A 60,948-nucleotide genomic window follows, 5' to 3' on the forward strand; every position below is an offset into this window, starting at 1 on the left:
AAGGTGTTGGACATAAACCGGCGGCAGTTAGTGGCGGAGGAGACTGAGGAAGGGGCGGCTCTGTCATCTCCGAACAGTGCAATATCAACTTTTCAAGTGAACTTTCCAATATACAGAAATGAAAATAAGTTATTAGGGAAGAGAGAGTGTGAAGGAGATCATGTAGAGAGATGGGGTAATTCTTCTTCTAGAGCTAGTGATGAAGAAGATGGTTCAGCCAGAAAAAAGCTTAGACTTACAAAAGAACAATCTGCTTTTCTTGAAGAAAGCTTCAAAGAACACAACACTCTCAATCCAGTAAGTCAAACTTCTTCTCATTCTTTTCTTGATCTTTTGTCCCGGTAAAAGAATCCTTATACTCGTAGGTGTATCCAGGATTTCAATTTTTTGAATTCAATATTTAAGGTTCTTAGCTTTCAACCCATTATATTTTAAAAGTTATGGGTTCATATCTACTATCCTCCGTTCCAATTTATGTGAACCCGTTTGACTGGGCACAAAGTTTAAGAAAAAAAGAAGACTTTTGGAATTTATGATACTAAACAAGTCAAAAAGGGGTTCAGAGTATTTGTGTGGTTATAAAAGCTTGTCATTAAGGGTGGAATTGAAAGTTTAAACTAAATTATTTTCAAATTTAGAAAGGGGTCATTCTTTTTGGAATGGACCAAAAAAGAAATAGGTTCACATAAATTGGAACGGATGGAGTATTTCTTATAATTTTAATAAATTTTTACACATAAACTTATACTCCGCATCGAAAGTTATGGGTTCCATTAAATCCGTAACTACAATGCTACCTCCGCCACTGCTTATACTATCAGGTTTTCGGAAAGATATATATATATGTATAGTTACAAGACGATAATTAAAAAAATGGAATTAAGTAACCTGGATAATAAAGCAATTAGTTGTCCGCTATAACATGTTGATTTATACAGCGTATATATGTTAAATCCTAAAATCATGACGTTAGTCATCTATACAGTATTAATAATTTAATACAATATGTTAGATGTTATTTTCTTAAATTTATTTTCTTGGTATTATTCTTGATGTTTTGGAAAATACAAAACTGTAATTGCAGAAACAGAAGCTTGCTCTAGCAAAGCAATTAAACCTTCGTCCAAGACAAGTGGAAGTGTGGTTCCAAAACAGAAGAGCAAGGTAAGCATTAATATTTAGTTTTAAGTTCTGTATATGACAATGTAAAAAGTATGTACACAATAAGTTCACTTAGAATTAATTAGCCTACTACCATTTTTACATTATTGTCTGTGTATTGAAGAAAAATATTTATTTGAGAAAAATGGCAGGACAAAATTAAAGCAGACAGAGGTAGATTGTGAGTATTTAAAGAAGTGCTGTGAGACACTGACAGAAGAGAATAAGAGGCTGCAGAAAGAGCTTCAAGAATTAAGAGCTTTAAAATCTTCTCAACCTTTTTACATGCAGCTTCCTGCCACCACTCTCACTATGTGTCCATCTTGTGAGCGCGTGGTCACCGCCACTAGCTCCGCCGCAGCTGCTTCTGCCGCCGCTGCCGCAAACACGATGCTTTCTCTGGCTAAACCAGAACCCTTCCCATTTTCACCAGCCCAAGTTCAGGCTCCTCAGGCTGCTTCATAATTTTTTTTCCTTTTATTTGATGTTCAGTATTTGTATTTGGAGCCAATCAAAGTTCGAATTCGCACTAAAAAGTTTTATATTGAAAGGTAAAGCGATTCTTAACAAAATGTACATGTTAGGATTAACATAGGGTATTCTTGGTTGTTATTTTTCAACTAAATATTCCTTTTTTTTTTTCTTCTTTTTTCTTATAAACTATACTTTGTCATTCATGGTGAGTTTAAAACTAACTAGGGACTTAAGATTGGGAGGAAGTTTGTTTGTCTGGGAATATTTTAGAGGTTTTAATTAGGAGGAAAAATATACTATGTACTGCTCGAAATTTATGTTGTAGAAGAAAGAATATGTTACTTTTCCTTAATTTTATTAGATGAATAATCCAGATTAAGTATCGCTAATGCTTTGGGTGCATGTGTAAACCATTATTTACTTGCCATACATCATTTGCAAGCTTATCAAAATTATATTTATTCAAGCTGTATTGTTAATGAGATGATCAAAATATATTTAAATTTGGACTTCAGTCAGCCTCTTGTCTTGAACCTTAATAGGCGCAGCGTTAACGAAAATACATTATATGTCAGAAGGGTTAGTGAAATTTAAAAGGCTTTAAGATCCATTCTTCCATCCATAAAATTAGCGACTAAATATTTTCTTAACTAATGATTGCGAAATTCAAATGACTATTCGATTAAATGTAAGAGAAACAACAATGAAGAAGAATGGAGTGTAAATTGGATTTTATTTTCTCAGGTTAGCAGAAAATTGACCATAACTTCTTTTCTTCTAGTCTCCCATCAATATAATAGAGTATACTAATATCTAACACGGGAGGGACAAGGAGTGGGAAATTTCATTTATCATATGAAGGGGCTCAAGACATGAGGCATATATATCTTTTAATCTTTAAAAATAAAAATATATGCTAAAATTGAAAAATTTATGAAAATTATGAAAAGGTTCATTAAAACGGTATAGTTCATATAAATTTACAGATGAAAAACAATGGAAGTTTATTTGCATGTTATAACAGCATATGCAAACAAAAATATTACTAAGTCATCGAGTACTAAATATAGAGCAAAAAAAATGATGTGTATAAGTTTAATATATCGTCCTATACAAGATCACAAAACGTAATAGATTGAAATGACATGTTCATTTCTGGGGAAATAAGGTAGATTTTTTAAATAAATTTCTCGTTTATCAAATCAAATGCTAGAAACTATTCTGGAACTATATATCAAGGGAAATAAATGCTATAGTAAGGAAAATAATGGCTCAATGAGGTACAAAGAACATATTTACAGAGATCAGAAAAGTCAGGAGAGAGTTTTCACTATAAGCCATTAATGACAAGTTAAGATCGAGTACAGTACGTAACTTATTTATTATTACTTCACAAGATATTGGTTTCCAACATAAATGTGACATCAACCTTATACCTTGTTTGAACTTTTAAATCATGGAAAGGTGGACAGTACTCATTAATCATTCTTGCCCCCCTCCCACGAAAGACAATAAAAGAGAATGATACATAGTAGAAGCTGGTAGATGTCATGGACAATTGATCTAGAGCTTGAGAAGAGAGAAGACTAGGCTCAGCGAAAGAGAAGAGAAACGAGAACTGTTTCATTGAAAATGGCTGAAGAAGTAAAAATGAAATTGTCTACTTACTGTCCTAAGAGTACAGATATTTATATATCCCAAACTACCAACTAACTACCTTTATTAGCAAACTAATTAACCTACCTAGTTAGGTATTACAATAACAGTTAACTATAGTTAAGTATCAGCTTGTTAATTCAATCCTTCAACACTCCCCCTCAAGCTGATGGCTGGTACACATTCTTCAATCCAAATTGATCCAACAAATACTCATGTTGTGCTCTTCCAAGACTCTTAGTTAGCAGGTTTGCCAGTTGATCGTCAGTATGTACATATTCAGTTTTCAACATTCTTTCACATAGTTTTTTCCTTATAAAGTGACAATCAATGTCAATATGTTTTGTTCTCTCATGAAAGATTGGATTTGCGGCAATTTGAATTGCTACCTTAGTGTCACACACTAGCTTCACAGGAAGACTAACTTTGATTCATAGTTCTGCATATAACCCTATCAACCAAGTGATCTCTGCTGCACAGGAAGCCATGCTTCTGAATTCTGCTTCAGCTGAGCTTTTGGAGATAGTGCTTTGCTTCTTGGGTTTATAAGACACTAGGGAATTTCCAAACTTCACCACATAATCAGTTACTGATCTTCTTGTTTGCACACAAGCTCCTCAAACAGAATCACAGTGGGCAAGCAGTCTCTTTGAGTTTTCTGCAGGCATAAGCAATCCCAAACCAGGTGCCTGCTTTATATATCTCACTACTCTTGATGCTACCTCCATATGAAAGATTCTAGGACAATACATAAATTGACTCAAGACTTGTACTACAAAGGAGATATCAGGTCTGGTCATAGTTAGATATAGCAATTTCCCAACCAGTCTTTGATAGACACTAGGATCCCTTAGCACTTCATCAGTAGTGGCATTTCCTTCCCTGAAGGAAAGATCATATTCTACAGTGGTCAGCTTTTGGTTGATCTCCATAGGGTGCTAGCTGGCTTTGCTCCACCGAGACCTGCTTTAGAGATCAACTAAAGCATATTTCCTTTGACTTATTAGGATCCCCTTATTTGACCTTGCAAATTCAATTCCTAAAAAGAACTTTAGTTCTCCCAGGTCCATCATTTTGAACCTACCTTGAATATCTGACCTTGTATCATATAAAAACTTATGATTGTTGCCAGTAATTAGAAGATCATCTACATATACAAGAATGATCACAATATCATCCCCAACTCTTCTAACAAACAGGGAATTGTCATAGTGACTCTGTTGAAACCCTATGTGTACTAGTGCTTCTGTAAGCTTTAGATTCCACTGCCCGGATGCTTGCTTAAGGCCATATAAGGACTTGTGGAGTTTGCAGACCTTCTGAGACTCCCCTTATCTAGCAAACCCCTCAGGCAAAACCATGTACAATTGTCATGACCCAAATTTCCCACTGCCGGGATCGTGATGGCGCCTAAGATTGAACCCGCTAGGCAAGCCAACGTTACTGATCACTTTACTTTTTTTACTTTATCCTTTAACAATTTACGAGTTATCATAAGAAAATCAGCAGAATAAATGCGGAAAACAAAATTCAACAGATTATCTTAATACAAGTACGAAATCCATAATAAAACTACACCCAGAACTGGTGTCACAATTTCACGGACTGTGTACGAATACTACAAATAGTGGTCTGAACAAAGAAGTACAAATCTATCTCGGAAATGGATAAAACAGAAAAGAAGCAGGATAGAAGGGGACGCCAAGGCCTGCGGACGCCGGCAGGATTACCTCGGTCTCCACTAGACTGAAGGCAACAACCTCGAACTACGGTATGTATGGTCCAGTATCGAGATCTGCACAAAAGTGTAGAGTGTAGCATCAGTACAACCGACCCCATGTATTGGTAAGTGCCGAGCCTAACCTCGGTGAAGTAGTGACGAGGCTAGGATACGACCAACATCATAAACCTGTGCAGTTAAACAATATCTAACAGCATAACAATAATAGAAGCTATCAGAAATTTACGGGAAGGGGCAACATGCTATGGGGGATACCAGAATAAGGAAACACAGAAATAATGAAAACGAAACAATTAAGGCACTTGAACCGATAACAACAAATAATCACAGCAACAGAAAACAAATGCATGGCATCACCCTTCGTGCTTTTACTCTCAATCCTCACAATGCAATCAATAATGGAAATGTTCACGGCATCACCCTTCGTGCTTTATCACTCTTCCTCGCCATGTGAATAATAATGTGCACGGCATCACCCTTCGTGCTTTATCTCTCTTCCTCACCATATGCATCAATATAAATGTAAATGTGCACAGCATCACCCTTCGTGCTTTATCACTCTTTCCTCACCATATGCATAAGTATGAATGTGCATGGCATCACCCTTCGTGCTTTATCGCTCTTTCCTCGCCCAAACAGTAAAAACAATAACATCCCGGCAAGGGAATCAACAATGGAAACAAATACATCCCGGCGAGGGAATCAGCTATAACCAATCTCGTTCCAACATTTATCTTCACAAAATGAATCTCAACTTGAGCCAATACCCAACAATGGTCAAATACCAAGAATATATCATAAGTCTTGTTCAACAGGGATAATCTTCAATTTAAGCATGGATAGTACATAATAAGAATCACAACAATTACAATATAAGACTCACGGACATGCTTGACACCAACGTATAGATACTCGTCACCACACCTATACGTCGTACACAACACTAACACGTAGCAAATAAGACACAACACCTATTCCCTCAAGTTAAGGCTAGGCCAAACACTTACCTCAATTCCACGGCTAAAAATCAAGCCTCAAATAACGCTTTCCCTCTAGATTTCACCTCCAATTCACTTGTATCTAGTCATAATTAACTTAACAACATCAATAAATGCTAAAGAACTCAAATCCAATGCCTAATTCTAGTTTTCCCAACATTTTCCCCAAAAAGTCAAAAATCGACCCCGAGCCTGCTTGGTCAAAACCTGATGTTCGGACCAAAACCCGATTACCCATTCACCCCCGAGCCCGGATATGCAATTAGTTTTGGAATCCGACCTCAATTTGAGGTCTAAATCCCCAAATTTTGAAACTCCCAAATTTCACCCATAAACACCCAATTTCTCATGAGAATCCCTAGATTTTGTGATGAAATCTTATAAAAAGATGAAGTAGATTGAAAGAAATGAGTTAGAAATTATTTACCTATGATTTGGGGAAGAACTTTTCTTTGGAAAATCGCCTATGGGAGCTTAGGGTTTGATAATTTGAAAGAATGAATTGAAATCTCGTCTAAAACTCTTTTTGAACAGTCGCAGTTATCGCATTTGGGATCAGGGGTTCGCAATTGCGAGCCCCGCAAATGCGAACATTACATCGCAATTGCGAAGAATGCTCAGTCCTGCTATTATCGCAAATGCGAACATTTGTCCGCAATTGCGACCTGTTCTTATCGCAAATGCGATGATGAACTTCGCAATTGCGAAGGTCCCCTGCCCAGCCTTTTTATCGCAGATGCGAAGGGTCTTCGCAAATGTGATGCTCGCATTTGCGAGCCAGGCTTCGCAATTGTGAAGCCTTCAGACCTGCAACACACCAGCAGTTTTCTTTAAGTTCAAAACACTTCGTGGCCTATCCAAAACTCACCCGAACCCTCGGGGCTCCAAACTAAACATGCACACAAGTCTAAAAACATCATATGGACTTGCTCGTGCGATCAAATCGCCAAAATAACATCTTAAACAATGAATTTAGCATCAAAATCAATGAAATTCTCAAGAACACCTAAAGTTACTATTTTCACAACTGAGGGTCCGATTTATATCAAATCAACTCTGATTCTTACCAAATTTCACATATTCGACTTAGACATTATTCTAAACCTGTACCGGGCTCCGAAACTAATATACGGGCCCGATACCATCAAGAACACACACCATTTCATTTCCAAAAGTCTTTATATTTTCCAGCAAACAATTTTCTTTAAAAATTCTTTTCTCGGGCTAGGGACCTCGAAATTCGATTCCAGGCATACGCCCGAGTCCCATATTTTCCTACGGACCCTCTAGGACCGTCAAATCACGGGTTCGGATCCGTTTACCCAACATGTTGACCGAAGTCAACTTAATTCAATTTTAAAGGCAAAATTTAGCATTTTCTCAATTTTTCACATATAGGCTTTCCGGAAGCGCGCCCGGACTGTGCACGAAAATCGAGGAGAAAGATAATGAGGTCTTGAAGGCCTCGGAACCCCGGATAGGGTTCTAAAATACGAGATGACCTTTTGGGTCATCACATTCTCCACCTCTAAAACAACCGTTCGTCCTCGAACGGACATAGAAAAGTACCTGAGTCGGTTAAAAGATGGGGATATTGGCTCCGCATATCGGACACGGACTCCCAGGTAGCTGCCTCAACAGGCTGACCTCTCCACTGAACACGAACCGACGGATAACTCTTTGATCTCAACTGACGAACCTGCCGATCTAGAATAGCTACCAGCTCCTCCTCATAGGTCAAGTCCTTGTCCAACTGGACAATGCTGAAGTCTAACACGTGGGATGGATCACTGTGATACTTCCGAAGCATGGACACATGAAACACTGGATGCACAGCTGATAAGCTCGGCGGCAACGCAAGTCTGTAAGCCACCTCTCCCACTCGATCAAGGATCTCAAAAGGCCTGATGAACCTAAGGCTTAGTTTGCCCTTCTTTCCAAAACTCATCACGCCATTCATGGGCGACACCCGAAGCAACACTCACTCTCCGACCATGAATGCCACGTCACGAACCTTACGGTCGGAATAACTCTTTTGCCTGGACCGTGCTGTACGAAGCCTATCCTGAATGATCTTGACCTTGTCCAAGGCATCCTGCACCAAATCCGTACCCAACAATTGAGCCTCTGCCGGCTCAAATAACCCAACTGGTGACCGACACCGCCTACCATATAATGCCTCATAGGGAGCCATCTGGATGCTCAACTGGTAGCTGTTGTTGTAGGCAAACTCCGCTAATGGCAAGAACTGATCCCAAGACCCTCCAAAGTCAATAACACATGCTCGGAGCATATCCTCCAAAATCTGAATAGTACGCTCGGATTGTCCGTCCGTCAGGGGATGAAATGCTGTGCTCAACTCGACCCGTGTACCCAACTCACGCTGAACTGCCCTCCACAAATGCGAGATAAACTGCGTACCTCGGTCGAAAATAATAGACACGGGCACACCATGAAGACGAACAATCTCCCGGATATAAATCTCAGCTAACCTCTCTGAAGAATAGGAAACTGCCACATGAATGAAATGCGCTGACTTAGTCAGCCTATCAACAATAACCCATGCCGCGTCGAACTTCCTCTGAGTCTGCGAGAGTCCAACAACGAAGTCCATAGTGACACGCTCCCACTTTCACTCGGGAATCTCAATCTTCTGAAGCAAACCACCAGGTCTCTAATGCTCGTACTTTACCTGCTGACCATTCAAACACCGAGCTATATATGCAACAATATCCTTCTTCATCCTCCTCCACCAATAATGCTGCCGCAAGTCCTGATACATCTTGGCGGCGCCCGGATGAATAGAATACCGGGAACTATGGGCCTCCTCTAGAATCAACTCTCGAAGTCCATCCACATTAGGCACACAAACTCGACCCTGCATCCTCAAAACTCCATCCTCTCCAACTGTAACCTGCTTGGCACCACCGTGCCACACTGTGTCCCTAAGGACTAGCAAATGAGGATCATCATACTACCGATCTCAGATACGCTCAAATAATGAAGATCGAGCCACTGTACAAGCTAAAACACGGTTGGGCTCAGAAACATCCAACCTCGCGAACTGATTGGCTAACGCCTGAACATCCAAAGAAAGAGGTCTCTCATCGACTAGAATATACGTAAGACTGCCTATGCTGGCTGACTTCCTACTCAAAGCATCAGCCACTACATTGGCCTTCCCCTGATGATACAAGATGGTGATATCATAGTCTTTCAATAGCTCCAACCACCTCCTCTGCCTCAAATTTAGCTCCTTTTGCTTGAACAAATACTGCAAACTCTTGTGATCTGTGAACACCTCACATGACACGCCATATAAATAATGCCTCCAAATCTTCAGCGCGTGAACAATGGCTGCTAGCTCCAAATAATGAACTGGATAATTCTTCTCGTGAATCTTCAACTGCCGTGAAGCATATGCAATAACCTTGCTATTCTGCATCAACACTGCACCAAGTCCAATACGAGATGCGTCACAATATACTGTAAATGGCCCTGAACCTGTGGGCAAAACCAACACCGGCGTCATAGTCAAAGCTGTCTTGAGCTTCTGGAAGCTCGCCTCACACTCGTCCGACCACCTGAATTGGGCACCCTTCTGGGTAACCTATTCATCGGGGCTGCTATAGATGAAAACCCCTCCACGAACCGACGGTAATAACCCGCCAAACCCAAGAAACTCCAAATCTTTGTAGCTGATGTAGGTCTAGGCCAGTCCTTGACTGCCTCTATCTTCTTCGGATCCACCTGAATACCCTCTACTGATACAACATGACCCAAGAAAGCAACTGAACTCAACCAAAACTCACATTTCGAAAACTTCGCATACAACTGATTGTCCTTCAGAGTCTGAAGAACGACTCGAAGATGCTGCTCATGCTCGTCTCGGCTGTGGGAGTAGATCACTATATCATCAATGAAGACAATCACGAAGGAATCCAAATACGGCCTGAACACTTGGTTCATAAAATCCATGAATGCTGCTGGGGCATTTGTCAACCCAAATGAGATCACTAGAAACTCGTAATGCCTGTACCGAGTGCAAAAAAGCTGTCTTAGGGACATCAGATGCCCTAATCCTCAACTGATGGTAGCCAGATCTCAAATCAATCTTCAAAAATACCTTGACACCCTGAAGCTGATCAAACAAATCATCAATCCTCAGCAATGGATACTTGTTCTTGATGGTGACTTTGTTCAACTGCCGATAATCTATGCACATCCTCATCGATCCTTCCTTCTTCTTAACAAACAACACTGGCGCACCCCAAGGCGAGACACTTGGCCTAATAAAGCCTTTATCAAGCAAGTATTGCAACTGTTCTTTAAATTCCTCCAACTTTGGCGGGGCTATGGGATACGACGGAATAGAAATTGGCTGAGTGCCCGGAGCCAAATTAATGCAAAAGTCAATATCCCCGTCGGGTGGCATACCCGGTAGTTCTGCAGGAAATACCTCTGGAAACTCACGAACAACGGGCACAGAATCCATAGAAGGAACCTCAGCACTAGAATTATGAACATACGCCAAATAGGCCAAACATCCCTTATCAACCATGCGCCGAGCCTTCATATATGAGATAAACCTGCTGGTAGAATGACTAGGAGTCCCTCTCCACTCCAAACGAGGCAACCCCGGCAATGCCAAGGTCACGGTCTTGGCATGACAGTCCAATATAGCATGAGAAGGGGATAACCAATCCATCCCCAAAATGATATCGAAATCCACATATCGAGAAGTAGAGATCTACGCTAGTCTCAAGACCTCCAATAACAACCACACATGAACAATAGACACGATCTACTACAATAGAATCGCCCACCGGTGTAGACACATATATCGGAGCACTCAAAGAATCACGAGACACAACCAAATACGTAGCAAAATAATATGACACATAAGAGTATGTAAACCTTGGATAAAATAAGACTGATGCATCTCTACTACAAACTAAAACCGTACCTATGATAACGACATCGGATGCCTCAGCCTCAGGTCGGGCTGGGAAAGCATAACATCGGGGCTAGGGCCCACCACTCTGAACCACATCCCTGGGATGGTCCCCTGCTGGCTGGCCTCCACCTCTAGCGGCCTGACCTCCACCTCTAACGGCCTGACCTCCACCTCTAACACCTCTACCTCCACCTCTAACTGTCTGACCCCTGCCCCTAGCTGGCTGAGCGGGCAGTAGAACACCTGGTGCCTGAACCATGGAACGAGAACCGTGATACTGAGAACTACTCGACGCTCGAGGGTAAAATCTAGCAATGTGCCTCGGATTGCCACAAGTATAACAAGACTTCGGCTGCTGAGACTGCTGACCCTGAAACTGACCCTGATGGCCTGAGTAACCACCCTGAAAACTCTGGAGCGGAGGTGCACTAAGAGAAGCTGGTTAGGGCAACTGATCAGAATACTGCATATGAGAACCACGTCCACCTGGAATGGAATGGCCTGGGAGGATGGCCCCTACCAAAAAAATCCTTGCCTCCAGACGAGGCACCACTGAATCTTCCAGAATGACGAGGCCTCTTGTCAGTCCCCTGACCGCTCCCCTAAGCTAGAACCATCTCAACCCGCATGGCCACATTGGCCGCATCCTGAAAAGAAATCTCGCTCCCTATCTCCTTAGCCATCTGCAATCTAATAGGCTGAGCGAGTCCCTCAATAAACCTCCTCACCCTCTCTCTCTCGATTGGGGGGGGGGGGGTATAAGAAGAGCATGTCAAGCCAAATCGATAAACCTCGTCTCCTACCGGGTGACAGTCATAGAACCCTGCTGAAGACACTTGAACCGCCTGCGGTACTCCTCTTTCTGAATGACGGGAAGGAACTTCTCGAGAAATAGTTGCGAGAACTAGTCCCAAGTGAGTGCTGGTGACCCGGCTGGTCTGGCCAAACAATAATCTCTCCACCATTTCTTGGCGGAACCTGATAGACGAAAAGCATCAAAGGCGACCCCATTGGTCTCCACTATCCCCATGTTCTGAAGAACTTCATGACAGCTGTCTAAATAATCCTGGGGATCCTCTGAAGATGTACCGCCATAGGTAGTAATGAAGAGCTTGGTGAACTTGTCCAATCTCCACAATGCATCTGAAGACATAGCTGATCCATCACCGGTCTGAGCTACAACACTCGGTGGAACTACCCCAACTGGTTGTGCCGCTGGAGTCTGAAACAGGGGAGCCATCTGCTCCAGAGTGCGAGTAGCAGGAGTTGTGCTCCTCCCCCAGCCTGAGAGATGACCGGTGCTACAGGAAGTATGCCTGCCTGAGTGACACTCTCCATAAGACCCACTAGACGGACCAGAGCATCATGGAGTACCGGGGTAGCGATGAACCCCTCTGGGACCTGAGTTGGGCCCGCTGGAACTGTCTGGGATAGAACCTCATCTCAAACTCTACCTGAGGCTCCGCCGCTGGTGCTGCTGCTCTAGGCTGAGCTCTGTCCCTGCCTCAGCCTCTAGCACGGCCTCGGCCTCTCCCCCTCGTAGGAGCTGCCGCTGGGGGCTTGGGCTGCTGATCAGCTGATGAAGTGGTACGTGTTCTCGCCATCTACGAAAGAACAGAGTAGAAGTTCAATTAGCATTGAGAAATCAAACTGCACGACAGAGATGAATAGAAGTGAAACTGTTCCTAACTTTGTAGCCTCTGGGGGATAAGCACAGACATCTTCGTACCGATCCCTCAGACTCTACTAAGCCTGTCCGTGAATTGTGAGACCTACGCAACCTAGAGCTTTGATACCAACTTGTCACGACCCGAATTTCCCACCATCGGGATCGTGATGGCGCCTAACAATGAATGCTCTAGGCAAGCCAACGTTACTGATCACTTTACTTTTTTTACTTTATCCTTTAACAATTTACGAGTTATCATAAGAAAATCAGCGGAATAAATGTGGAAAACAAAATTTAACAGATTATCTTAATACAAATACGAAATCCATAATAAAACTACACCTAGAACTGGTGTCACAATTTTACGGACTATCTACGAATACTACAAATAGTGGTCTGTACAAAGAAGTACAAATCTGTCTTGGAAATGGATAAAATAGAAAAGAAGCAAGATAGAAGGGGACGCCAAGGCCTGCGAACGCCTGCAGGACTACATCGGGTCTCCACTGGACTGAAGGCAGCAACCTCGAACTACGGTCCGTATGGTCCAATATCGGTATCTGCACAAAAGTGCAGAGTGTAGCATCAGTACAACCGACCCCATGCACTGGTAAGTGCCGAGCCTAACCTCGGCGAAGTAGTGACGAGGCTAGGATACGACCAACATCATAAACCTGTGAAGTTAAACAATATCTGACAGAATAACAATAATAGAAGCTATTAGAAATTTACAGGAAGGGGCAACATGCTATGGAGGATACCAGAATTAAGAAAACATAGAAATAATGGAAATGAAACAATTAAGGCACTTGAACCGATAACAGCAAATAATCACAGCAACAGAAAACAAATGCACGGCATCACCCTTCGTGCTTTTACTCTCAATCCTCACCATGCAATCAATAATGGAAATGTGCACGACATCACCCTTCGTGCTTTATCACTCTTCCTCACCATGTGAATAATAGGAATGTGCACGGCATCAACCTTCGTGCTTTATCTCTCTTCCTCACCATATGCATCAATATAAATGTAAATGTGCACGGCATAACCCTTCATGCTTTATCACTCTTTCCTCACCATATGAATAAGTATGAATGTGTACGACATCACCCTTCGTGCTTTATCGCTCTTTCCTCGCCCAAACAGTAGAAACAATAACATCCCGGCAAGGGAATCAACAATGGAAACAAATACATCCCGTCAAGGGAATCAGCTATAACCAATCTCGTTCCAACAGTTATCTTCACAAATTGAATCTCAACTTGATCCAATACTCAACAATGGTCAAATACCAAGAAGATATCATAAGTCTTGTTCAACAGGGATAATCTTCAATTTAAGCATGGATAGTACATAATAAGAATCACAACAATCACAATATAAGACTCATGAGCATGCTTGATACCAACATATAGATACTCGTCACTACACCTATACATCGTACATAACACTAACACGTAGCAAATAAGACACAACACCTATTCCCTCAAGCTAAGGTTAGGCCAAACACTTACCTCGATTCCACGGCCAAAAATCAAGCCTCAAATACCGCTTTCCCTCTAGATTTCACCTCCAATTCACTTGTATCTAGTCATAATTAACTTAACAACATCAATAAATGCTAAAGAACTCAAACTCTATGCCTAATTATAGTTTTCCCAACATTTTCCCAAAAAAGTCAAAAATCGACCCCAGGCCCGCTTGGTCAAAATCCAAAGTTCGGACCAAAATCCGATTACCCATTCACCCCCGAGCCCGGATATGCAATTAGTTTTGGAATCCAACCTCAATTTGAGGTCTAAATCCCCAAATTTCACCCAAAAACACCCAATTTTTCATGAGAATCCTTACATTTTGTGATGAAATCTTGTAAAAAGATGAAGTAGATTGAAAGAAATGAGTTAGAAATTGTTTACCTATGATTTGGGGAAGAACTTTTCTTTGGAAAATCGCCTATGGGAGCTTAGGGTTTGATAATTTGAAAGAATAAATTGAAATACCGTCTAATACCGTCTAAAACTCTTTAAAAATTCTTTTCTCGGGCTAGGGACCTCGAAATTCGATTTCGGGCATACGCTCGAGTCCCATATTTTGCTACGGACCCTCCGAGACTGTCAAATCACGGGTCCGGGTCCTTTTACCCAAAATGTTGACCGAAGTCAACTTAATTCAACTTTAACGGCAAAGTTTAGCATTTTCTCTATTTTTCACATATAGGCTTTCCGGAAGCGCGCCCCGACCGTGCACACAAATTGAGGAGAAAGAAAATGAGGTCTTGAAGGCCTCGGAACCCCGAATTGGATTCTAAAACACGAGATGATTTTTGGGTCATCACAACAATTCTTCATCTAGGTCACCATTGTCAAAAACATTATGTACATCCCCCTATTAGCCTTGTATTTGATCCTGAACACCCACCTACAACCAATAGGTGTTTTACCAGGAGGCAGGTATACAACATACCATGTATTGTTACCCTCCAAGACATGTAATCAAGTTGCATGGCTTCTATCCACCTAGGATCAGATGCATCTTCCTTGAAGGAAGTTGGTTCTGAAGCTGCTGAGTAGGCTGAGATTGCTTGTTTGTAAGTAGGGGAGAGATGAGTATAGTATACATGTGCAGAGATAGGGAAGTTGCACTTGGTTCCTTTAGTCTTTGTGACATAGTCCTGTAGCCAATTAGGAGGCTTGCTTGGTCTGGAAGATCTTCTACAACCTGTGGGAGGTTCATCACTGACTACATCAAAAGCAAGAATTTTAGCAGCAAGTTCAGAATTATCAAGTGCAGCAGTAGGCTCAAAATTGTCAAGTGTCTGCATATGCTCTTCTGGTGAAGGAATTGCAGTTGCATCATATGTCTACTGTAACTCAATGTCTGAGAAGTTGTCAATCTCTGAATTCAAGGATGATGATGTTGGAATAACTGGTACTATAGGATTCTCATGAATCACCACTAGGGAGAGTAAATCCAAGACAGGAAATACATGATTTCCATATGACTTGACATGTTTGAAAGGAAAAACATCTTCCTTAAATATTACATTTTTGCTCACTAGAAAGGTTTTTGAGAGCAATTCAAACAGAAGATAGCCCTTTTGTGTTGAAGAGTATCCCATAAGCACAACAGGAACGGCCTTAGGTGAGAACTTGTCTAGTACTTTAGGAGTGGCAGCATAATACAGACAACTAAAGACTCTCAAGTAAGACAGTGAAGGAGAATGCAAATAAATCATCTCAAAAGGTGATTTGTAGTCAATCACTTTAGAAGGAAGTTTGTTCAGTAGATATACAGCAGTAGTAACACACTCACCCCGAAACCTTAAGGGAAATGAAGCTTGAAACCTGAGTGCCCTACCCATATTCAGAATGGTTCTATGTTTTCTTTCTACAACCCTATTCTATTGGGGTGTATATACACATGTACTTTCATGCATAATACCAAGACTAGATAGCAGACTTTTTAAATCAGTGCTGAAAAACTCACTACCATACTCTCAGAGTTTTTACATTTGTGGAAAATACATTTAGAACTTCAACAAGGAAATTCTTTAGCACAATATAAGCTAGGTTTAGATGAAAAACCTAGGTTTTTTTTATAAAAGTGGGATTTGACCACGAAAATGGTTATGGAATTTAGTGAAAATCGTATATTTGAGATTGTGAGGTTATGGAGAATAACTTTCTTTAAAAATTTCTGAAATTCGGGCACGTGGGCCCGGGGCGAATTTTAGGGATTCTTCAATTAGGGCTGGAAAATCACTTTAATAGTTAGGATATGAACTTTTGAACATGTATTGATTATTTTATATGAAATTTGACTAGTTTGGAGTCGTTTGACACCGAGTTGAGGGTTTAAAGCACAATTTTGGACCGGAAAGTAACATTTGAGACGAGGTAAGTCTCTTTTCTAACCTTGTAAGAGGCAATTAACCCCATAGGTGAATTGAATTAATGTGTGCTTCTATTTGTGGCGGCTACGTACGCACGAGGTGACGAGAGTCCGTACGTAGCTAATAATTATGCTTATATTCGGGTAGTCTTAGGTTTACACCATGCCTTATTGACATCATTATTTGATTATGCTTATTAATTGCATTGAATAAGAGCTGAGATTGAGGATTTCAAGATTTAAAGTTCTAAGTTTAGATTCCCTATTTTTGGAAGAATTGAAGAATACTATGACAATTTCGAGAAATCTATGTTCACTCACTTCGCAAGTATTTTTCCGCGAGCGAGGTAAATTCCACTATTCTCATGGGAGTGGTCCGTTCACCTCGACGGGTTAATAGATGCATCTATGGTTCGTGTCATTGACCCTCGGCAGTGCATAATTTATATATTTATATTTTGGATCGGGCCACAAACTCGGCATAATTCGTGCATAATAATACTTGGAGATCAATTATACTTGATGTTGTGTCATTGGCTTGAGAGGTTAAATTGTTAAATGATGGAATTTTACCTGGAAATTATTATCAGTAAAGAATGGTTTATTTATCTCTTATTATTGAGTTTTACAGTTTCATTATATAGCCCATGTCTATTTAGAATACTCTATTATTTTATTGTTAGCCCATAGTAAGTGTCGAAGTCGATCCCTCGTAACTACTTCTTCAAGGTTAGACTAGATACTTACTGGATACATGTTGTTTATGTACTCACGCTATACTTCTACACCAATCGTGCAGGATCTGAGGTGGGTGCATTTGGATATCAGTCTGGCGCGCATCCTTGATTCCACGAGACTTTGCGATGAGCTGCCTTCCGAGCCCGTTTTGCAGCAGCCGAAGTCTTTCTTTTGCTTTTATTTTTTGTCTAGTTCACTTCAAACAGTAGTGTAGTATTCTTTTGTATATTCTACTAGTAGCTCATACACTTGTGACACCTGGTCTTGGAAATTAAGCTAGTAGCCACATGATGATTTTGGTTATTTATTTATCTCACTCGCTCTTAAAAATTATTTATCCCTCATTTTATTAAATTTCCACTTCTTATTTATGCACTAATAAAAAAACTTCAGTTATTTCTAAATTGTTAAAAGAAACAATCATGTGGTTATTTCACTGTTGGCTTGCCTAGCTGTAATGTTGGGTGCCATCACGACCTATAGGAGAAATTGGGTCGTGACAATATGGTATCAGAGCACTAGGTTCATATAGGTCTCACAAGTTATGAGCAGGCCTAATAGAGTCTTATGGATCGGCGCGGAGACGTCTACTTATCTTCGAGAGGCTATAGGGTGTTAGGAAACTACTCTTTCTTCATCTCCTATTGTGTAGTTGATGTTATACTAAGTATCTTTCTCTTATTCTCTCACAGCTGGTGAGGATGCACACATTGGATGTTCCGGACCCGGGAAGAGCTGCTCCCCCTGTTACTAGAGGCTGAGGCAGAGGTCAGGGAGGGAACCGACCTGAGGTAGGGAACGAGGACGTCCCATAACTGCTCCAGCTATGCCGCCAGCGGATCCAGTAGAGGATCCTACTATTGAGCAGCAGGGCAAGGTGCTATTTCATGTCAGCACCGGGATTTCAGGAGGTCATGGGTTGTATGCTACGGTTCATGGATACTATGACTCAGGCAGACCCAGCCACATCTCAGGTTGGAGGGAAGCACATACCCCTACTGCTCAGGCTCCTAGGCATGCAACCATTTTATATCATACCGCGGGTACACTACCTGTGGGCGGAGCCCAGCCAGTGGCAGCAGCCGTACTTGAGCCTAGACCAGCTGTGGCTGGCGAGCCGTAGAAGCTATTAGATAGATGGAATAGGCTACACCCTCCTGTCTTCAGAGGAGAGCGGAACGAGGATCTCTAGGACTTTATTGATTGGTGGAGGGATAGACTGCACAACATGAGTATATAGAGTCCGACGGGTGGATTTCATTACTTTTCAGCTGGAGGGCGGGGCTCGTAGATGGTGGCAGTCTTATCTTCTGGGCAGGCCAACATGTTCTCCTCCCATGACTTGGGACCAATTCACAGGTACCTTTATAGATAGGTATATTCCACCCTCTAAGAGGGAAGAGTTGCGGTTTTAATTTGAGCAGCTCCAGCAGGGTCAGATGTTAGTGACCGACTATGAGGCGAGGTTCTCTGAGTTGTTTCGCCATGCACTTCTGATACTTCCTACTGACAACGAGAGAGTATGGAGGTTTGTTGCTGGGTTGCACTCAGGTATTCAGGCCACTATGGCTTGATAGATTGAGCTGGGGACTTCTTACCAGATAGTTGTGGAGATAGCTCAGAGAACCGAGGGCATTCGTCAGCGGGGTCGAGAGGAGATGTTGCGGGACACGCGGTTTTGTTATTCTGGAGGGTTCAGTGGTGCTTCGTCTGGGGCAGAGGTCAGTTTGGGAGAGGTCAACCTAGCAGGCTCACATATACAGCACCGCCGCCTCCTCGGGGTGCTCCAGTGTGACCTTATTTCAGAGCCATGCCAGAGAGTTCCTACCGCCCACCAGCTATTCAGGGTTCTTCCAGTGGGTACTCGGGCAAACGGGGTTAGACTTCAGGGCAACAGTCTACCACTCCGAGGGGTTGTTATGAGTGCAGGGATCTTGGCCACATGATGAGGTTTTTCCCCAGGCATGCCACCGGATCGTTATATCGATTTCTGTATTGACTTGGCTCCAGGTACCCAGCCTATATCTGTCCCACTATAATGCATGGCTCCGAAAAAGTTGAAGAAGTTGAAGGAACAACTTGAGGAGTTGCTAGCAAAGGGGTTTGTCAGACCAAGTGTGTTATCTTGGGGTGCACCAGTTTTATTTGTGAAGAAGAAAAATGGGACTATGCGGATGTGCATTGATTACCACCAGTTGAACAAAGTTATCATTAAGAACAAGTACTCGTTGCAGCGTATTGATGATTTGTTTGACTAGTTGCAGGATGCTAGGGTGTTCTCTAAGATCGACTTGAGATAGAGGTACCATCAGTTGAAGATTCGGGATTCAGATGTTCCGAAGACTAGTTTCCGGACTAGATATGGCCATTATGAGTTTCTGGTGATGTCCTTCGGTTTGACTAATGCCCCAACGGCATTTATGGATTTGATTAACAGGGTGTTCAGGCCATATATTGATTCATTTGTCATTGTCTTCATTTATGACATTTTGATCTACTCGCTTAGCATGGAGGAGCACGAGCGGCATTTGAGAGTGGTGCTTCAGACCTTGCGGGAACAGAAGCTATATGCTAAGTTCTCCAAGTGTGAGTTTTGGCTAGATTCTGTCATTCTTGGGGAATGTTGTATCAGGCGAGGGTATTAAGGTGGATCCCAAGAGGATTGAGGAAGTTCAGAATTGGCCTCGTCCCACTTTGGCGACTGAGATCATGAGCTTCATGGGGTTAGAAGGTTATTATCACCGATTTGTGGAGGGCTTCTTATCTATTGTAGCACCTTTGACTAGATTTACCCAGAAGGGCGCTCCGTTTTGTTGGTCCGATGATTGTGACGCGACCTTTCAGAAGCTCAAGACAGCTTTGACTACGACACCCGTTCTAGTGTCGCCTTCCGATTCGGGGATGTATACTATTTATTGCGATGCTTCATGCGTCGGTGTTGTTTGTGTATTGATGTAGGAGGGGCGAGTTACTGCATATTCTTCACGTCCGCTGAGGATCCATGAGAAGAATTATCCTGTGCACGATTTAGAGTTAGCTGCGATTACTCATGCTCTGAAGATTTGGAGGCATTATCTTTATGAGGTGTCCTGTGAGGTTTACACTGATCATCGCAGCTTTCAGCATTTATTCAAGCAAAGGGATCTCAATTTGAGGCAGCATAGGTGGCTTGAGTTACTAAAGGATTATGATATTACCATCCTTTATCATCCGATGTATTTTCGGATGCCTTGAACCGAAAGGCGGAGGGTATGGGTAGCTTGGGATTTATTTCAGCAGAGGAGATGTCACTATCTTTGGACATTCAGCCCTTGGCCAACAGACTTGTAAGGATGGATATTTCAGAGCCCGGGCGAGTTCTCGCATACGTCGTTGCCTAGTCTTCACTATTAGAGCAGATCAAGGCTCAACAGTTTGATGATCTGCACTTGATGGTTCTCAGAGAGACGGTACTACAGGGTGGTGCAAGGAGATTACTATCGGCGAGGATGGTGTTCTGCGGCTCCAGGGTCGCCTATGTGTTCCTAATGCCGATGGTTTGAGGGAGAGAATTGTTGAGGAGGCACATAGTTCTCGGTATTATATTCATCCAGGTGCTACGAAGATGTATCGCGTCCTGAGGGCAACATTATTGGTAGCGGCGGATGAAGCAGAACATAGTTGAGTTTGTTTCGAGGTGTCTAAATTGTCAGCAAGTTAATTATGAGCAGTAGAGGCCAGGTGGCCTACTCCAGCAGATGACTATACCTGAGTGGAAGTGGGAGCACATTACTATTGACTTTGTAGTAGGGTTTTCGCGGACCTTGCGGATGTTTGACGCAATTTGGGTCATTATCGACAGGCTAACCAGCCGACACACTTCATTCCAATTGTGACTACATATACTTTTGAGAGGTTAGCCCACATTTATATTCAGGAGATAGTTTGGTTGCATGATGTGCCTGTTTCCATCAAATCAGATAGAGGCCCTCAGTTTATTTCACATTTTTAGAGAGCAGTACAGAGTGAGTTGGGGACCTGTGTAGAGCTTAGCACAGCCTTTCATCCACAGACCGACGAAAAATTGGAGTGGATAGTTGAGATCTTGGAGGAAATGCTCAGAGCATGTGTGATTGACTTTGGAGGGCAGTGGGATCGATTCTTGCCTTTGGCCGAGTTTGCTTACAACAACAGTTATTAGTCCAGCATCGAGATGGCTCCATTTGAGGCTTTATATGGTCGGCGATGTTGTTCTCCTATCGGATCGTTTGAGCACGGCGAGGCTAAGTTATATGGTACTGATTGGTGAAGGATGCCTTGGAAAAGGTAAAGTTGATTTAGGAGCGACTTCGCACAATACAGTCCAGACAGAAGAGTTACGCGGATCAGAAGGCACGCGATTTATCATTTATGGTGGGCGAGAAGGTTCTCTTGAAAGTCTCGCCGATGACGGGGATCATGGGGTTCGAAAAGATGGGCATGTTGAGCCCAAGGTTTATAGGTCCATTTGATGTATTGAGACGAGTTGGGGAGGTTTCTTATGAGCTTGCTTTGCCTCCCAGTCTATCAGGAGTTCATCCAGTTTTCCACGTGTATATGCTCTGGAGGTATCATGCAGACAGGTCGCATGTGTTAGACTTCAGCACGGTTAAGCTAGATGAGAGCCTGGGTTATGAGGAGGAGCCAGTTGCCATTGTTGACAGGCAAGTTCGCCATTTGAGGTCCAAGAAGATTTCTGCAGTAAAATTCATTGGAGGAGCCAACCAGTCAAGGAAGCGACTTGGGAGGCCGAGGAGGACATGCGGATCAGATATCCACACTTATTCAGCACTCCAGGTATGATTCTAGACCCATTCGAGCAAGAACTTTTGCTTAAGAGGTGGAGAATATAACGACCCGATCGGTCATTTTTCTTTTTAGAACCCCGTTCCTCTAAATAAGACTCCCCGCATGTGCTTTTACTATTTTATGACTTGTGAGGATGATTAGTTCGGGATTTGGAAGGGTTCGGGTTAAAATCGGAACATTTGGTTCCTTAAGGTTGGCTAAAAGAGCTAAGATTGACTTTGGTCAACATTTTGAGTAAACGACCTCGGAATCGAGAATTGACGGTTCCAACAGGTTCTTATAATGATTTCGCACTTGGTCGTATGTTCGAATCGAGTTTTGGATGACCCAGGAGCATTTCGATGACTAATAGTGAAAGTTGGCTCTTTGAAGGTTTTAAAGTTCTTTAAATTTGGTTTGGAGTAGGTTTTGGTGTTACCGAAGTCCAATTGGGATTCTGAGCCTGGGAATAGTTCCATATGGTGATTTAAGACTTGCACGCAAAATTTGGTGTCATTCTGAGTAGTTTAAGTATGTTTCGGCGTGTTTGGAGTAAGTATGAAGAACTTGAACTTCTTAAATTGATTCAATTTTGTTTGGGGTGTGATTCTTAGTTTTGTTGATGTTTATGCATTCTGAGGGTGTGAGCGAGTTTGTTTTATGATTTCAAACTTGCCGGTATGTTCGAGCGGGGCCCCGGGGGCCCCGGGTGTTAATCGGACGAGGCTCGGACCAAGTTTGGACTTGGAGTAGCAGCTGAAGCTTCCAATTTCTGGTGTAATCGCACCTACGCTTGGCCAGCCACAGATGAGAGCTCGCAGAAGCGGATCTATGTGGGCTGCCTAGTAACCACAGAAGGGGGCAAGGTACCGCACATGCGAAGACGCAGATGCGAAGGAGGCCATCGTAGGTGTGGCGCACGTGCCGCAGGAGCGGTCTCGCAGAAGCGAGCCGCTGGTCCCAAAAGCGAGGGGGCCAGCTGAGGAGAGGACCACATATGCGGGGCCCTTTTTGTAGATGCAGAGCCGCAGAAGCAGCCAAACCTCCGCAGATGCGAAAATCGCAGAAGGCAGAACCCCAATTTAATGCGGTACTTAGGCATTTTGAGCTCATTTATTTCATTGCTTGGGCCATTCTTGGAGCTCTTAGAGAGGGGATTTTACCTAACACTTTGAGGTAAGTAATTTCTACAGAATGTGAGTTAAATACATAGATTATGGGTAGATTTAACATGTAAAATTTGTGAAATCATGGCTTTAGATGAAAAACCTAGGTTTTTTTTTTTTATAAAAGTGGGATTTGACCACGATAATGATTATGGAATTTAGTGAAAGTCATATATTTGAGTTTGTGAGGTTATGGATAATAACTTTCTTTAAAAATTTTCGTAATCCGGGCACGTTGGCCCGGAGGTGAATTTTAGGGATTCTTCAATCAGGGTTGGGAAATCACTTTAATAATTAGGATATGAACTTTTGAACATGTATTCATTATTTTATATAACATTTGACTAGTTTTGAGTCGTTTGGCACCGAGTTGAGGGTTTAAAGCACAATTTAGGACCGGAAAGTAAGCTTTGAGACGAGGTAAGTCTCTTTTCTAAATTTGTAAGAGGGAATTAACCCCATAAGTGAATTGAATTAATGTGTGCTTCTATTTATGGGGGCTACGTACGCACGAGGTGACGAGTGTCCGTATGTAGCTACTAATTATGCTTATGTCCGGGTAGTCTTAGGTTTACACCATGCCTTGTTGACATCATTATTTGATTATTCTTATTAATTGCATTGAGTAAGAGCTGAGATTGAGGATTTCAAGATTTAAAGTTCCAAATTTAGTCCTTAATTTCGGAAAGAATTGAAGAATATTATGAGAATTATGAGAAATATATGTTCACTCACGCCGCAAGTATTTTTTCGCGAGTGAGGTAAATTCTACTATTCTCATGGGAGCGGGCCATTCACCTCGGCAGGTTAATAGATTCATCTACGGTTCGTGCTGTTCGACCCTCGGCAGTGCACAATTTATATATTTGTATTTTGGATCGGGCCGTACGACCTCGGCATAATTCGTGCGTAATAATACTTGGAGACCAATTATACTTGATGTTTTTTCATCGGCATGAGAGGTTAAATTGTTAAATGATGGAAATTTTACTTGAAAATTATTATCAGTAAAGAATGGTTTATTAATCTCTTGTTGTTGAGTTTTACAGTTTCATTAAATAGCCCATGTCCATTTAGAATACTCTATTATTTTATTGTTAGCCCATAATAAGTGTCGGAGTCGACCCCTCGTCACTACTTCTTCGAGGTTAGACTAGATATTTACTGGGTACATGTTATTTTTGTACTCACGCCATACTTCTGCACTAATTGTGCAGGATCTGAGGCAGGTGCATTTGGATATCTGTCTGGCGTGCATCCTTGATTCCACGAGACTTTGCGGTGAGTTGCCTTCCGAGCCCGTTTTGCAGCAGCCGAAGTCTTTCTTTTGCTTTTATTTCTGTCTAGTTCACTTCACACAGTAGTGTAGTATTCTTTTGTATATTCTACTAGTAGCTCATACACTTGTGACACCAGGTCTTGAAAATTAAGCTAGTAGACACATGATGATTTTGGTTATTTATTTATTTCACTTGCTCTTAAAATTTATTTTCCCCTCATTTTATTTAATTTTCACTTCTTACTTATGCACTAATAAAAAAACAAAAAAAACAAGCTATTTCTAAATTATTAAAAGAAACAATCATGTGGTTAGTTCATTGTGGGCTTGCCTAGCGGTAACGTTGGGCACCGTCACAGCCTATAGGAGATATTGGGTCGTGACAGTTTACCCCCTCACTAAAATTATAGAATTTCCTATATGTCACGACCCAAAATTCATAAAGGTCGTGATGACACCTAACATCGCCGTCAGGCAAGCCAACGGTAAATGATTAACTTAAATACTCATTTTAGTGTTTGAAATCATAATTTCATTAATTAAATAGTGTGGAATAGGATTTACAGGGTAAATGATGATATTTACACGAACTATGATAATGAAGAACCCGTAAGAACCCCACAAGTGCATGAGCATTTTTCTAAGGAGTACAAATATGATATAACCTCTGCCCGTAATGTAATAAGACAGAATAAAATAAGTAATACAATGGAGACTCAGTGGACTACGGTGCGTAACCTTAAATGCAGCTCACCTGATTCGATAAGGCCAAATATAGCATACATTCCTCAAATCCTTTACTCGAATTACCACTGATGTTTTCTTTCCTTAGTCATAGTAATCTACCAATACACCGATAGTCTAAAACTGCACAAGCATACAACCACGCGATCCAAATCGTAGACGGTAGGGCTCTCCCACTTAGCTTGAAGCTACAATTACATAACCCTGGAACCCACCAAGATTCCTCCTTCCCAATTACCATGATTTTGCACAATTAACCCGCCAAACTTCTTGTAATTTCTTATTAAACTTTTCATGAACATCTCAAATTATCAGCCATGATCGCCTGTTCGACCTCCCGTTGGATAGTAAGTAGAACTCTTCGTGGAAACATCATCAAAATCACGCAACCGCTAACCTGCTCACAAGAGATAACCCACATGTGGATTCCCATGCCGACATCCTCCAACGGCGTTGCACTGGGTACAACTACTACGAAATCAATAGGCCCTTCTGAGCCCGTGCTCATCCATCAGTTGTACAAATCTGTTCAATCCCCGTTGACATCAACTGAAAGTCCATTAGTACATTCCATACTCGAAGTCACATTGCATTCCCCTCTATTTCAAGCAAACTCCTTTCTGCCATATTCAACGTTCCCCAGTACAATAGCCACCATCCCAAATACAATCCGCAGACCTAGTCACTTTTCCACCATGATTCCCAAATCGCTCCAAACTTTCAAACAAGTGGCTTCCTACAACAAAATCCATATGCTACTCTGCCACTCCAACTTCGGCTAAACCATTTTCCTTAAGTAAATGCTCGACCTCTACTTTTCATACTTGACCTACTAGTAATCCAACCACTGCGAGACACCTCCCACTGTGTCCTTCCTCATCCTTCGCTACCCAAATGCTGCCTCAAATCAAAATCCATCTCTGTAGCACCTGGACTAATAAATTGTTACCAACTCTAGGACTACTAGAAGACCATCTTTCTCAAGCCATCGACATTAGAATACCAATTTGATTCTGAAACCAGTACACTCCGCTATCTATGACAACCGCTTCTCCGGCACCATTTCACAATGCTCTGCCCCAAAGGCGAAACAAAGAAGACCATAGTGCTGGCGAACTTTAATGCATTAAACATAGACAACGACACCACATCACAATTGAGAATTCCACCATGCCCAAAAATACCAAGTCTCGTCACTTCGTCACCCAAACCTGGACATCTATAGTCCGTTTGCCTTTCCTCCACTAGAATTAAATGCTGAACCTCTGAATCATGCACTAAGAAAAACCTCCTTTCAAGTCATTCACCGCGTCGGCACATAAACGAGCACCCCACCATTACATCAATTCTGTGAGATAACAACTCACGAGCATAATATCAACCTGTGCATAGCCTCAAAACCAACCGAAATAGAGCTACTGAGCTGAGATGACAAAACATCCTTCCGCAAGAAGACGATAATAACTGCTCGAATGCGCATGGAGAAACATCCTGCCCCACGTCTGTAGTACCACTGCAACTCCTCCATGCCCAATCGACACGAGCGCTCAACATCGTATAAGAATGAGTAGGTTCGAAATAAAGGCATAAGCCTTAAAAGAATCAAATCACACGATGAGGAATCAAGAAGGGAAGTGCTCCTAACAGCCCTGTAGCCTCTCGAAGATAAGAACAGACGTCTCTATACCAATCCACAAGACTCTACTATACTTTCTTATGACTCGTGAGACCCAAGTGAACCTAATGCTCTGATACCAAGTTGTCACAACCTAAAATCGACTAAAGGTAGTGATGGCGCCTAACACTGCCGTCAGGCAAGCCAACGGTAAATGATTAACTTAATTACTCATTTTAGTATTTGAAATCATAATTTTTGTTAATTAAATAGTGTGGAATAGGATTTACAGGTTAAATGATGACATTTACACAAACTACGATAATGAACAACCCGTAAGAACCCCCAAAATCTGGTATCACAAGTACATGAGCATTTTTCTAAGGAGTACAAATATAATACAACCTCTGTCCCGAATGTAATAAGACAGAATAAAATAAGTAATACAATGGAGACTCAGTGGACTATGATGCATAACCTGAAATGCAGCTCACATGAAGTCCCCTTAACCGGTGCGCCTAGGTGCCAAGATGATCACCAAATGACCTGTCAGATCCTGCATATTTTGTGCAGAAGTAAAGCATGAGTACGTAAATCAAGGTGTACCCAGTAAGTATATAGCCTAACCCCGGAGAAGTAGTGACGAAAGGTCGACATCAACACTAACTAGAGGTCCAAATAAAATAAATAATAATCCATAAAAGATATGAAGTGCACAACAATAGTGGAGTAAATTTGAAATTTCATAATGTTTCGATTATTCCTTTTAAATCATAAATTTCTCGATCTTGCATTCTACCTTAATATCTCAGAAAATGACAAGGGTCAATACCAAATAAATAAGAAATACCGTAAAGTGCCGGGCATCAATAGAAAGATTAGCTCGTGAATATTCGGACTACTAGCGATATAACGCACGATTCAGCAAAGGTCGTTCGGCCCGATCCAGAATAATGTATACACTGCCGAGGGTCGAGCGGCACGAAACATAGATGCATCTATATACTGCCGAGGCATTCGGCCCGCTCCACAAGAAAAGTAATGAAGTTACCGACTTACAAGACACGTGTTTACAATACAGTACATGAGTACAAGTGAGTATAACCTTTACCATTTCTCAAATATTTTGCCAAAAACTCAAAGTGATAAGGCTTGGTCTAAAATATATGTAATTTCTAAATCAAGTTCAATTATAATTTCAATTAACTAAGCTAGCAATAAGTTCAAGTAATTCAAATATTGCATGCTAAAATCCTAAGTCTACCTAGACATAGACATGCTTTAGCTACGTACGGAGTCTCGTCACCTCGTGCGTACGTAGCACCCACAACTATTATTACATAACAATTACATCACCTAGGGGTAGTTTTCCCCTCACAGAGTTAGACAGGAGACTTACATCGCTCTGAAGTTCGATACCCGGCTCCAAAGCCTCTCTAACAACTCAAACCGATGGCCGTTTGCACCAAAACTAGTCAAACAACGTGCAAACTTATCAAAATATACCCCAATGCTTACAATTTAACAATTTATAATGATTCCCAACTCCGCTCGAAAAAGTCAATAAAGTCAACCCTCGAGCCCACATGCCCGGATTCCGAAAATTTTTGAAGATAACCTTTACCCATAACACTACGAACTCAAATATATGATTTATTCCCAATTTCGTGGTCAAAATCCAAAAATACCAGTTTTTAGGTTTTCTTCAAAATCTCTCAATTTCCACCAATTTTCATGTTCAAATCCATATATAATTCATGTATTTAACTTAAAATGTGAAGGAATCACTTACCTAGTGGAGGATGACGAAAAAGCTCCTTCAAAAATCGCCCCAAGCTCGACTCCAATGGAAGATTTGAGATAAAATGAGCCAAAACTCGTTTCTTGCAACTTATACACTGCCCAGGCGACCCTCATCACGAACGCGGCACTGCCCTTGCATTCGTGAGGTTTAGAAAACTCAGGCCCAGAATTCCTTCTTCGCGAACACGGAAAACCCCACACGTGCGAAGCACAACTTGCTCCCCCCCCCCCCTCCCCGGTTTCCTCAACGCGAATGCGTGACAGGGCCCCCGAACGCGAAGCTTTACCAGCCAGCCCTTCGGGAACGCCTGTGCCCAGTCGCCAACGCATAGTAAAAAAGGGTGCAGTCCAAACTTCCTTCTTTGCGAACACGTGAGGCCCTTCGCGTTCGCAAAGAACAACACCAGCACTAGCATTAGCAGCAGCAAAACATGGGGAAATGACCCGAAGCCATCTCGAAACACACCCGAGGCCCCCGGGACCCCGTCCATTCACACCAATCAGTTTCATAACATAACACGGACCTGCTCGAGGTTCAAATCATACCAAACAACATCAAAACTACAAATTTCGCATTGATTCAAGCCTAATGAACTATTGAAATTCTAACTTCCACATCTGATGTCGAAACCGATCAAATCACATCTGATTAACCTCAAATTTTGCACACAAATCACATTTGACTTTACAGACCTGCTCCAACATCGGGAATTGTTATCCGAACCTGATATCAAAAAGTCCACTCCCGGTCAAACTTCCCAAAAACCTTCAAATTTCCAACTTCTGCCAAATGACCCCGAAATGATCTACGGACCTCCAAATTCACTTTCAAACGTACTCCTAAGGCTAGAATCACCATACGAAGCTATTCCTAGGCTTGGAATCCCGAACGGACGTCGATAACATCAAAATCCACTTCAACTCGAACTTATGAAATTCATCTAAAATGCCAACTTTCCACAATATGTGCCGAAACGCCCCCGAGTCATCCAAAACCCGATCCGGACATACGCCCAAGTTCGAAATTATCATACGAACCTATTGGAATCTTCAAATCCTGGTTCCGAGGTTATTTACTCAAATGTCAAACCTTAGTCTATTCTTCCAACTTAAAGCTTCCAGTTAAGAATTTTCTTTCCAATTCAACTCCGAACTTCCCGAAATTCAATTCTGACCACACATACAAGTCATAATACCTGAAGTGAAGCTGCCCAAGGCCTCAAACCGCCGAACGACATGCCAGATCTCAAAACGAATGGTCGGGTCCTTACACTATACCACTCTTATTGATTCACTATATCAAATCCAAGCTTGTAATTATTTAGTCAAATATCTCTCAATCTAATTAAATAATTTGCGTGGTTAAAAATATTCTAGTTCTTCAAAAAAAAGAAATAGGAGCTTTTAGTTTTATTCAAGTCAATTAAGTTGAGTTCCATCAAAGAACTGTGGCGTAGCTAAATTCGTGAGTTTCGTATCATTTTATCGTTTAAGTGGACAATTTAAATACCCTTGGAATTCAATAAAAGTATATAAATATAGGTGGACCATTTTAGACGATGAAGCTAGTATAACAAAATTCTAATATAACGATTTAAAGCTTCTCATGCTAAACCTACAAAAATCTATCCATCCACAGATACATTAAAAGATCTACAACTCGTTTAACCAAGTTTTCCCCGATCCATAACAAAATAATGGTATCAGAAATTCCCTAAAAAATTACTCTATATTCAGAAGGAAATCAAAATACTAGAATTTTTTCGGTTAAATTCGAATACTGACTAAAAGTAAAGTATACATGTATATCATATATGTATAATCGAGTACTAATTTAGAAGTACCCTTGGTTGGTAGCAAAAGTAATCAATCAAGCCCGAGTGCCAAATCTTTTTTGTTGTCTTGAGAAATAGAATGACGTAACTCACACCTTAGGAGAAATCAAGTGAAGCAAATCAGAGCTCCTGCTTCTGAAGATCGAGCATCACCAATTGGGTGCAATTTTTTTTCTTTTTCTTTTTCTTTTCTTGACGAAGAGATTGTGTGCAATCGACTATCCTATTTTTTGAAAATTCGAGTGAACAAGAAGTTTTGTGGGTTTCAAACCCTAGAGAAGGAGGAGTAGTTTAGACTTTAGTGGAAATTATTAGAGGGAATAGTTTAAGTGGAAATTTTTTGTGCGGAATATTTTTACTTTAGACCACGTTTGTACCGGGTTGCTTTTAACGTACCAAGAATAACGTTTTGTAAATCGTTGCTTAATATCGGAATAAGCGTTCTCAAAAATTTTAATATTAACCAACGCTTACAAGGTGTAGTCTTTGTAAATAAAGAGCACGCTTTACGAGTGCTGCCTAAATTTCGTTGCGAAAAGCTCTTAAAAAAGGCCAGCCATACAAAAGTGTTCCTGTTGCTATTTTCGGCAACACTTTTCAAGCGTTATCTATAATAAGTGTTACCTTAGGTCAATTTTGTTGTAGTGGGCCTTTTAATTTTGTGAATCTTTTTAGACCCTTACAATTTCTTTCTTCTCTAGACAAACCCAAATCACAGTTTTTTCTAAAGGATTTTCCTCTTTCTCTCTTTGATACACCGACTCTATAAGATTTTTTCTTCTAAAGCTCATAATTTTCTCTAATAATAGCGAAAGAAAGGGATTAATTTTTTCTCGATCTGTATTTTTGTCATGGCTGGGGTTTAGAACTTTTCTGGGCTTCCCCTTTTCTTGTTTGTGTTCCAATGGAGGGCTAGCAACAGATGGACATTAATTATTTGGTTCGATTGTTCGAATTGAAATTGTCAATTAATAAATTTTGAATGTGTTTGACTTTCCACCATTGATAATCATTAAAAAGCTTCGGAACTTTGAATTCATTTTAAAAAATTTTAAAAAAATATTGATTGTTTGGATTGGGTATTGTTGCAAACGATTAAAAATATTCTTAGGGGCTGCATCACATTTTGAGGGTATTTGGTAAAGATTAGATTTGATTTTGACTGAATTTTCATATTCAAACTTGAAGAAGAAGGAGAAGGAGAAGGAGAAGGAGCAGGAGAAGGAGGAAAATGAGAAGAAAAAGAAGAAGAAGAAGAAGAAGAAGAAGAAGAAGAAGAACACATGACATACATATACATACAACATTATATTTAAGTTGTATTATATTTGTATGAAAACTGTATTTGGTTGTATTCTGTTTGTAGTAGTATTTTTCCATATGAATATTGCATGAAAGTTGTATATTATATGAATCGTTTTATGATATTTATATTTAAGTTACAAATACTCTCTTTTACATAAATTTTTTTGCGTATCAAATTTGTATTAAAGATGTGTTGTAGTTGTACAAAAATTGTAATTAAGTTGTATATTGTTGTAATTGCATAAAAATTGTATGAAAGTTATAAATATATTGTAAATAAATTATATATTATATAATTAGTTGTATAAAATTTATTTTTAAGATGTAAATGTTATAGATGTATTAAATTTGTATTAAGTTGAGTCTTTTCTCCACCAGGCGGCCAATATATATGAATCCATCAAGAAAATTTATGACTAGCAAAAAAAAATCGTATATTTAATAATGTGTGCAGAGTACTTGTATTCTAATATTTCATGGTTTTTCTTTTGTAGCTTTTCTCTTTTTCAACATTAAACAGCGCAATAATGGAGGTAATAATTTAGTAAATTAATTCATTTTAATTTTGTGGAAAAAAAAAAGCTTCGAACTTATTGATCAGTTGAAGAGCCTTCACTTCGTTGGACTCAATTGACTACAGATAGCTTTTCTTTAAAAATGGTGATTAGAACTATTTTTGGGCTTTTGTACAAATTCACTATGAATGTTCCAGCTATGGACACCAGTAAAGAAGAGAGAAGCAGGAAAGATGTGGGTTAGTTATAAGAGAGAGAGGAGTTGTGCTAATCACGGCTTAAAATAATTTGTTATTTAAATGGAATGTATATAACTTGTTAAAAAAAACCTAATCAACTTTGGTAAATAGCAAACGTTGGATATTTCGAATAAATACGTTTGAATAAGGCCCTACAGTTATATATCAGTTGTCATCAGCATGCTGAGGTCCAACTTATTCACAAGTACCACCAGAGAATGGGCTTCAAATCACCCATTTGGAGGCCCATTACGACCTTGAGCCCATTTGGATGTCTTTGTAAATCTAAATGCTCAGTCTCGATAGTCGATACAAATATAAATGAGTAAATTACGTTGGATGAACCTTTTTAAAATCACCATTTATGTTTTGATCCCATTAGATAAATTTTAGATAATAGTGCGTCAGAATTTTAAAGCACGCTAATCAGAATTTTGAAGCACTAATATTTGACGATCATCAAAATTTTCAGCCACAATACGAAAAATTCTGGTGATCAGTTAGTATTTTATAACCAATTGCACAAAATATGGTAACCATCAAAATTTCGTGACAATTACCATAAAATTATGCCAAACCCGTCAAATATTTGACGAACCGCCATAAAACTTGCCTAAAATGATGACTTGGGCGACCAATTAAACCAGAAGAGGTGCCACAGCTGAATCTAAAAATGCAGTGCCAATTATAGAAGTAAAGTGAAGCAAAGCTTTTGAAGTTACCATTAATTTATACACATCAGATTACCAATTGGCCAAAAAAAAAAATTAAAGTTAAGATGTTTGACCAATTAAGATGTTTGACCAAGCTTTTCGAACAAAAATAAATATATTTTTAGTAGAAATCTAAGTTTTTGAAAAGGTGATAAAAGTAACTTCTACTTCTGAGAAAAATACATATGTAAACACTTTTTTAATTCTTGGTCAAATATTAATTACTACTCAAAAATGCTAAATAAAATACTTCTGGAAAAAATAATTTTTAAAATAAATTGATATTAGAAGCTTAATCAGAATCGCAATGTCACTTGTCAGTATCTTGCTCCCTGCTTATAATTTCAGGTCCATCTACTACAAATCGTCACAAAGACGCAAGAATTATAGTCCGAGTGACATGCTTTTTTCTAATTCCCTTTTTCACTGACATAATCAATACAAACTCATGATATTTATCGAACTATGAACTTTTAGGGGTCATTCGGTTGGTTATATTGACATAATTAATCTTAGCATAAATGTTCACATAAAGTAATACGGAGCATATGTTTTATCAAAAAAGTGTCAAACCTTTTCTTAAAACGAATTAGTAAGAAAATAGGGGATTAATCCTAGTTAAGGATAATTAACTCTATATCCAAGAATATTAAGTAGGAAAAATAGGATATGGTTAAGCTCATGAGCTACTTATGATTATAAAAGATATCAAATATATGTGATGGGCTTACATTCTTGATGCTACTAATCCGTAATGTAAAATAAAGAAGAAAAAGATGATGCACCATTAACGGCTACGAGATCTATCTTTATTGATTCCATAATGATGATTACAAAGATCAGCAGCCAAGTTTTAAATCTTCTCTTGATTTTCTTGAGAGAGATTCTCCTGTTTTTTTTGTGTTAAGAGAGGAAGAAAAAAAGTCACCCTTTCTTATTCTCTTACCTAGTATATATATAATAGGTATTCTCCTTTACCCAACGGTCCTTGGCCAGGATACCTAATTTGCCAATTGCACTTTAGGTCGACCTCCCCAAGTGCCATGGCGTATACTTTTCCATTCAGGCTTTCTGATGGTTCGACATCGGCCGTGGCCGAGATGCTCGTCGTTATGGTGCCTTATGGATAGAACCACGGCTTAATCGACCCCTCGCCATTCCTTTTTGTGCCGATTCTCATGTGGTCAGATTTCGACCCATACAGTTAGTCCCTCCGCCTATTGAGGTCGTCTTTGGGCAAGCTCGATGGGCGGACCTCGAGTGCTTCGTCAGACCACTGTGTCAGTTCGAAATGACAGTAAATTCGTCAGGCATCATTCTGGCACATATTCTCTGTGAATTGCATCGTTTCCTGTGCCCTGTCCGTTATTTTTGAAAAAAAGGCGGCGCTTGGTTTCTCAAACCAGCATATTCATATCTCTATAAATAGGAAAAAGTTTCCTATTCGAATGTAGTGTTTCCCCATCGTTCACAAGACAACCTTAAGGCATTCTTTCTTCTTCTTCTTCTTCAGTTCTTCGTATTTCTTTTTCTACCAACAATCCTCGTGGCTGTTACCCTCATTTCTTTACACCCCGACCTGTATAGTCACCCAAAGCAATGACTAGTGCTTCTTCTAACCTTGATCGAGTTGTTGGTGCTCCGATGCCGGATAACGATATACCCCTACTCGAAGAGGGAGTGGGTCTGGCGGAGGACGAGAGTTTTTCGACGGTAGATGAGGTGGTTCCCCCGCCCAGGAAAGGCAAGGACTAACTTCAAAAGCCCTACTGGGGATGAGCCGGAACCTGTTCTTTCTACGATGGATGCTGCGGCACTCACGGCGTTCAAAGCCAAATGGAGAATCCCTGATCACATTGAGCTAGTTCCGGCGGGTCGTGACATAGTGCATATACACCGCCCGGGCTACTGCGCGTTTCACACATATTCATTTGTCATTGGATACACGCTTTCCCTTCCCTCCTTGGCGGTTGACTTCTGCCGCTTCTACGAGGTGTATCCGGCTCAACTCTTTCCGTACGTATACAAGCTCTTCCTTATGCTTATCAAGTACGCGGAGCTGGCCTATCGGGGAATTTCTCTACAACACATGCTTCACCTCTTCGCCCCCCATTTTCATAGGGGCACGATGATTCACCCGCATCATCGAGGAACCAAGGGTTTGGTGGTGAAGATGGATGACAAGGCCAATCGCCGCTTTTGGGAGAACTTTTTCTACGTCCGAATAGAGCATGTGGTATCGAACCCTGCGGGGTTTTCTGAGGCATGGAATTTCGCCCGTAGGTCACCCTTTCCTTTTATTATATTATATTTTTTTTGAAAATGGTTGTTGGTCGTCTCCCTTTAATGACCTTCAAGTGTTTTCTATTTTCGCAGCCGATAGGGTACCTCCTTCGCAAGTTGCCAATATTCGCGAATGGGTGAGCTCGATTCTGCCGCACACGATGGGGATCCGCGAATGGGTGCCTTTCCACGAGAGGTTTGGGCGCAAACCTTCCACCGGTAAGTCGGCTTATTTCGGCCTTAGTTGCTTTGTTCTTTGCTCCGTCTTTTTCTTTACCTTATATCTTCGTTTGGTCGAATTTCTCATTGGCAAGTCGAAGAGGAGCGAGAAGGGCAAGGACTCCTATCCTTGCTTTCCTTCAACCAGCTTCCTCTGCTCGGCCCGTACCAAGGGTAACTGTGGATGAGGGCGTCCAAAGTCTGGTTGTTCGGTGGACCGCGTCTGCGACCGAACCTGTTCATTCAGAGGTTGCTCTTCGGTCGGACACTCCGGTTCCCACAGTCCGTTCAGCAAACGAACCTTCTCGTGTAGTGGCGAAGAGGCCCCGTCAAAGAGGCGGAGGTTAATGTCAGAGAGGGCATCGTTGAAACGCCCTTGAGGGGTGACCCTACATTGGTGGTATCTGAAGCTGGTGGTGATACTGTGTGGAGGCGGTGCCCATCTTGAATGTAGAAGAGGCTGTCGTGGCAGGGGGACAGAGTTCGGAGGCCGCCGCGATTGTTCCAAGCGGTCCATCGACGTCTCGGCAGGGCCGCGCCCCCTCTTCGGCTAATGAGAGGTTGAAGGGCGTAGTGGGAGATGACTATGAATCTGATTCTGATATTGATCCTGAGGATATGAGGATGTTCGAGGAAGGTTTTACCAGGGTCGATGTGAGGGCGAAAGGTCCTTCTCGTGTGGTCGAAATTCCATCGGACTTTAATCTGTTGGAGGACACGGTGGACTTGGTGCACCAATTTGACCTTCTGTGTTCCGCCGCCGAGAGCAGGTCTCTTTGGGAGATTAGTGATTTCGGTTTGTCATGCGGTGTGTCTAGGATGGCCTTGAGGGTGAGTTTCCCTTTGCTATTTTCGTTGTTTTGTGCCATTTGCTTTCGCTGATCCTTCCTCTCATTTTTTTTTGTAGACTTACATGCTGGAGATCGAGAGTGCTCATTGGGCTAAGACGCGGGCCGATGTCTTTCTGAAAATGGCCGTGAAGTATCGCCGGTATCGCGATAAGTTCCGTGAGATGCACGCGCAGCTTAGGGCGGGCGGTAATACTCAATCTCTCAGGGAGGAGTTGGAGAAGAGGGATGAGGATATGATGCGGTCTATCCGCATATGTAGCGAGCTCGAGGGGCTGCTTAGGGTCAAAGACGAGGAGCTCGAGTTAGGCAAAAGGGTTGCGGAGGAATGCGAGAATCTTCAGGCGAAGGTACTGTCTTTGCGAGCCGAGCTTGAGCAGAATGCCACTAGAGTTTCCAATCTAAGTGCAGAGTGGACGAAGAAGGTGGCTGAGCTAGAAAGGAATGTGGCCGAGTTGGAGAGGGCCGAGGGAGCACGAGTGGAGGCTTTGGCGAGGGTAGCGGCGCTAGAACACACTATCCGAATCCTCAGGTCTAAACGGGAAGCCGAAAGGGCGACGGCCACACTAAGGGAGGCAAGGCTTGAGGAGTGGATCGGTGAGCTCGAGCGGGATGCCACGAACCTGGGAGACCAAGTTGTGGCTCTCGAGGCCGAGAAGGCGCAGCTGTTGGTTTAGCCCCCCCCCTCAAGAATCTTCTTCTGTTGTTGCCCCCCGCCATTTGTACAAGATATGGGTCCATGCTGAGGCCCAACGAGATATATACAAGGGTTTGTGGGCGGCAGGGAGCGTTCTTGAGGCCGTTTTCGAAGATGCTCGGGTTAAGCACGCGAGGCTCATCTTGCCTGCGGTTATGACCCTGAGACACCGGAGGCTGGCGGAGACGCTGAGGTCGAGGACGAGCTTGCTTCCGATGATGACGATGTTGAAGGGGGCGATGGTGGAGACGAAGCGGCCGGACCAAGCGTGAAAGGAGGTGGTGGCGTGGATAGTGATGATGCTGAGTGAAACCTTTGTGTATTTAATTTGTCCTTTTGTACTCAGTTTAGTTTTTTTTTCTTGTACTTGGTTGGCTGGATGGGGGCCCCCTTTTTTGGCCCTTTGTAAGATATTTATCTTTTCTTTGAATGAAATAGTCGGCTCGTCGTCCTTTGTATGTTTTTGGCTTTCCCTTCTCTTTTACTTTTCGAATTTCTTGGATTTTCTCACAATGAGTCCCTGACTTTTGGTAGTTGATTTGAGTGGGATCGAATTCGACCTGCTAATTTGAACTTGACTTTGTTAACCCGAGCAGGGTCGAATTTTGTTTTGCCAATTTGAGCGAGGTCACTTTTGACTTGTTAATTCGAGCGAGGTAGAATTTTGTCTCGCCAACTTGGGCGGGGTCAGCTTTGGCTTGTAGACTCGAGCAAAGTCGAACTCGCCAACTTGAGCGGAGTCAGTTTTGACTTGTAAATTCGAGCAAGGTCGAATTCTGACTTGCCAACTTGGGCGGAGTCAGTTTTGACTTGTAAATTCGAGCGATGTCGAATTCTGACTTGCCAACTAGAGCGGAGTCAGTTTTGACTTGTAAATTCGAGCGAGGTCGAATTCTGACTTGCCAACTTGGGCGAAGTCAGTTTTGACTTATAAATTCGAGCGAGGTCAATTTTTGCCTTGTAGATTCGAGCGAGGTTGAATTTTGCCTTCGCTTGGCGATGGCTGGGAGCCGCATTGGTGTGAAATCGGACAAGGTCGAATTGTGACCCGTGATGAGTTCGAGCGAGGTTGAACATTGACTTATTAATTCGAACAAGGTCGAATTTTACTTTCACTAGGCGATGACCGGGGGCCGCATGGGTGTGAATTCGAACGAGGTCGAATTGTGAACCGTGATGAGTTCGAGCGAGGTCGAACGTTGACTTATTAATTCGAACAAGGTCTAATTTTACTTTCGCTTGGCGATGTGCGGGCTCGGTGGAGTGGTAAGAATGTTGTATGCGGCCTTGCTTTTATTGGAGGATATTACTCGTTGCTGCATCGTTTATGCATGCGTCGGGGTGAGTCCCAGTTTATCTAATCTTGCTTTCATTGGAGAATATGTTGTTGTATAGTTTATGTATGCGTTGGTGGAGTCCCAGTCTATCTAATCTTGCTTTCATTGGAGAATATCATGCGTTGTTGTATAGTTTATGTATGTGTTGGGGTGAGCCCCAGTCTATCTAGTCCCTTTGTTCGGCCTGGAGAGATCGTTGACGGGACGGGCGATGAACTTATTGCTTGGGCCTCTGAGCACATTGGGGCTCGATTGATTTGAACGAAGTTTGGGCGTAACTCGTAGTATTTAGTCGGTCGAATTGGCGTAGCGTCGCCATGGCGAGCATACGGGCAAGTTTTCCATGTTCATGTTCTGCCTGTATTGGAGAGATTGTATGTTCCATGGGCTCATCGCCCAGTCCCAGGCTATGGAGATTGTATCTTAATGATGCCGGCATGTTCTGAGCCGTTTGTCTGTTATTTGTAATATGGTACGGTGTGGAGGGTTTTCCCGATTTTCAGTTCGTCGTAAGGAGGAATTTAGAGCCTGTATGTCGGCTAGCCTTTGTTCGCGAATTTGGGAGGACGTCCCTGTTCTCTGTTCCACTTCTCTCTCTTTTTAAAAAAAAATGAATAGCGGGTTAGAAGTACATGGAATAATTTGTTACCTTGGTCGGTTGTTTAGATGATGAATGAGGGGGATTGGCCACGTTTCCCTTGTTCGCTGCGCTCTTTGGACCTGGGGAGTTCCCTCTTTCGGCAATGAACTAGGGATCGAGCCGGAGGGCGACTCGCCTTGTTCTGTATTCTGATACTAGTTTCCGGCCTGATGTTGGCTTCGGCTTTACGCTCAGTCTCTTCACTGGTTGAGCTTTGGCATTTCGTGGGTGGACGATCCACTTCGCCCATTAGGGTCTCGAGTTCGAGTCCCAGTTCGTCAGTCCCGGGCATGCAAAGATCGCAAAAATGTAAGTCATACCACAAACATACAAACGAGGAGTATCTTAGTCAGTAAATTACACAATAAGCATCGTCTCATATAGTAGGAGGGGAGGCGATATGCGCAGGATGTAGGAGGCATTGGGTACTAACCTGGAAATGGGATTACGGACGCGTTTGGTACGCGTAGTTGCAGTCCGCCTATGATGGCTCATGTTCACAATGCCTCAGGGCTGCTGCTGTGGCGCAGCGCAGTTTTCGTGTGTAAACCAGGCATAACTCCGGTTTTGCGTAAGGATTTACCCTTGGTTGGTTTGACGGTTTCGGGGGTTTACCGACCGGTTTCGCAAGTCGGCATTCATAATGACAGGGTGAAACTTCACCGAATGGGAGATAGAGCTAAGACCATGTTTGGATCTAGAGGGAACTAAGGCTTTGGCTAGAAAATCCCCACAGACGGCACCAAATTGTTTTACCAAAAAAGTGTTAAACCTTTTCTTAAAACGGATTAGTAAGAAAATAGGGGATAAATCCTAGCCAAGAATAATTAACTCTAGATCCAAGAATATTAAGTAGGAAAAATAGGATATGGTTAAGCTCATGAGCTACTTAAGATTATAAAAGATATCAAATATATGTGGCGGGCTTACATTCTTGATGCTACTACACCGTAATGTAAAATAAAGAAGAAAAAGAAGATGCACCATTAATGGCTACGAGATCTATCTTTATTGATTACGAAGATCAGCAGCCAAGTTCTAAATCTTCTCTTGATTTTCTTGAGGGAGATTCTCCTGTTTTTTAGTGTTAAGAGAGGAAGAAAAAAAGTCCCGCTTTCTTATTCTCTTACCTAGTATATATATAATAGGTATTCTCCTTTACCCAACGATCCTTGGCCAGGATACCCTAATCTGCCAATTGCACTTTAGGTCCACCTCCCCAAGTGCCATGGCGTGTACTTCGCCATACAGGCTTTCTGATGGTTCGACCTCGGTCGTGGCCAAGATGCTCGTCGTTATGGTGCCTTATGGATACAACCACGGCGAAATCGACTCCTCGCCATTCTTTTTGTGCCAATTCTCGTTTGGTCAGATTTCGACCCATACAGCACAAGTGTTAGGTTGATTGTATAAGAAAGAAATAATCGCTAGCAAAAATCTATATATTACTTTATGCAAGATGGAATATGGAATGCAGTACGTGTGTTAACGATACACAAATTAAACTGTTTAAAGACAAAATGCCTTTTAAAATAAGTAAAAAAAAATTAATAATACACAACATAACAATCGCTTCATTACTAATCAATGTATAAATAATTCCTGCATTAGGATCGTAATAATTAGCAGGTAAACCAAGCAATCCCTTAGCTGAGATAGTTCAACAACATGCTGAACACCCACATTTTTCGACATTGAAACAAGTATTGAAAACTCATAGTCAAAACATCCCATGTGAAGAACACATAAGGTACTAAAGTAGTACTAACAAAGTACTCTAATACATAATTACTTTCCGAGGTATTAAAGACGACACGCAAGCTCTCATGAAAAGTATAAAAACATTAGCGTCACAGTCAAGCACAGATGTCACAGTCAACATCAATTATTCAAAACCCCTTTAATGGAACAAGATTAAAACAAGATTAATTAAGAATATGCTATGCGGTCAGACCTCTCTATAGCAGCATCCTTATATAAGGATACTTCACTATAAAAGCTATATTTTTCCGGAACCAAATTTCATATTCTATTATAATATATGTTTTCTATAACAGCAATTCGCTATAACATCCAAAAATATCCGGAACAAACGAGACTGTTATAGGAAGGACTGACTGTACAATAATACTTAAAGTTAAGAAACTCATGACTCGACAACCATTAACACGTAAGATGGTCTAAAAGAATTGATAAGTACGATTCCTTAAATTATTCAAAAACGAATAAATAAAATTACTCAGAATTTAAACTTTTTGAGCCTTCAAGACTTGAAAATACATTATAGCAAAAGAAAATTACATAATTTAACAGCAAAATTTCCTCCTTACTTTCCACTAATACTAGTAAGGACTAAGGACAAATCTCGTTTCAAAAGAAACTTCACTCTCCCTCTCATAAACTTATAATTTACTATTTCTTGGATTTTGTTCAGGTAATTTCTTTGTCTATTTCCCCTATATAGACATGTGAAAAGACGAAAAAAAAAAGCCTGGACATGTTCTATAAGCTTGACTCATTATTTCAAATGAACATGGGCATCATATATGTGTTTGTTTACCTATGACTTTTTCTCTTGTTGTTTTTGGTGTTGTCTTACCAAAAGTTCAGCATATAACAGCTCATTCCAAGCATCAGGTACACCAGGGAGGCACCAATGGCTGCAATCTTGATATCTCCATTGCGATTTCCTTTCCTTGTCTGTCAAATTCGGTTTCCTATATATCGATGGGTGACCGTCTTTTCTATAGTCCGACATTCTTGTGATATTGAGATAAGAAACTTGAGTTTTCATTCCTTTGAAGACATTTTCTAATACTGTCATCTTGGATGGATACGGGGTCAAATATGTGTCGTTCTTTATTGGCTCAGTTTCACTGTCGCATGCCCCGCCAGAATTCCATTGCCCGCCACTGTGAAAGAGTTGTATATATTAAGGTAAATGGTGATGAAAACAATGATACATGCTAATAGGAAAATCAACAACCAGGTTATGACATTGTTGTTATCGATGAATATTAATTAAGTAGTCGCAAAGTAGTCATAATAATAATAATAAAGAACAGCAGCTATCGACAAATAAATGTGAATTGGTTTCAAATTTTGTTAATATTACCTGAAATGAGAAGCAGAATAACCTCTGAAGAGAACAACTGTCTTCTTGGGATTTATATGAGCATCGACCCATCTCCCCCATGTTGTTAACGCTTTTCGAAAGGCCTCAAGAACATTTAGTTGGCTGTGCACATGACTTCCTTCTTGATAATAGTCTTTCCTGAAATATTCAACGATTTCAACATCGTTTAATCTACCGTTATTTAAGAGTAAACAACTTGATTATGTATGTCGAAGAACACAACAGATTTTACCCTAAGGAAGTTTTCTCATGAGTCCACCAGTGACCGGTGTTAAATACTATGATATCTGCATTTTTATACTTATCAGCCGACTCTCCAATCAAATCAAGTCGAAGCGTTTCCTTCTTCCCTCCTTTTTTATCTGCAACTTCCCATTGTTGAACCAAGAAAGGAGACACAAAGAACTCCACTCTGCATTTATACTCCTGAAAATTTTACATATCAACAATGAAAGATTTTATAAGATTATAAACATAGGATGATGAAGTCTAATGCTACAAATGAATCTGGCTACATCAGACAACTTACTTCAAATATAAATGAATACGAAGCTTCTGTCCTGAAATGGTGTCTTCCAAATTCTTCATAAACCTTTTTCTGATCTTTGACAGAGTTTCTAAGAATGCAAATAAGGGATTCCCACATATTCCTATTGAGAGAATCACCAACGAACGCCAGCCGCTTTCCTCTTAATAATTCCAGCATATGAGTGGCATTCAATCTGTCAATAATTCCAAAATTCCACCATAAGAACAATTAATCATTGAATGTTGCAGCAGCTTATTTATACCAAAGATACTAAATTCCCTATATCGTTGAGCCGAGAGTCTCCCGGAAACAGCCTCTCAACCCTTTAGGGGCAGGGGTAAGGTCTGCGTACACTATAGTCTCCCAAGACCTCACTAGTGGGATTTTACTGGGTATGTTGTTGTTGTTGTATACTAAATTCCCTATATCAAGAAAACATAGCACATATACCTGTAATGATCTGCATATACATTACATAATTGATGAATGAGATTAACTTTATCAAAATGAAAGGGGGTCATAGTTTAGTTACTGTCTTACTGACTAAATCAAATTTTACATATATCACAAAATATATAGTAGAACTTGTCACACTCCATTAGCAATAAAACTTCTTGAGTACATCCAAAATCTAAGAAGCACAGAATCTTAAAAGCCTCATATTTGCAGTTCAATCATCAAAATAAATTCCTAATTAGAAAATGTTAAAAAAAAAAAAAAAAAAAAAAGTTTAAGAGCACATAGATTGCACAATTTACCTGGGAAGACTGCAGGCCTGGGGCTTCCATTTCATCTTTAAGTAACCAATATCAGGCCTACCATTGACAACACAATTGAATTGCTCATCAATAAGAGAACAAGAACCAGGTTTGTACAAAGGATAAGACTCATCTGTAACCCAATTCCCATCAAAGAAATCACAATTCAACAAAGACTTAACCAAATCTTCATCTCCTTTCTTCATTGACACATCCAAATTTGTCCCATTTCTCTGCTTCTTCGCCAAAGAAGAAGTGAAATTTTTCTTCACTTCCTTCTCTATAATTCCCTTTTCTCCATTCCCATTTGCACTTTTGTCCCCAGAAGAGGACTTTGGTGCTGAATTTTCAGTCTGATTCACATTAACTGGAGACTTTGTAGCCTCAATTGTGCTCTGATTTGCCTTCAAAATTCCAACTTTATCATCAAAATCCTTAATTTGAGTCACATTCAAAGGAGAGTTGGCAGCCTGAATTGTGCTCTGATTTGCCTTCAAGATTCCAACTTTATCATCAAAATCTTTACTTTGAGTCTGATTCTTCAAAGATGATAATTCTTTATTACTCAACACAGAGGAATTTGTTGGTATAGTACTATTTACATAAGGCTTTGAGTCCAAAATTGCACTTTGATTAAAGGGCTTTTCCAAGATTCCAACTTTATCATGAGACTCGTTATTCTGAGTATGTTTTTGACCAATTGATGGCTCTTTATTCAAATGGGGTTGCTCAAATTTGGTGTTTGAAATAGTTGGAACATTATTTGCAACAAGATTCTGAACTTGCTGTGAAGATTTAGGGAAAAGGTTAGAGAAAATTGAAGAGAAGTGAGATCTATAAGTCCCATCTTCTTCTCTGCTACTGCTTAATGAAAAAATATTAGTAAACCATGGAGAAGAAGAGTTATTAGGATTAGGAGTAAAAGCCAAGAAAGTGGTGACAACAATGAAAACAAACACAAAACCATATGCACATGCAATACTTCTTTTGGTTTTGACAATTGACAAGTGAGTTTTTAAGTCTGTAACCAGAGTTCCACCATTAATTGGTGCATATTTTGCTGTTTCTGCCATTGGATTTTTGCAAGAAATGAAATTATAGATCAAAATCTATTGCTGCATAGGGGCAAAAGAAGAAGAAGAAGAAGAGTAAATGGTGAGTGTAGAGTAGAGATAAGAAAGCAGCAGCAAAATCATAATGGAGAGAGAAGGGAAGATTTTGGAAGTATTGGTGTGTGGTATGGACTCTTTACCAATGAGTAACGGAGAAAACACCCATCAAATTTAAACCTGAATTTGTTATTATTCTTTTAATATCTCATTTAACATAATACATAAAATACTTAAATTTACAAAATTAAACAAAAAAGTTCACCCACTAAGTCAGAAAAAAACCAGATTTTTTTGCCTATTAGAGCAAAGCAGGAAAAAATCTTTAACTGGGATGTATCCATACAAAACAGGAAAAAAACTTAATGAATGAATCTTTTGATTTAGTTGTGAAATTTTATGTTAAAAAAAATATTTAATGAGATGTTTTTAAACTTATAATAATATTTTAAATTCATGAATGTTCTAATTATAATTTCACAAAAACTTCGTGTAGGGCAAAGTGAAAGGCGTCGGCGTAGTAGTCTCAAAAAAGTAAAAGTTAGTTTACCTTTCAGAAACTTATCAACGTTGTGTTGACACTTTGAGTAAAATGCCACTTGTTTTGAGATTATTAGCAGGAATACCACTGCCGGCTAACATCAGAGAGAATTTCGGAGACAAACTCTAACAACTAGATGAAGATAGCATTTTAAAAGGAGAAAAAGAAAAAAGCAATTTAAAAAAGAAATTCCAGATCTCATATGCTTCCACCTGTATATGTTGGGTGCGGCTCTGGCTTACTGTGCGGTCTTTTCTTTGTTCTCTTTTTATTTGGAATTAATTAATGTTTTTTCTTCTCAATATTAATATTATATAGATGTACCCAAATTTTGGACGGCAATTTTTTTTTCTTAATATGAAGATTTAAAGCAAACTTAATATAGTTTGTTTGGCCAAGCTTTTAAAATCAGCTTATTTGAAAAGTACTTTCTTAAAAGGTAATTTCAAAAAAAGTCTTTTGGTAAAAAATTATTTGTATTTGACTAATTAATTTAAAAAGTATATTTAAGCAGCGATTATCGTTTGACCAAACTTTTTAAAAGTGTTTCTAAGCATAATTTTCTTAAAAGTGTTTTTAGAAACAAACTAATTTTTTTGCTTTTTAAAATTGGTTATATTTCTACTCAAAAATATTTTTTAAAGATTTGCCAAAACACTTTAACTTTATAAAAAAAATACTTTTGACCAAACATGCTATGTTTACCGGTAGATCTCCAAACTTTTTACTTCTCTACAGCAAGTCATCCTCTCCAAACATGGATCCCTCCTTAATCAAATCACATATCCCACCGGAACCTCCAGATAAGCACAACCAAATGGATATAGAATTAATCCAACCAACACATTCCTATAAGGAAATGCTCTTAGATAAACCGGAGAGCCATCAAACCGATTATTACGAAGATGATTCCCATTCAAATACGGAGATCGGTAAAGGGAAAAACATAGAGGGCTCAATCCCCCTTTCCCATGATGATAAGAAGCGCCTCTATCTTCCATGGCGCTACTCTGTAATCATCAAGGTCTTTAAGCGAAAGACGCCACACCATTTTCTTCGGTCTAAACTAATTGAACTATGAAAGCCATCCGAACAGTTAATCTTGATTGACCTAGGATGAGACTTCTACATAGTCAAATTTAGTTTAGAAGAGAATATAGTTAAGGCACTCCACCTTGGACCTTGGTTCATCTCAGGAAATTTCTTGTTTGTGCGGAAATGGGAACCCAAATTCATTCCCAAGAGGCTACCCTTACATCTACTGCCATATGGATCCGTCTTCCACAATTACCAACAGAATTCTACGATAAGGGTATCCTAGAAAAGGTTGGAAGGAAGCTGGGCAAACTATTAAAAATCGATCAGTGCACTTCCTCTACTCTCAGGGGACATTATGCTCGTATTTGTATTCAAGTGCCCCTGGAAACCCCAGTGGAAACATCGGTCATAATAGAAGACCATAAACAGGCAGTGATTTACGAAAGAGAAGGGACCATGTGCACATATTGCGGCAGAATTGGGCATACTTCAGTAGGTTGCAATTACCGGCCCTCCACACCCAAAGCAACTCAAGAAACACAGGAAACACAACGGAGAAATGTAGCACAGTCGGAAGAGAGTGAGTGGAAAACTGTCACCTTTCCAAGAAGAAGGAAGCAAGGGCTAGCAAAATCAAATAATAAGAATGATACAGGATTGAATAATCCACACCAGGCTCCACAGGCGGATCATATACAGGTAAATTTGTTCGATGCTAACTCAGGTAAATTCCTTCAAACTCAATCAGTGCGTTACAATTCAAAAAAAGTCAACCCCACCCCAAATTCGAAAAATAGGCTCAACGGCCCAATAAACAATGCAAGCCCCAGCCAGCCACAACGGTTGACCCAACAGCGATCACAACCCAGTAAAGGGACCCAGCCCAGTACAAGCGCCAAACGAAAGGCGGGATCGGGGCCCGATGACTCCACTGACCCCAATCATGAAGTCCTCGTTCAAGGTGCCACTTTGAGCCCAACTACCGAGGTCTCTCATCTCAAAGATGATGAGAAAACCAATGGGGCCAGTCTCTCTTCTCCAAATGGGTACCACTCCGAAATGGAAATTGTCAGCCCATCTAACCCCCCAAATACACTCACCTACGCTTCCTCTACCAATTCCTCTGAAACAATCTCCAATGGAGAAATCTCAACAGTCACCACCATCAATCAAGTGCCCTATCTGGTACCCCTTCCAATTCCAGATGAAAAAACCCAAACTGTTAATTCCAATAGATCCACAATTAATGACCAATCCACCCCTAGTTCCGATTACCAGTAACCCCTCCACTGACCGAGATTTGACGCTGAAGGGAGTACTGATGGAACACCAGTCCCTTAAGATAACCCCTCCCATTACCCAAAGCACTAATGCCAAGAAACACAAAAATGGAAAAAGATCAGACATCAATTATCATCTCCTCCCTCCCTCCACCACCGGACCACCAACCGGCTTCTTGGTTGGAGGTAGCTCTTCAGGGCCAGGGCCTCTCCTACAATTTTACCCTAGGCAATCAGAATGTGACTTTGATTGTACAAAACCCAGCCCACTTAGCGAGAGTCACCGTGGAAGCGTTGAACAAAGCCCTAGCGGCCTTTGGTCCTCTTCTATGGCAGTCGATGGTCAACAAGGACAGCAACTCACCGATAACTGACCCTCAAACCCTCAGCAGTCAGATGCTTCAGACATTCCAAACCCTACCATTCTTCCCAAATCTGACGATGGAGGATCTAACGGCGGAGCCGGTATTTGTAATGATCGGCCGCCAAACTCAAGAAATACCATCATCTTCTGTACCAAGAGAGAAGAGCACCTCACCGCCTCTCCACAACATCAAAAAGGGAATCTCCAAGGCCCTAGATATCCTCAAAAAGAAAAGCTCGCTAGAGGAAGATGGAGCAATCTATGCCTCACCACGAACAGACTCGCTTCTATTGGACTCAGTGAGAGCGATAGAGTTCAGTACAGAAACCAGCGAGGTGATAGTGGTTCTATGTCCCAGATCGATGGTCAAGTGTGGAATGAGTCTGGTCTCCCTCCAAACACACGATCCCATCAAGCCCCTGTTGAATCTGACCCCAGTACTGAGCCTCAAGAGGAAATCCCCCCCATCTCCAACAAAGTGTCCGCAAGGACCAAAGAACCCTCAAGAGGGCCCTCACCAACCACCCCCAACGCCTCTGATGAATTACATCATATGGAATGTTAGGGGTGGGAACAATGCCAATTTCAAGAGGCATTGTTTAGAAATGGTGAAGATGCACAAGCCTGCCATGCTCGTTCTGCTTGAAACTAAGATGGCAGACCACCAGAAGTTGGCACAAGAGCTCCAATTTGATATGATCATACAGTCACCGGCAGTTGGTCTCTCTGGGGAATAGTGTATGTGGAAAGAAGATTGTGTGACTGTTGAAGAGGTGGCCACCACCCCTCAAGGCATCCATGCAATGGTAAAGGTGAGTCTTAACCACCCTCCATGGATCTTCTCTTCTATCTACGCTAGCAATATTTTAGCGAATAGGAAGCTCCTATGGGAGAACCTAATTACAATCTCCAAAAATCTCACAACCAACTGGTTTGTGGGAGGAGACTTCAATGAAGTCTTAAAGGCCAGGGATAAATTTGGGGGCAACCCCATAACCCTTAGCCGCAACAATCTATTCTGTCAATGTATAAATGAGTGTAAACTTCTAGATCTAGGCTACAAAGAGAGTAAATACACCTGGTCTAATAAAAGGTACAGTAATAGAACCTTGCTTATTCTGGAAAGAATAGATAGATGCTTTGCTAATGAAGGCTGGATACAACAGTACCCTGAGGCTACTGTACTGCACCTTCCTAGGACCCACTCAGACTACTGCCCCCTTCAAATTAATCTGGTAGAGTCTCCAAACAATAATCTGACAAGGCCTTTCAGGTTTGAGTCAATGTAGGCTAGCCACCTATCCTTTCCCAACATCATCAATAGGGCTTTCTCAGATCATTCTAGTCTCCTCCAATCCACTGATTCCTTCAAAACAATGGTCACCAAATGTAACTGGGAAACATTTGGAAACATCTTCCACCAAAAGAGAAGAATCCTAGCAAGAATTTCTTGAATCCGGAGATCTCCTAACTACCAGTTCAGTAGTTATTTGCTAAACCTTGAAACTAATCTGGTTCGAGAGCTTAACTTAATCCTAAAAAATGAAGAGGATTTCTGGAAGATCAAATATAGGATTAATTGGCTTAACGAGGGCGATGCTAGCACTAGATTCTTTCACACCTCCACCCTCAATAGAAGAAGAAGGAACAGAATCCTCTCTCTTAAAGAAGAGAATAGAAACTGGCTCCACGACCAGAAGAATATCCAAGCAGCCATTATGGGCTTCTTCACAGATCTATATACCACATCCCACTCCCAAACCCCTAGGGCCTTCACCAACCACTCCACCATGTCTCCCATTCTATCTGATGCCCAAAAAACTTTCTTAGACAGACCTCTAGAGTTGAGTGAGACAAAAAGGGCAGTCTTCTCCCACAAACCTTTCAAATCTCCTGACCCTGGTGGTCTCCACCCCTTCTTCTACCAAAAATACTGGGACATAGTTGGTGATTCTGTCATAGACTTCTGTAAAAAATGTTTTTCCTCAAGTTCTATGTATGAAACCATGAACCAGACTCTGTTGTGCCTCATCCCAAAATGCTCCCAAGCTTCAATGTTAAAAAGTTTTAGGCCAATTGGACTGTGTAACACAATATACAAGTCCATCACAAAAATTATAGTGAACAGAATAAAGCCTATCTTGCCTCACATCATTGGGCCAAGTCAAGCCAGTTTCCTATCCAATAGGAGAGCTTGTGATAATGCCATCATTGTCCAAGAATACATCACACACTTTAGAAGAATGAAAGGGAAACATGGTAATATGATCCTCAAAATTGGTCTGGAAAAGGCCTTTGACAGGCTGGAATGGTCCTTTATTAGAGACACTTTTTCTGCTTTCAACTTCCCTCAAGGTTTATCCAAACTCATTATGTCATGCATCAGTTCCTCCTCCATCTCCGTCTTTGTCAATGGTGGTAAAATTGAATCCTTCAAACCTTCAAGATGCATCAGGCAAGGAGACCCAATGTCTCCCTACCTCTTCATAATGTGTATGGAAAGATTATCAAGATCAATTGACAAGGCGGTTCTGGTTAACCAGTGACAACCCATAAATATAAGCAGATCTGGTCCCAAAGTATCCCATATTTTCTTCGCAGATGACCTAACCCTCTTTGCTAAAGCAAATGACAGGAACTGCAACACTATACCTTCCATTATGCAGAATTTCAATGAACAGTCAGGTAAGAAAATAAATCTTGCTAAGTCAAATGTCCTATTTTCCTCAAATACTCCACAGGAATCCATACAGAATCTCTCCAACTCTCTGTCCATCCAACCCACCTCCTCCTTTGGAAAATACCTTGGTTTCCCCATTTTTCATAAAAGGCAAACCAGTGCAGACTTTCAATTCATCATTGATAACATGCAATCCAAGCTGGTTGGGTGGAAAAAAAGCTGCCTAAACATGGCTGGCAGAATTGTGCTGGCTAAAACTTCTTTAAACAACATTCCTAGTCATGTCATGCAGTACATCAACCTGCCCACTAAAGTTACCAAGCAGATTGACAAAATCCAAAGAAACTTTCTTTGGGGCACCACTCTTGAAAAGAAGAAGCTCCACCTAATCAGGTGGGAGGTGGTCACAAAAAGAAAGGCTGATGGAGGACTAGGACTCCAAAAGGCTAATCTTAAGAACAAAGCTTCTCTCACAAATCTTGCCTGGAGGACTTACAAAAATACCAACAGTCTATGGGCAATAGTACTAATCCACAAGCACTGCAACATGACCAACAATGCTAGGATAATTAGCCTCTAGATATCCTAGACATCCAAAATCAGCCACCTGGCAGTGCATCTTAAGGGGCTGGGATACTTGTTGCAAAGCAAGCAGATGGGTAGTTCACAAGGGAAACAGGGTCAACTTCCTAAATGATGTATGGATTCCAAATCAGCCAGCAATTAGAGATTTGATTGAGGGTCCTTTAACCCAAAACGATCTCAATGCTAAGGTTAGCTCAATCCACAACCTAGGGACTTAGGGCACATCATCACTGTCTATTGCTCTCCCCCCAAGTATCCTGAATCTGTTAAACTCAGTGTTCATTCCCCCAACTCCAACAAAGGAAGACACCCTCATATGGAACTTAACCCCGAATGGTCACTTCACAAATAGTTCTGCATACTTCTTCCTAAGCAAGAGTGACACCAGTCTTCATACTAATGAGGAAGGTTCTTTCAAATGGGTCTGGGAACTACAAGCTCCCAACAAAATTAAGAATTTCATCCGGCTCCTCACCCATAAGAAATTTCCCACTAAGAGCCACCTTCATAGAATAGGGATCAACTGTGATCCCCAATGTTCTTACTGCAACAGTGGCCAGGAAACTATTGACCATAATCTTTGAGTGCCCTAATGTTGTCCACTTCTGGAATGAAATACTGTCCAAATCTACTAGTGACAGTAGACAGCAAACTCCAGCCTTCAATGGCCATCAACATGGAGCTCAATCAGGAATTTACCTTTCAATAGCATTATCCTATGGGACAACATCATTCCCTTCTGCTTCTGGCACATCTGGCTAACAAGAAACAACAATTTATTCAAGAACAAAAAGGATCACATCAACTCTTCAAACATAATCTCCAAAGCCACTGAATACTTTGTGCTAACAAAAAATGGCTCTAACAAAATAACTCATCAAATTGTAACAAAATGAGAGCCCCCAAGAAGAGGCTTCTATAAGCTAAAAATGAAGGAGCGGCAAAAGAGAATCCAAGTATAGGAGGATCAGGAGGCAATGTAGAAATCACAATGGAGACTGGATAATGGGGTACATGGATAACATCCCCCACACAACAAATACTATGGCAGAATTGAAGGCACTCCTAAAGGGACTACAACTCTTGGAACAAAATAACATGGTTCCTCTTGAAATCAATACTGACTCTTCTGAAATTATCAATATGCTAACGAAAGGGAGCCTAATTTATGACCCCCTTAATTTGTGAATGCATGTAATTAATATGTAGGATGGACAGGGTGGTAGTGAAGCACATCTATCGGGAGCAGAACATGGTAGCTGATGCATTGGCCAAGGAAGCAGCAAAAAAAGTCTTTTTGAACAAGTCTAGGATATTATCAGTTCCTCCGATGTTTGTCAATGATATATTTTGGGCAGACACCCTAGGAACTGAATCGGTCAGAACTTTTGAGGGTTGTAATATGGATTCAATCTTGCATAACATTTCTACTGTAAAGGTACTACAATAGCCTAACAATGACTCCGCTGTATTATCTTTTGTTAACTAGTTATATATAATATCCCCTTTAACCAAAAGAAAGATCTGACTAATCATGAGTGCAATTAGTCTAGTCAAAACCATTAAGGCTTAATCATACAGTATCCTCAGTTATGGGAATTTGACTGTAAGGAGCTTGCCTACATAAAGGAGGATAAGGTTGTTCCATTTTTTTTATGCGTACCATGTTCTATTTGATACTTGTACCAGAGAATAACGTGTCCAAAAAATGCCCAACCAGAATGAAAGTATAGAATATTGATGATTGTATTATAATTGAGGGAAAAGAAATATTTATTTATTCGGGCTAATTATCTGACTGTAGCATATAGTAATAGTTATATACTCCTATTATGGATTTAAGTCAAACATAATTAGATGTATGAAGATAGTGAAAATTCAAATACTTAACAATGGATAATAAGGATTTATAGTTTGGAGGTTCTGTTACTAAACTGTATTTGTAAACTAATTCTGGAAAACAAAGCAGAATAATATATAAACAGAAAACGTAAAGAGATAGAAATTAATTCGAGCCCACTGAATTCACAGTGTTTCCTTAAGGAATTTAATCCCCTCCTAGTACCCAAGGTTATGGATTATTTCCTCCAAGGATAGAACGAATTACACACTAGTGTAGTGGTACTTCAAACCCCAGTGTTTCAGCGAACACAAAGTTCGGTAGCAAATCACACTTACTGTTGCTTTGTTTGATGTTAAAAGTATGCAGAAGAAGGAGGAGAAACTCAGAAAATCGTATGGAAATTCTGAGCAGAATAGCCTTGTATTTATAGCCAAAGTTGGGCTGGAATCTGAAGAGGTACAACTCTTCAGAATGGCTGTTTATGCAAAACGGCCACAGCATAAATGCCATAACATAAATGGTTATTTACTCAACAATAAAGAGGGAAAATTGAAGGGTAGTTAATTTTCTGTTACAAAAACAGAAAACTGAAATTTGAATAACTGAATTGGACCGAAGCCGAAGCCGATGCCGAGCCGAGCGAGCGAGCGAGCGACGACGATGACGACGACAACGCGAGGCTTGCCTTCTTCTCAACTCTTTCTGAGCTAGAAGAAGAGCAATTGCTTATATACCCATCAAAAATCTTTTCCTCTTCCAATATGGGACAATGTCCCTTTGCCAAGAGGGAAACTTAAAATTTCACTCAAAAATTTCATTTTCTCCATTTCTCATTCGCCCTCTTTTAAGTATTTAATATAATTAAATACATAAAACCCAACAATCCCCCACATGGATGGGGAATGGCTATATCACGGAAATATGCATGAAAAACTGTGTGATTCACAAGCAAGGATTAATTGCATTTGGATAAGTAGGTTTCCCTTTGAACTTTCCGTAGTGAACTTATGTCGGATATACTCGATCAATCGGTAGATTTGATATCTTTGAACCGTCGAACTTTGGTGTATACCTAGATAACCATAAGTCACACAACCAACCCCTTAACCGTCTTTGTTTCTCATTGTGTGTTCGTTTCAGCCATGAACACCGCCTGGTTTCATAAGTGCGTAGAGAACTGGCCTTACAAAGTTCTCCTTGAAGCGGCTAACACTTCACACTTACATAGGTGATTCCTAAACGTGTCATCCCGTAGATACACTATTTGATATACCCCGTATCAAATTTAGTAATCATTAAAAAGCCATAATGCTTTATCCTTGGTACTGAACATTGTCTCATCACGAGAACGGACCAAAAGTTTAGTTGACAATGTTGAACCGTCATTAATGACTTTGTTTGATCTCCTTGAACCTAGATCTTGGGATCTCCAGTCTTCTAGGTAGAGTTACCGCCACTATGACTTGTTCTCGGCCACAGTCCCATTCCCCTTGACGATTTCTCAACTACCTCTCTAGTTAGGCCTTTTGTAAGTGGATCCGACACATTATCACTTGACTTTACATAGTCAATCGTGATAATTCCTCTAGAGAGTAATTGTCTAACGGTTTTATGTCTTCGTCGTATATGGCGAGACTTACCGTTATACATAACGCTCCCAGTCCTTCCAATTGCCGCTTGACTATCACAATGTATGCATATTGGTGCCAACGGTTTGGTCCAAAATGGAATATCTTCCAAGAAATTCCGGAGCCATTCAGCTTCTTCACCGGCTTTATCCAAGGCTATGAACTCAGCCTCCATTGTAGAGCGGGCAATACAAGCTTGTTTGGATGACTTCCAAGATACCGCTCCTCCACCAATAGTGAATACATATCCACTTGTGGACTTGGAATCAGTTGATCCGGTGATCCAATTTGCATCACAGTATCCCTCAATGACCGCAGGATATTTATTGTAGTGCAAAGCAAAGTCCTGGGTATGTACTAAATACCCCAAAACTCGTTTCATGGCCATCCAATGAGATTGGCCTGGATTGCTCGTATATCGACTCAATTTACTTATAGCACAAGCTATATCTGGTCGATGTACATTAAGCAACCCAACATACGAGCATAATCCAATTGTGATATGCTTTGGCCTTTGTTCTTTGCTAATGCAAGATTCACGTCAATTGGAGTCTTTGCAACTTTAAAGCCCAAGTGCTTGAATTTTTCAAGTACTTTCTTAATATAATGAGATTGTGACAATGCCATACCCTGAGAAGTTTTATGGATCTTAATTCCCAGAACTAAATCAGCAACTCCCAAGTTTTTCATATCAAATTTGCCAGTTAGCATGCGCTTAGTCGCATTTATGTTGACAATGTCATTACTCATTATCAGCATATCATCCACATATAAGCAAACAATGACTATGTGATTTGGAACATTTTTAATGTACACACATTTATCACATTCATTTATCTTAAATCCATTTGACAACATTGTTTGGTAAAATTTCGCATGCCATTGTTTGGGTGCTTGTATTAGTCCGTAAAGGGACTTAACAAGTCTACAAACCTTCTTTTCTTTACCTGGAATCACAAACCCTTCAGGTTGTTCCATGTAAATTTCTTCCTCGAACTCTCCATTTAGGAAGGCCGTCTTAACATCCATTTGATGAATTTCAAGACCATAAACTGCAGCTAACGCTACTAACGTTCGTATGGATGTAATTCTTGTAACTGGAGAGTATGTATCGAAATAGTCAAGACCTTCTCGTTGTATATACCCTTTGACCACAAGTCTTGCCTTAAATTTGTCAATAGTGCCATCATCTTTCATTTTCATCTTAAAGATCCATTTAGAACCCAACGATTTATTTCCAGGAGGAAGATCAACAAATTCCCATGTATGGTTGTTCAGTATGGATTCTATTTCACTATTGACTGCCTCTTTCCAAAACAATAATTTCGAAGAAGACATAGCTTCTTTAAATGTTTGAGGCTCATTTTCCAATAAGAAAGTCACAAAGTCTAGTCCAAATGAAGTAGACGTTCTTTGACGTTTACTACGTCTTGGATCCTCCTGGTTAAGTGTACTTTCTTTTGTTTCTTCCCGAGATCATTTAGATCATTCACCAATCGACTCACATTCCTATTTATACGGATATATATTTTCAAAGAACTCAGCATTATCTGATTCTATAACCGTATTATTATGAATGTCGGGATTTTCTGATTTATGAACCAGAAATCGATATGCTTTACTATTAGTCGCATATCCTATGAAAACACAATCAACGGTTTTCGGTCCTATTTTTACCCTTTTGGGTTTAGGAACTTGCATTTTTTCCAAACACCCCCACACTTTAAAATAATTCAAGTTGGGCTTCCTTCCTTTCCATTTTTCATATGGAATGGATTGTGTTTTGCTATGGGGTACTCGATTTAGTATTCGGCTAGTCGTTAGAACGGCTTCCCCCCACAAGTTCTGTGGTAAACAAGAACTTATCAATAAAGCGTTCATCATCTCCTTTAATGAACGATTCTTTCTTTCTGCAATCCCATTGGATTGGGGCGTGTAAGGGGTCGTTGTTTAATGAATAATTCCATATTCTAAACATATTTGTTCAAAAGGAGATTCATATTCACCAACCCTATCACTTCTTATCATTTTGATTTTCTTGTTAAGTTGCGTTTCAACTTCATTTTTGTATTGCTTGCATGCGTCTATTGCTTCATCTTTACTATTAAGTAAGTAAACATAGCAATATCTAGTACTATCGTATCTGAATTCCTTTCAACTGACTTATAAGGATGTTTAACATACTTATATTCCATACATATTTGACATTTTGATTTGTCGCATTCAAATTTAGGCAATACTTCCAAATTAATTATTTTCCGCAAGGTTTTATAATTAACATGACGCAAACGTATATGCCATAATTCATTTGACTCAAGTAAGTAAGACGAAGCTGAAATTTTATTATTATTTTCAACAACCATTACATTCAGCTTGAAAAGGCCCTCAGTTAGATAACCTTTTCCTACAAATATTTCGTTCTTACTTATTACAACCTTATCGGAAACAAAAATACATTTAAAACCATTCTTAACAAGAAGTCCAGCAGATACTAAATTTTTCATAATCTCGGGAACAAGAAGGACGTTGTTCAAAGTCACCACTTTGCCGGAAGTCATTTTGAAAAATATCTTCCCACATCCTTCAATCTTCGCCTTTGCAGCATTTCCCATAGAAAGTGTCTCATCGGGTCCAACAAGAGCATAAGTAGCAAAAGCTTCTCTAACAGCACAAACATGGCGAGTGGCTCCAGAATCAATCCAGCACTCTTTAGGATTGCCTACCAAGTTGCATTCGGAAAGCATGGAACATAAGTCATCAACATCATCATGCTTTTCAACCATGTTTGCTTGACCCTTCTTCTTGTCTTTCTTCGGAGCACGACACTCCGTAGATTTGTGTCCGGCTTTTCCACAGTTGTAGCAATTTTCACTGAACCGCTTCTTGCTTGGGTTGTATTTCGGTCCACAAGCCTTCTTCCTCTTTTTGTTCTCTTCAACAATATTTGCTCCCATTATTGTTGAGTTTCCACGGCCTCTCTTTTCAGCAGCTTTGTTGTCCTCTTCAACTCTCAACCGAACAATGAGATCTTTAAGGGACATCTCCTTGCATTTGTGTTTCAAGTAGTTTTTGAAGTCCTTCCACAAAGGAGGCAACATCTCAAACATCGTTGCTACTTGGAATGCTTCATTGATGACAAGACCTTCAATGAAATTTCTGTTAGTAAAAATTTTACTAAGATTACTACTTTCAACATCAGTATTAATTTGATTTATACCTTTAGCAAGGAGATCGTGAATAATCACTTGCAATTCCTGGACTTAGGTAATAACAGACTTGCTATCTACCATTTTGTAGTCCAAAAACTTTGCAGCAACGAACTTCTTCAACCCGGCATCTTCGGTTTTGTAATTCTTTTCAAGCGCAGTCCACAGTTCTTTTGACGTTTCCACACCACTGTAGACGTTATACAAAGCATCCTCCAGCCCGCTTAGAATATAATTCTTGCACAAAAAAATCTGAGTGCTTCCATGCCTCAATCACGAGAAAGCGTTCAGTTTCTGGAGTTTCATCGGACAGCACAGGAACATCTTCCTTGATGAACTTCTGGAGACTTAGAGTAGTCAAATAGAAGAACATCTTTTGCTGCCAGCGCTTGAAATCAATCCCGGAAAATTTTTCGGGATTCTCCGCCGGTGCCTATGCTGTCGGTGTTTTTCGGCTCGTTGAGGCATTGGCAGTCACCGTTGGAACAGCTTGGTTCATATTATCATTAGTCATTTCTGTAAAAGAATGACACAAACGTTTAAATCACGTAGATTTTAATCTCCAATAGAGTACAAGTTTTACTCTCCAAACAGTGAGTACAAATACAGAAAATATAATAAAATCCCTTAAGCTTGTTAGTAAACTGTATTTGTAAACTAAGTCTGGAAAACAAAGCAGAATAATATATAAACAGAAAACGTAAAGAGATAGAAATTAATTCGAGCCCACTGAATTTACAGTGTTTCCTTAAGGAATTTAATCCCCTCCTAGTACCCAAGGTTATGGATTATTTCCTCCCAGGATAGAACGAATTACACACTGGTGTAGTGGTACTTCAAACCCTAGTGTTTCAGCGAACACAAAGTTCGGTAGCAAATCACACTTACTGTTGCTTTGTTTGATGTTAAAAGTATGCAGAAGGAGGAGGAGAAACTCAGAAAATCGTATGGAAATTCTGAGCAGAATAGCCTTGTATTTATAGCCAAAGTTGGGCTGGAATCTGAAGAGGTGCAACTCTTCAGAATGACTGTTTATGCAAAATGGCCACAACATAAATGCCATAACATAAATGGCTATTTACTCAACAATAAAGAGGGAAAATAAAGAGAAAAAATTGAAGGGTAGTTAATTTTCTGTTACAAAAACAGAAAACTGAAATTTGGATAACTGAATTGGATAATATTCTGTTATTAAAATAAATATTTAATAACATTTCTGTTAATATTTTACTATTAACAAATAAATTTGGTCCAATCGATCATTTGACCAAATCCGAAGCCGAAGCCGAGCGACGACGACGGCGCAAGGCTTGCCTTCTTCTCAACTCTTTATGAGCTAGAAGAAGAGCAATTGCTTATATACCCATCAAAAACCTTTTCCTCTTCAATATGGGACAATGTCCCTTTGCCAAGGGGGAAACTTAAAATTTCTTCAAAAATTTTATTTCTCTCCATTTCCCATTCACCCTCTTTTAAATATTTAATATAATTAAATACATAAAACCCAACAGGTTCATCATATCGGCAAAGAATTAAGTTATGATCAGTTATATTAATGGTAAGATAAATAAAATTTTCACCCAAGAAAACGATAAATAGATTATAAAAACCCAATTATGGACTAGGAAATATCTCAAACATGGAATTGAAGGATCTCTGTAGTTCGATTTCGGATAGAATATTTGGAAAGCAAATGAACTACTTTTTTTAATTCTAGAAAAGCACTTTAAATTTGAATTCCGTCAACAACTTCAATGCCCTAATCTCTTCAAATTTTAAAGGAAATTTTACCTCCTATAGCAAAGGTATACACCCTGTTTACTATAAATCAAAATTATTGTAAAATATTATTTTCTATAGCTACCTTTTAAATTTTTATAGCAAAATAAGTATTTATGGTATATACCACCATTGAGGCATGAAATACGCTATTTATGTTTTTCCTCTCTCTTAGACAGCTGGACATACCTATTATTAAGGTAATTAATGTTACTATATTCATGAATACATGGCGCGAATACATGTGAATACATGCGCATACAGCTGGACTGCCCTGATTTTAGGCTATTTTTGCTGCTGTATTCATGAATACAGCAGCGCGAATACATGTGAATACATGCACGTACAACTGGACTGCCCTGGTTTTAGGAGCTTTTTGCTGCCGTATTCATGAATACATGGCGCGAATACATGTGCGTACAGCTGGACTGCCCTGATTTTAGGCGCTTTTTGCTATTGTATTCATGATACATGGCGCGAATACATGTGAATACATGCGTGTACAGCTGGACGACCTTGATTTTTCGGTGCTTTTTGCTGTTATATTCATGAATACATTAGTGCGAATACACCGAATACACTACCGTAACAACTGAATAGTAGCTATACGAAGTAATTATGTATATGCTAGTTATAGGAAGTTAATAGTGTTAGTAAACTGTATTTGTAAAATAATTCTGGAAAATATAAATGAACATAAACAGAAATGAAAAACAGAAACAGATTTTAATCCGAGCCCACTGAATTCACTGTGTTTCCTTAAGGAATTTAATCCCCTCCTAGTACCCAAGGTTGTGGATTATTTTCTCCCATGATAGAACGAATTACACACTGGTGTAGTGGTACTTCAAACCCCAGTGTTTCAGCGAACACAGAGTTCGGTAGCAAATCACACTTACTGTTGCTTTGTTTCATGTTAAAAGTATGCAGAAGAAGGAGGAGAAACTCAAAAAATCGTATGGAAATTCAGAACAGAATAGTCTTGTATTTATAGCCAAAGTTGGGCTGAAATCTGAAGAGGTGCAACTCTTCAGAATGGCTGTTTATGCAAAATGGCCACAGCATAAATGCCATAACATAAACGGCTATTTACTCAACAATGAAGAGGAAAAATAAAGAGAAAAAATTGAATAGGGTAGT

The 60,948-nt window shown here is 40.5% G+C and overlaps 3 protein-coding genes across 4 annotated transcripts in view; 2 read left to right on the plus strand and 1 right to left on the minus strand.

Annotated features, from left to right (window-relative positions):
- The window catches only part of LOC109233865 (homeobox-leucine zipper protein HAT14), a 3,127-nt gene extending 1,359 nt beyond the window's left edge, over nucleotides 1-1,768 (plus strand). For both annotated transcript variants that reach the window (XM_019399718.1, XM_019399719.1), the window contains exons 2-4: nucleotides 1-297; nucleotides 1,085-1,164; nucleotides 1,314-1,768. The exon at nucleotides 1-297 is cut by the window's left edge. In XM_019399718.1, the coding sequence (XP_019255263.1) occupies nucleotides 1-297; nucleotides 1,085-1,164; nucleotides 1,314-1,626 (690 nt within the window). In that variant the 3' untranslated portion in view covers nucleotides 1,627-1,768. The remainder of the gene's footprint in view (nucleotides 298-1,084; nucleotides 1,165-1,313) is intronic.
- LOC109233119 (protein trichome birefringence-like) lies at nucleotides 41,559-45,023 on the minus strand. Its single transcript, XM_019398890.1, has 5 exons — nucleotides 43,756-45,023; nucleotides 42,998-43,190; nucleotides 42,701-42,894; nucleotides 42,448-42,606; nucleotides 41,559-42,244 (listed from the first exon to the last, which is right to left on the minus strand). Exons 1-5 carry the CDS (start codon nucleotides 44,826-44,828, stop codon nucleotides 41,893-41,895), a joined length of 1,971 nt encoding a protein of 656 aa, XP_019254435.1. The 5' UTR covers nucleotides 44,829-45,023; the 3' UTR covers nucleotides 41,559-41,892.
- LOC109233621 lies at nucleotides 46,624-47,724 on the plus strand. Its single transcript, XM_019399502.1, has one exon. The coding sequence runs from the start codon at nucleotides 46,624-46,626 to the stop codon at nucleotides 47,722-47,724; it is 1,101 nt and encodes a 366-aa protein (XP_019255047.1).

The sequence above is a fragment of the Nicotiana attenuata genome, chromosome 10, assembly GCF_001879085.1.
Source record: "Nicotiana attenuata strain UT chromosome 10, NIATTr2, whole genome shotgun sequence".
Classification (NCBI taxonomy): Eukaryota; Viridiplantae; Streptophyta; class Magnoliopsida; order Solanales; family Solanaceae; genus Nicotiana; species Nicotiana attenuata.

Coding starts and splice junctions, on each gene's coding strand:
- LOC109233621 (XM_019399502.1), top strand. CDS start 46,624: ATGGGAACCCAAATTCATTCCCAAGAGGCTACCCTTACATCTACTGCC.
- LOC109233119 (XM_019398890.1), bottom strand. CDS start 44,828: ATGGCAGAAACAGCAAAATATGCACCAATTAATGGTGGAACTCTGGTT. Junction 42,895..42,997: donor CGTATTCATTTATATTTGAA/GTAAGTTGTCTG, acceptor TAAAATTTTCAG/GAGTATAAATGCAGAGTGGA. Junction 42,607..42,700: donor CATGAGAAAACTTCCTTAGG/GTAAAATCTGTT, acceptor TGAATATTTCAG/GAAAGACTATTATCAAGAAG.